Genomic DNA, 72,089 nt, shown 5'->3' on the forward strand with positions numbered 1-72,089 from the left:
ATACACACTCCAGCTGCATAGACTCTGCAGTGAATAGGAACCCATCTTGTGATAATTAGGAGTCTGTCCCTGCCCTGTGTCCCTGACCTGCAACACATGCCTGGAAGGGGATGCTGTAGTAGTGCCCATGGCAATGGCTCAAGGGAGCATAATGGCCAGGCCCGCACACCAGCCTGTATGCTCTCCCTGCCTGCCTGGCCATGATGCCAATGGCAGGCAACCTATTCAGGTGTTGCATGGCACCCTGGATTGTGTTGTGTTGCCAACATCCACAAGTGGAGACATTGGTCCCAGTGAGGGAGTGGGGGATCCCGGGAAAGTAAAAAGGAAAGACATGTATCTAATTCTCTCTCTGTCTCTGTAACCCCACCGTGCAGATGGATTTTGGACTAATAGGTCTGGAGCTGACCATCATGGTGGCAGCTGCTGAGAAGGAGGAGGCGGCTCAGGAAGTGGAGGCAGTCACATGACCACTGTAAGACCAGCCAGTGGCAGAACCTGCAGAAGGAGGGTAGGAGGTCTCCGGTGAGGCCCAGGAAGTGGCAGCGCAGTCTCCCGATTGGGGGGGGGCGGGGAGGCGGTGCAGGAGAAGGAGGATGCAGAGACAGAGGCTGTACAGGACACGGAGGTCCTTTGAGGGTCTATCTGAGGCCATGTGCTGTCCTGGCTCCGCCTGCGCAATGAGATGGTGCGACACCTGTATCAGGTCCTCACAGACCTGGCACCTCAGGGGAGGGGAGGGCACCCGCTCCCAGTGGAAATGATGGTTACTGCTGCCCTGAACTTCTATGCCACTGGATCATTCCAGGCACCCAGTGGGGGTATCGGTGGGCAATCACAGACAATGTGTGTTCAGGTGTGTGTGCCAAGTTATGGATGTCTTGTATGCTCGGGCAGACCCGTACATCAACTCTGATACTGGCCAGGTGCAGCAGGAGGCCCAGGATGCAGGCTTCGCTGCCATCGCTGGAATGCCCCACGTGCAGGCGGCTGTGGATAAAAGGCATAAAATCACGTTTCAATTCTCCCAATGGTGGGTTAATGGTGAGTCATTCTTCCTGCTGTCAGGTGGGGCAAAAGCTATTGGTATTAATTTGCATATCATGCACATCGTTCTGTGGTCCCCACGAGGTGAGGGACAACCATTTATCAACAGGAAGAGCTTCCACTCGCTAAACGTGCAGATCGTCTGTGACCACAGGCTGATCATCATGCAGGCGTGTGCACGAAACCCAGGGAGTGCCCATGACAGCAATGTCCTGAAGCGTTTGGACATCCCTGAGCTATTTGGAGACCAGCCCAGACTGTCAGGATGGCTCGTAGGGGACAAGGGCTACCTGCTGAGGTCATAGCTGATAATGCCAACGCGGAGGCCCGAGACTGAGACGGAGACCCGTTTTAATGAGGCCCATGCTGCCACCTGATCCGTGGCGGAGCGGTGCATAGGCCTGCTTAAAATGCGGTTCCGGTGCCAGGACCACCTTGGGGGTGACCTCCAATATGGCCCTGTGCGGGCCTCCCGCATCATCATTGTGTGCTGCATTCTGCACAATATTGCACAGCAGCGGGGAGACCAGCTGGAGGAGGAGGAGGAAGATTGCCAGCTGCAGGATGTGTAGGGGGTGCCCTATGAGGAGCCGGAGGATGGAAGACAGACAGCTGTGCAGTGTGGCGGCTGCTACTACCACCTACCCACCAGGAGACCTGCAGCCATCCTCCCCCGCACCCCCCCTCCCAATCCTAAGATGCCCCCTCACCCGCCTGACCCTTCCCCCCCTCCCCACTCCCGGTTCCGAGTCACATCACAACAGAGTAATGGGCCTGGGCTGGCCATTCTAGCTAGGCTTTGATCAAGGCTGGAGGGTGATGACGACTTGCTTTAAGGCACACTGGGATCCTGCCCTGGTGTCACACAAGTCAAACTCCTACCTGCTCTCTGGCTGCACACAGGAATTTGGGCCCACATAGCAGTAAGGGTTTTGACCACAAGTGTGTGGGCCGATGAGCCGGGGGTTAAGGTGGGGTTGGCGGGGGGGTGGGGGGGGGGGGGGGGGGGCGGGGGGGGGATGCCAGGGGGTGGTGTTTGATAAAGGGTCCGGTGGATGCTGGGGAAAGTAGGGCAGACGGTCTATAACTTTTGGCCAAGGGCTGGTATCGCGCAGCACAGAGTCTGCGCCTAGATGCGTGGGATTGGGCTACACTCAGCTCTGTGGGGTTAGAATCAGAGATAGATTAGTAACAGCTCTGAGGTGCAAAAAGCATTTTTAATTGTGATCTTAACATTTACAAAAATCTGAACCCTGACTACAGCTGACCTTCAACCTTCACCCGTACCCTCTTAGTGACCCTACAACTTTCTAATCTTTCGTAGCCTACTGCTTCGTCTAGGTGCTCCCGCAGGAAGCACATCAGAGATGGAGGGGCCCCACTGTGATCCACGCCCCATTGGATACTCTTGGCGGGTGTCCACTAGGGGAGGGCCGAGACCTGGCAGGCCCTGGCAGACTTGCGAATGACGCTGATGTTTCTGTGCCACCCTGTTCATCCAGCTGGCCCTGAGCTGCTCCGGTGTGAGGAAGGAGGGATTCAGAAAGTCTGGGGACGTCCGGAGTCTTCTGGGTGGAAGGTCCTGGCTTGGGCTCCAGCCCTTCCTCCTCCCTCGGGGTGCCCATGGGCCCCAAAGACACTCCATGGGATGTCAGGGCAACTGGATTGAGTTCCGCAAGCCTCGGCTTCACTTGGCTCTGCCAGTCCTGGAAGCCCAGATGCATCTGCCCCATGGTCTATGATCCCTCAGTGCTGGCCCTCTGAGACAGGGGCAAGCCCTGGAGCCCCTCCACTATAGCATTTTGTGAGCAAGCCAGGCTCTGGAGCCCCTCAGCAGTACCCCTCTGAGCCTGGGCTAAATTGTTGAGGCTCACAGCCACAGCCTGCTGTGTCTCCAGAATCCCAGCGAGAGTCCCAGCCATGGCCAGTAGTGTCTCCCACATGCCCCTGACACCCATGGCCATGGCTTGGTGTGCCTCCAGGATGCCAGCGGCACCCTTGGCTGTGGCCCGCTGTGTCTCCACCCTGTCACTCATGAAGCCAAATCCCTGAATTAGACTTTCCACATAGTCGCCACCCTTGCAGTGTTGGCCTGGTTCACACACTGTGTCAGCGCCACCTCCTGCAACAGCACTCTGTTTGACTCCTCTAAACAGCTTTGCAGTCGCAGCATGGTAGCTAACAGCCCTTCCATAACTTTCCGGGTTTGCTGATGCATCTCCACCAGCTTCAAGATGACCGAACCCTGAGGCCCGGAACCTGGCTTGGGGCCAGCAGCATCCTCACCTCTGGCAGACTTCCGCGTGCTTGAGCCCTTGGATGTGCCCGCCTCCACCTGATGTGCACCAGCGGCTGTGATGTGCTCACGAGTAAGTGACCCAGAAGCCTCAGCAGTAACATGCCCCACCGGAGTGATAGTCTCTGTTGGTGGGTTGTGTGGTTGATGCCTGTGCCAATTCACTGGTGCTGCACTCAGAGGATTCCTCAGGGCCCCTCTCCGAGGTGTCATCCGAGGTGTCCTGGGGAGTCTCAGTAGGAGCACTGGGGGTGGCGGGAGGGGGGGGGGGGGAGGCGGTGACAACAGAAGGGCCTGGAGCATTAAGATCCGCACCTATACGGGTGTGGAAGGGAGGGAACACAGCCCACACAGCATGGTACTTTCGTAGCATGCCGGATGCCGACCTGGCTGTCAGTGACCATTCTCTGCTCCACTTCCCCTGCCAGCTCCAGGGCGCGCTGCTCAGACCCCATGAGCAGGCGCAGCTCGGGTTCTCCACCATCCGTTTTCTCTCTCTCTCGGCGGTCATGTGCGGTTTCCTCCTGTGGGGATATAGGGGGATTGAAAACATGATGTTTGGATGGGCACAGGGTGCAATGTATGTCTGGGGTGGGGGCGCTCGGGTGGGCCATTTCGGGGCAATACCTCCCCATTGTGGGGTGCTGATTGGGGGGTGCCACAGGGGTTGGAAGCAGTGCTGGGCAGGGGTGGGGGGATGCGATTGGTGGCTGCCCTTGGGGTGTCTGGGGATGGTTTCACAATGTAAGCGCAGCATGTTGGGATGCTCACTCACCCTTGCTGCCCGAAGGTCGTTCATCTTTTTGCGGCACTGGTCTCCGGAACAATGTGCCAGTGCCTGGGCACTGCCCTTACAGCTGCAGCCACAACCTCCCAGATGGCATTTACTGCACGACCCCTTGGACGACAGCCTTCAGTGGGATCAGAATGTTTTGAAGATGGTGGAGAACCCGAGCTGCGCCTCTCCTCCACTGCCTCCAGCAGCCTGACCTGGCCAACCTGGGGGCAAAACCTGGGGGCACTTCTCCTCTGTGCCATCTTCCTGGCGTGACTGCCTGTGTGTCCATGCTTGCAGCTTATATACTGTTCTGCCTTGTTAGGGGAGTCCAGGTGCAGTCAGTTTGGGCCAGTCATGGACCCGTTGGATAAATTTCATGGTGAATAATGTACAGGCAGCCTGGAGGGGAAGCCATCTCCAAAGTGCTCCCACTCTGGGACAATGTGCTCACTCTGGGACAGTGCTCCCACTCTGGGACAAAGCGCTCACTCTGGGACAGTGCTCCCACTCTGGGACAAAGCGCTCACTCTGGGACAGTGCTCCCACTCTAGGACAGTGCTCCCACTCTGGGACAGTGCTCCTACTCTGGGACAGTGCTCCCACTCTGGGACAATGCTTCTACTCTGGGACAGTGCTCCCATTCTGGGATAGTGCTCTCTCTTTGTGACAGTGCTCTCTCTCTGTGACAGTGCTCCCACTCTGGGACAATGCGCTCACTCTGGGATATTCCCTCACTCTGGGGCAGTGCTCTCACTCTGGGACAGTGCTCTTACTCTTGGACAGTGCTGTCACTCTGCACAGGATTTGCAGGTTTGTCTCCTGTCTTCTTCATAACATTCTGTATCCTTATTCCTCCAGATGTTGGTGCTGCAGAGTGATGCTCTCGAGTTTTACAGAGGCTTTAAAGCAGATGAATGGATGTCAAAATGGTTCAATCCCTTGGCTGCTCGCCATTAATCTAATCCTCACCAGGCTGGTAAACATTGCTGTTAATCCTCAATTTAGAGACAGTTCTCCCTTTTGTATCAGGTAGCAACAGTACATTCAATACCTGCTCAAAAAGTGACTCACAAACTCTGAAATGAAACCTATTGAACATTAAAAAGACTAGAAATGACTTTCTATTGGCACTGCTTTACATTGTGAACAATATTTGGAACAATAGTTTTGGTCTATAAGTCAAGCAGCGTTTTAAGCTGTGGGCCTTGTAATCCGATCCCAGAATTGGAAGCCGCAGAAATGCAGCCTGCAGGTGGGAACAGAAAATCCTGTGATGGTGCTTGTAATGATGCGGAGATGCCGGTGTTGGACTGGGGTAAACACAGTAGGAGTCTCACAACACCAGGTTAAAGTCCAACAGGTTTATTTGTTAGCACAAGCCACTAGCTTTCGGAGCACTGCTCCTTCATCAGGTGAGTGGGATTTCAGTTCACAAACAGGGCATATAAACACACAAACTCAATTTACAAAATAATGGTTGGAATGTGAGTCTTTACAGGTAATAAGACCCTTCAAGACTTGATTACCTGTGAAGACTCGCATTCCAACCATTATTTTGTAAATTGAGTTTGTGTCTTTATATGCCCTGTTTGTGAACAGAACTCCCACTTACCTGACGAAGGAGCAGCGCTCCGAAAGCTAGTGGCTTGTGCTAACAAATAAACCTGTTGGACTTTAACCTGGTGTTGTGAGGCTTCTTATGGTGTTTGTATCCAGGGCCCCAGTCAAATGGTCCCAGCCACCCAGGTATATATGCCAGGTGGGGTTGCTAAAACGATTGCCGTTTTTGGAGAGAGGAATCCAGGGTAACCCCCAGACACAGAAGGAAATTGTAAAAACATTCTGATCTTGGTCCTCTTCTGGACTTGCTCCTGGCTGGGTACCATTGAGCTGCACAGGAATGTTATCAGACAAAACCTGATACTGAGCCAGTTAAACCGAGAGGCGACTAAACTTTTTATTTTAGTCATTCAAGGAATGTGGGCTTTGCTGGCTAGGCAAGCCCGAATTGCCCATCCCTAATTACCCTGGAGAAAGTGGTGGTGAGCTGCCTTCTTGAACTGTTGCAGTCCCTGAGGTGTAAGTACATCCACAGTGCTGTTAGGGAGGGAGTTCCAGGATTTTGTTGCAGGAATGATAAAGGAATAATAATATAGTTCCACGTCAGGATGGAGAATGTTGCACTGTGGCACTGTGAGTGGCACGGTGGCACAGTGGGTGGCACGGTGGCACAGTGGTTAGCACTGCTGTCTCACAGCACCAGGGACCTGGGTTCGATTCCCAGCTTGGGTCAATGTCTGTGTGGAGTTTACACATTCTCCTCATGTCTGCGTGCGTTTCCTCCGGGTGCTCCGGTTTCCTCCCACAGTCCAAAGATGTGCAGGTTAGGTTGATTGGCCGTGCTAAATTGCCGCTTAGTGTCAGGGGGACTAGCTAGGGTAAATGCATGGGGTTATGGGGATAGGGCCTGGGTGGGATTGTGGTCAGTGCAGACACGATGGGCCGAATGGCCTCCTTCTGCACTGTAGGATTCTATGATTCTATAACTTGGAGGGGATCTTGCAGGTGGTAGTGTTCCCATGAATCTATTGCCCTTGTCCTTCTTGGTGAGATGCAAGTTTGAAAGGTGCTGCTGAAGAAGCCCTGACAACTTACACTGCGTGCTGTTGTCAGAGGAGACATATGTTTAAGGTGGTAGATGGGTGCCGATCAAATGGGGCTACTTTGTCCTGGACGGTGTTGAGATCCTTCTGCTTCATCGGAACTTCATTCATCCTGACAAGAGGAGAGCTTTGCATCACATGCCTGACCTGCACCTCATAGATGGTGGAAAGATGTAGGAGTTCAGGTGAAATGAAAATAGGAGGGAGAGGTAGGGGGCTGAAGAAGTTTAGGAAGGGAGCTCTAGGACCTGGAACCTAAAAAGCTGAGTCAATGGTGGAGCAATGGGAATCTAGAATGAGCAAAATTCCAGAATTGGAGGAGAACGGATATCTTGGGGTGTGTAGGACCAGAAGCGTTTATAGATATTAGGAAGGGTGGATTTAACACAAGGATGAGAATGTAAAAAAAAGTGAGGCATTGTGGTAAACCACTGTTAGCTTATTGCCTGTGTGTGTGTGTGACATGCCTGGACATGCCCCTGCCGGCCCTGCCTGAGACTCCTCCCCCCCTGGTCCAGGTATAAAGGTGACTGCACCCCACCCCCTGCCTCAGTCTCTGGACCAGTTCATCGGCATGGGTGTGCTCCAAGTCTTTTGCGAATAAAAGCCTATTTGTTCTAGCATACAAACTAGTCTTTGCTTGATTGATAGTGCATCAATTTTATTAGCAAAAGTTTTGGGATGGAGCAGATACTAAAACCCGACAGACTCGAATTGGATCCTCAAGCTGTAGGAGCCTCTAACAGCTTCGATCACTGGCTGCGCTGTTTCGAAACTTTCCTCACCGCCTCCGCCTCCGTCGTCCGGACCGCAACCGACAAGCTGCGCGTGCTCCACGCCCGGGTAAGCGATCAAGTATTCTCGATGATTAGAGACGCTGAAACTTACAAGGGTGCGATCGAACTTTTAAAAGGCCAGTATAACAAACAGTCTAATGAAATCTACGCCAGACATCTTCTGGCTACTTGCAGACAACAGCCAGGAGAATCGGGCGATCAATTCCTGCATGCGTTGCGAGCACTTGGCAGGGCCTGCAACTGCAAGGCCGTTACAACTGCCCAAAACACTGAGGACTTAATCAGAGATGCCTATGTCACGGGTATCAGGTCAAACTATATCCGACAACGACTGCTGGAACAGGGTGGGCTGGACCTACAAAAGACTGGGGCGCTTGCCGACTCGTTAGAGGTGGCCTTCCGTAATCTTGAGGCCTACACACTCGACCACGGGGGCGCATCGTGGACGCCGCGGTCGCTGCCACCTCTGTACTCGGGAGGGCCGCAGGCCTACGCCACGCCACGTCCCACCAATGACCCGACCGCTGCGGCAGTCTCCTGAGGCCCGAAGTGCTACTTCTGCGGCCTGGGGAAGCACCCCCGACAACGCTGCCCGGCGAAGGATGCGATCTGCTCCAGGTGTGGAAAGAAGGGCCATTACGTGAAGGTATGCAGGGCAAAATCGACCTCCAAGCCCAGTAGCGCCGTGTGCGACCCGCGGGGGCTGCCATCTTGGACGCCATCTGCCGCGTGTGAACCGTGTGGGCCGCCATCTTGGACACCGTCAGCCACGTCGCAAAATCCAACGGTGGCTTCGGTTACGCTGGACCAATCCAGGCCTCACCAACTCGCCAGGTCCATGATGAACATCGAGGTAAACGGTCGCACTACAAACTGTTTATTTGACTGTGGGAGTACGGACAGCTTTATTCACCCTAACACAGTGAGTCACTATGCCCTTTCAGTACTGCCAGTGAAGCAAACGATCCCCATGGCTTCAAAGTCCCACTCGGTGGATGTCCTCGGGTACTGCGTGGCGACCCTGACTGTACGGGGCACAGTGTACAAAAATTTCAGGCTCCTCATGCTGCCACACCTCTGCGCTGCAGTACTCCTGGGGCTAGATTTCCTGTGTCACCTTAAGAGCGTCACCATGGAGTATAATGGGCCTTTTCCCCCGCTCTCCGTTTGCAATCAGCAGTTCTTAGATCGCCCACCGTACACCACCTGCAGCCTCTCGACCCTTAAAGTCGCCCCTCCCTCACTGTTTGAAAATCTCACCCCCGACTGCAAGCCCGTTGCCACCAAGAGCAGACGGTACAGTGCTGGAGACAGGGCTTTTATCAGGTCCGAAGTACAACGGCTCCTAGGGGAGGGGATCATTGAGGCCAGTACCAGCCCCTGGAGAGCCCAAGTAGTAGTTGTTAAGACTGGGGAGTAACATCGCATGGTCATTGACGACAGTCAGACCATTAACCGATACACGCAGCTGGATGCGTACCCACTTCCCCGCGTATCTGACATGGTTAATCAGATTGCGCGATATCGGGTGTTCTCCACCATCGACTTAAAATCTGCATACCACCAGCTCCCTATCCGCCCGGAAGACCGCCAATATACTGCCTTCGAGGCAGATGGCCGCCTCTATCACTTCCTTAGGGTCCCCTTCGGCGTCACCAACGGGGTCTCGGTTTTCCAGCGTGAGATGGACCGAATGGTAGACCAGAACGGGCTGCGGGCCACCTTCCCGTACCTGGATAACGTCACCATCTGCGACCACGACACCAACCTCCACAAATTCCTCTACACCGCCACACTCCTAAATCTGACCTATAATGAGAAGTGCGTATTCCGCACATACCGTCTCGCCATCCTTGGTTGTGTTGTGGAAAACGGGGTCATCGGTCCCGATCCCGACTGCATGCGTCCCCTCCTGGAACTCCCCCTCCCCACCAGCCTCAAAGCACTGTGGAGATGCCTGGGCTTCTTCTCGTATTACGCCCAGTGGGTCCCCAATTATGCGGATAAAGCCCGTCCGCTCATCAAATCCACCTCTTTTCCCCTGATGGCAGAGGCCCGCCTGGCCTTCGACCGCATCAAAGCAGACATCGCGAAGGCCACGATGCACGCTGAAGACGAATCCATCCCGTTCCAGGTGGAGAGTGATGCGTCTGACTTCGCCCTAGCCGCCACCCTTAACCAGGCGGGCAGACCCGTGACCTTCTTCTCACGAACCCTCCAATTCGACACTCCTCTGTCGAAAAGAAGGCACAAGCCATAGTGGAAGCTGTACGGCACTGGCGCCACTACTTAGCTGGTAAACGATTCACCCTACTCACGGACCAACGGTCAGTTGCATTCATGTTTAATAACACGCAGCGGGGCAAGATCAAAAATGATAAAATATTGAGGTGGAGAATTGAGCTTTCCACCTACAATTACGACATCTTATACCGGCCCGGGAAGCTCAATGAGCCCCCAGACGCCCTGTCCCGGGGGAATATGTGCCAGTGCACAAATAGACCAATTGTTGGCTCTCCGCAACAACCTCTGCCACTCGGGGGTCACCAGGTTTTTTCACTTCATTAAATCCCGTAACCTGCCCTACTCCATTCAGGAAGTCAGGTCTATAACCAGACACTCCAGGTCTGCGCAGAGTGCAAGCCGCACTTCTATCGGCCAGACAGGGCACACCTCATAAAGTCCACCCGCCCTTTCGAACGCTTAAGCGTCGACTTCAAGGGCCCCCTCCCCTCTTCTGACTGCAACATATACTTCCTCAACGTCATTGACGAATATTCACGTTTCCCCTTCGCTATTCCCTGCCCGGATAAGACCTTGGCCACGGTCGCCAAGGCCCTGCACAACCTCGTCACCCTGTTCGGTTTCCCTAGCTATATCCATAGTGACCGGGGATCCCCCTTTATGAGTGATGAGCTGCGACACTACATGCTCTCCAAAGGCATAGCCTCGAGTAGGACCACCAGCTACAACCCCAGGGGGAACGGACAGGTAGAGAGGGAGAACGCGACAGTCTGGAAGGCCGTTTTACTAGCTCTGAGATCTAAAGGTCTTCCAGTCACCCGCTGGCAAGAGGTCCTCTCTGATGCACTACACTCGATTAGATCACTCCTTTGCACAGCTACCAATGCTACCCCTCATGAAAGAATGTTTGTTTTCCTCAGAAAGTCCTCCTCGGGGACCTCACTACCGTCGTGGCTGATGTCCCCAGGCCCTGTCCTGCTCCGGAAGCACGTGAGGACCCATAAGTCGGACCCCCTGGTCGAAAGGGTCCAACTCCTCCACGCCAACCCCCAATACGCCTATGTGGCATACCCTGATGGGCGGGAGGACACGGTCTCTATTCGAGACCTGGCATCCGCAGGTGCCCCAGGGACCACTACGACCCACAACCCCACACTCCCAACCCCCGTATACAGCACACCTGAGCCCCAGGAGCCGCCACCACGCACCCGACAATCGGAAGGGACTACAGATGTCTCGAGCGACTACGGCCTGGCGCCTGAACCAACACCGCGGCCACCGGAACTGACACCACAACCAGCACTACGGCGGTCGCAGCGGCAGATCAAGCCCCCAGAGAGACTAAATTTGTAAATTTGTAAATATCGTTCCACCCACCTCACTCCCGCCGGACTCTTTTTTAAAAGCAGGGGGTGAATGTGGTAAACCACTGTTAGCTTATTGCCTGTGTGTGTGTGACATGCCTGGACATGCCCCTGCCGGCTCTGCCCGGGACTCCTCCCCCCCTGGTCCACGTATAAAGGTGACTGCTCCCCACCCCCTGCCTCAGTCTTTGGACCAGTTCATAGAAACATAGAAACCCTACAGTGCAGAAGGAGGCCATTCGGCCCATCGAGTCTGCACCGACCACAATCCCACCCAGGCCCTACCCCCAGATATTTACCCACTAATCCCTCTAACCTACGCTTCCCAGGACACTAAGGGGCAATTCTAGCATGGCCAATCAACCTAACCTGCACATCTTTGGACTGTGGGAGGAAACCGGAGCACCCGGAGGGAACCCACGCAGACACGAGGAGAATGTGCAAACTCCACACAGACAGTGACCCGAGCCGGGAATCGAACCCGGGACCCTGGAGCTGTGAAGCAGCAGTGCTAACCACTGTGCTACCGTGCCGCCCCATCGGTATTTACAGTTCATCGGCATGCGTGTGCTCCAAGTCTTTTGCTAATAAAAGCCTATTTGTTCTTGCATACAAACTAGTCTTTGCTTGATTGATAGTGCATCAGGCATGACCAGACCGAGAGACAATGTTAGTCAGCAAAAACAGGCGTGATAGGTGAACGGGATTCAGTGTGAGTTAGGGCACGGGTAGCATGGTTTTGATGAGTTTAGATTTGTGGAAAGTGGAGAGTGAGAGGTGAGCCAGGAGTACGTTAGAATCTTGCACTAATCTATACACAACTAAGGTGGATTGTTTTTCAAGTTAATTTCCTCAAATACTTTTGTTTGTTAAGTTCAGCCATGATGGCACAGTAGTTAGCACTGCAGCCTCACAGCGCCAGGGACCTGGGTTTGATTCCTGGCTTGGGTCACTGTCTGTGTGGAGTTCACACATTCCCTCTGTGTCTGTGTGGGTTTCCTCCAAGTGCTCTGGTTTCCTCCCACAATGCAAAGATGTGCGGGTTAGGTGGATTGGCCATGCTAAATTGCCCCTTAGTGCCAGGAACTAGCAGGGTTAATACGTGGGGTTACAGGGTTAGGGCCTGGGTGGGATTGTCCAGATCACATCTGAAAATTTCAGAAGAATGGAAGAGAGGAATGGCTGTGACCTTAATCAAAAACATATCATTGACAAATAACCTAAACAAAAAGCATCGTTTGAAGAAAATAAATTTTAGTTTCTCTTGATGTTCACCTCATTTCAAAGAAAGTCTGAAGAAAAGTTTTGAAAGTGAAGCCTCTAGCCAATGGTGTAATATACTTCTTATCCTCCGTGGCAGCAGATTATGACAGAGTGGATAATGATAGATGATATCAAACATTGCAACTGTGAGAAACAAAATGGAGGATTTTGGTGCTGTGGTCATTGACTGACTTTAGTAGCTAGCTGGCTACCTACTTGGTGAATTCACAAACTCTCTAATTTGATTTGAAGCAGAAAGCCTAATCACACTTTGCCCCTTTTTGAGGGGAGAGCTGACTGGCAGTGATTTTAACCTGAAGATTAACCACACCTCAGGTGAGGGGCAAGGTTGAGAAAAGGGCCTTCATGAATAACCTCAGTCGGTACAGGAATTGAACCCGCACTGATGGCGATCTGCATCACAAACTTGCCGTCCAGTCAACTGAGCTAAGCAACCCCCGCTGCTGTCAAGCCCACTACCCACACTGCAGACTGGTGCTGCTTATACAACTCATGCGGTCAAACCCAGCAGCCAGACTGCTGCTGCTCTCAGCTGTTATGCATGTCCGTGCAGGTAAAGATTACTAAAGGATTCTCTTTCGCCCACCCTAATCTCAAGCAAGCAGGCAGCATTAAAAATAAACTATGTGCTTTCCTTTCTTCACTTACCGTTTTCTTACCAATCTATTGCTTTCAGTGAAAGGGTGCTCTGTTCTTTCCCATTGCATTGATCCTGAATGTCAGGAAATGAACCCCCTTTGTAAGGTTAATTAATGGCAGGAGCAAGAACCTCGCCACAATCCCGGGGCAGCGCAGCTTTAATCGTTACTTTTGTCTGCATCAAACAGATTTCAGCTTCAGGTTTTTTTTTAGTTGGCGAGCTTTTAGGAATGAAGTGTGGCTTCAGTGCAGTGGATTAAAGCATATCATGCGAAGTGGGGTGTGAATAGCTCTTTTGAAGTCACATTTTCTTTATTTTTTTGGAGGGGGTGTGGAGGGCTGGGGAGGGAGGTCCGTGACTGGGAACAAAGCTACTAAAAGCGAGACAGGCAATAGCCACAAAGCGGCTCGTATCGGCGGCTTTCACCTGTTCTGCTGAGCTTGGGGCACTGAAAAAGAAAAGGAGGGACGGGGGGAGGAGGAGGCAATAGGGCCTCTCAATCTCAGGTCAGCTCTGCCACAAACTCTTCCTGTTCCTCCACAGTTTGGTCATTCATTCGCTCTGTTTTCAGCCACCCCCACCCCCTCTCCAACCCCTGCCCCTGCTTCTGCCACCCTCCCAGCCACCCCCCTCCAACACCTCTTCATCAACCCACTCCAACACCCCCTCACCAACCCCTCTGCCCCTTCCCCTGCTTCTGCCACCCTCCCAGCTGAACTGGAATAAAAGGTGACACTCTTGATGTTTGCGGAAAAGAAAAGATAGCACTTTTGAGGCTGATGGTGGCTGCACTTGTCACATTGCTGCCTGATAAATAATAGATCAATCCTCAATTGTCAGACGTATTGAACCAACGCAATGCAAATGTCCTGTGTCCAATGGTTTCCTGCCCGCCAATTGCAAAGCAGTTGCTTGACAGTGAGTTCGATACATCTGATGATGTGGATCAATTTCCAAGACTGGCAGCTCTTTTAACCTTGGAATATCATAATTAGGAACAGATTTGGAAAAGGCGCGAGTCGATGATGAATGCCTGGAATCACAGAGACTGCTCCCCTCCCTGCTCATCCCAGTTAGGAAGCAGCGATTCCTTTGGCACCTTAGTGTGAGCATTTCATAGAATCATAGAATCCCTACAGTGTAGAAGGAGGCCATTCAGCCCATCAAGTCTGCACCGACCACAATCCCACCCTCTATTCCCATAACCCCTCATATTTACCCTGCTAATCTCCTTGAAACTAGGATGGCCAATCAACCTAACCCGCACACCTTTGGAGTGTGGGAGGAAACTGGAGCACCCGGAAGAAACCCACACAGGCATGGGAAGAATGTGCAAACTCTACTCAGACAGTGACCCGAGGCCGGAATTGAACCCTGGTCCCTGGCGCTGTGAGGCACAGTAAGAAGTTTAACAACACCAGGTTAAAGTCCAACAGGTTTATTTGGTAGAAATAAACCTGTTGGACTTTAACCTGGTGTTGTTAAACTTCTTGCTGTGAGGCAGCAGTGCTAACCACTGTGCCACCGTGCCGCCCCTCTAGATATATTTTATTATTTATTCCTTCATGGGATGTGGGTGTTACTGGCAAGGCCAGCATTTATTGCCTATCCCTAATTGCCCTTGAGATGTTGGGGGTGAGTTACCGTCTTGATCCACTGCAATCCATGCAGCGTAGGTACACCCGCAGTGCTGTCAGGGAGGGAGCTTTGATGCAATGATAGTGAAGGAATGGTGATATATTTCCAAGTCAGGATATTGTGGAACTTGGAGGGGAACTTGCAGATGTTTTATTTAACTAAACGCTTGGAACCCCATTGTCATGATCTCTGAACAGGGAAATGCTTCATGCAACATATTTGAAATTAAGGCCGGTTTAAGTGCATTATTTAAATAAAAAACTGAGGTGGGAACTATGGTGCATAGAAACAAAACAAATCCACATAGTGGGTGATAAACTGGCCTTGGAAATGGTTTTGAGAAGACATACAAGAATACAGCTGAGTTTAGTTTTCTCCTTGATTGGTTTTGACTGCTACACAAAAACAGAATCATAGAATCCCTGCGGGGCAGAAGGAGGCCCATTGAACCTGCACCGACAACAATACCACCCAGGCCCTATCCCCATAACCCCACGTATTTACCCTGCTCGTCCCCCCTGACACTAAGGGGTAATTTAGTATGGACAATCAACCTAACCCGCACATCTTTGGCCTGTGGGAGGAAACTGGAGCACCCGGAGGAAACCCGTGGAGAATGTGCAAAATCCACACAGACAGTGACCCAAGCCGGGAATCGAACCCAGGTCCCTGCACTGTGAAGCAGCAGTGCTAATCACTATGCCACCCTAGATTCAACCTTTTTGGCCCAGAGATTTTTTTTGCCCTCTCCTAGGTGATCACAACAGCTGCCGACGTGAGAGGAAGTGATGGGGTTTCATAACTTTAGGACCGTGCTCGATGGGCCAGTTGGTCTTTTGCTGTTCAACATTTTACAAATGAAGCTATTTATAAGGCAGGACCATCAAGAACTGGAATTCTCTCAGACCCCCCCACAGGTTGCTTAATACCACAAAGCAGACTAAAATTTAAAGTTTATCAGAGTCACAAGTAGGCTTTCATTAACGCTGCAAAGAAGTTACTGTGAAAATCCCCCAGTCGCCACATTCTGGCGCCTGTTCGGGTACACTGAGGGAGAATTTAGCATGGCCAATACACCTAACCAACACATCTTTGGGACTGTGGGAGGAAACCAGAGCACCTGGAGGAAATCCATGCGGACACGGGGAGAACGTGCAGATTCTGCACAGACAGTGACCCAATCCGGGAATCGAACCTGGGTCCCTGGTGCTGTGAGGCAGCATGGGCTAACCACTGTACCACCCCTTGTAAATGCCCAAAATGTTTAGGAAGAAGGATTGTATTCCACAAAAGAACAGGTCTAGCTTGCGCAATGCTGATGTGGAATTGAATAAACTGTGCGTGCAGCCTGGTTTCATATTTGAAGCTATTTCTCCCGTCAATTGTAATATAATATTTAATGACCCAAGCCCCAATTAGCTCTGCACCCTGAAGAGCTTCCCATTGCACACAGTGGTTTGTTAATATCTCTATGTATATCTCTATACTTCATTCTGAAGGCGCTAATTGTGATGCAAAGATATGACTGACACTTCCTTCTATTTTTAGGATCAGTGGCAGGTTATTCCATTCTGGGTCAAGTACCCAATTTCACAACTATGAATATCACTCAGCAAGAGTGTTTATTTTAAGTCTCATTAAAACAATTGTAAGGTGAAAGAATTTAGAAGTGTGTTTCCACTGTATTGTAAACTGCCATTTTGTAACCCTGATGTATCAGTATAAATCTGAGATCAGTGCCTGCCCTGTGGATCGTGGGGAGAATTTCAGGACTCCCTCGATGATATTAAAACCACTCGGTTTTAACCAAGTTAGTGCTTGTAATTCTTGATGTGACAAACATTTAATTTAAGCCAAGTTTAATAGTTAACTATCAAATACCTTGAAAATGTTGGTTTAGCCTGAATCTGTTGCCATGGGGAACAGTGAGTGATTCAACTTCATTCACAGAGGAGCCTCAGGACCCTGAGGAAATCCCGGAGCGTGCATATGCACTGCACATCTTTTACTCTTTGACAGGACGTGCGCGTTGTTGGCTAGGCCAGCATTTGTTGCCCATCCCTAATTGCCCTTGAGAAGGTGATGGTGAGTTGCTTTCTTGAACTGTTGATGCAGAAGGAACTCTTCCTGTGTAGACAATAAAACTTACTCCAACTTATAAAGGAAAGAAAAGTTTTAATAAAGAAAATTCTGACCCAGCGATTGCAGGCTTCGAATTGGAGAAGAACGCAAAGATTATGGAACTGGTGAGCAAGCTGTAAAAAGTGTAAAAATCCATTTTAACAGAGCACTGGACAGGCAGGACTGGAAAAATTAAATCCTGATCAAGATAAAAGCAATATACTGTGAATGCTGGAATCTGAAACAAAAACAGAAAATGCTGGAAAATCTCAGCAGGCCTGACAGCATCTGTGGAGAGAGAACAGAGCTAACATTTCGAGTCTGTATGATCTTCATCAGAGTGGTATTTTTTTTACAATGGCTTGATGTTTGGTGATGGGGTCATGGTCCAGGGGGAGATAGGAGGAAGCGTCCAAGAGTTGGCGCTCAGCCTCTGCAAGGTAGAGGTCTGGACGCCAGACAACAAAGGCACTGCCCTTGTCGGCGGGTTTGATGACAAAAGTTAGGGTCTTCTGCCGCCTTCGTCCCTGTCCTCCCCCCGTTCACAGATCCTTTCACCCATCTCCAGCATTCCCCCTCCACCTGGACCCCTCCCTCTGGCCTCTTACCTGCTCTGGATCCTTTCATTGAGAACTGTCGGCGTGATGTCGGCCGTCTCAATTTCTCTACTCCTCTAAACCACTCTAACTTGTCTCCTTCCAAAATTGCTGCATTCCGCGCTTTCAGGTCTAACCCTGACCTTGTCATCAAATCTGCCGACAAGGGTTCTCTGGCGTATTGACCTTTACCTCACAGGAGGGTGGGTGATGCGGAATGAGGAGGTGGGTGCTGGCTCCAGATGTGGGGTGGGGGAAGGGGCCAATGATCAGCATGGGGGGTGCCGATGATAAGTGGGGTGTGGAGGCTGATGATCGGGGGGAGGTGGGGGGAACTGGAGTTAAATGCTGGCTTCAATTCGGGGATGGGGGTAGCCCCTGAGACCTCCTTGGTGAGCTGGGGGGTGTGGCAGGGAGGTTTAGGTGGCACAGTGGTTAGCACTGCTGCCTCAGAATGCCAGAGACCCGGGTTTGATTCCTGGCTTGGGTCACTGTCTGTGTGGAATCTGCACGTTCTCCCCGTGACTGCGTGTGTTTCCTCTGGGTGCTCTGGTTTCCTCCCACATTCTGAAAGATGTGCTGGTTAGGAGCACTGGCCATGCTAAATTCTCCCTCCGTGTACCCGAACAGGTGCCGGAGTGTGGCGAGTAGGCGATTTTCACAGTAATTTTATTACAGTGTTAATGTAAGCTTACTTGTGACACTAATAAAATATTTTTTGAAAACGTATTCCTCAGCGCAGCCGGACTTTGTTGGTGAGTTGAGACCCCGCCCACCTATATGACGACGTGAAACACGCCTCCTTGATTTTGCTTTTAGGCAAAGTGTCATAAGATCTGGAGAGAAAACCAATCTGTTTCTTTGGAAAGAAACACACTGGTTTCCTTGCCAGAAACAATACTCTGCCATTTTTAGTATGATTTCGCCCAATATACAATTCTTATCTTCAAAATGGGAGATAGAATTAATCCAGGGAACTGTAGACTAGTCGGCTTATAGTAGGAACCATAGAATCCCTACAGTGAAGAACGAAGCCTTTTGGCCCATCTCGGATGCACCAGCTCTCTGAAAAAGCATCTTACCCAGACCCGACACTCTACCGCCCTCTCCCCGTAACTCTATGCATTTACCAGAACGTATCCACCTAAGCTAAACATCTTTGGACACAAGCGTCAATTTAGCACGGCCAATCTACATAACCCCCTGCACGTCTTTGGATTGTGGGAGGAAACTGGAGCACCCGAAGGAAACCCATGCCGACATGGGGAGAATGTGCAAACTCCATACGGATAGTCACTCAATGCTGAAATTGAACCCTGGTCCCTGGTGCTGTGAGGCGGCAGTAATAGCCGCTGTGCACTGTGCCACCTACGCCAAAGGATGGGAAAATGGATCCAGAGATGGATAGCATGATAGAAAGTTACAACATTAGATTTCAAAAAACCAATGCCTTTTTCATTAAGTTTGAAGACAGTGGATGTGGTACATGTGAATTTTCAGAATTAATGCCTGTGCTACATAAAGGGCCCGATTTTACCTTTATGATTCTAAGTGCTGGGCGGACTTGAAAATGGGAGAGTTTCAGATCCGACCTTTAGACCCTTTGTGAGGTGCCCCCATACGCACTCTGCCTGAAAAAATATTAGCAAGTCCGAATCACGCTGCACAAGCCTGTGGGTGGGACTTAACGCACCTGAAACCCTGCAGCTCCGATCCGCACCTCCAACTGTGCATGCGCAGAAAAAAAATGACAGAATGCTGCTCCCTGCCACATCTCTCCCGGGCCGGATAATGCATCTCCCTGGGCCTCACAACATTGTCCCACCCTCTACAACATTACTGAGCCCCTTATCCCCGCCACCCAGACCGATCGCGGGCCCCTTCCCCCACACCGATCTCAGGCAGCGTGGTAGCGGACCCCCTTTCACTCCCACTGATCTCAAGCAGAGAGCCATCTGACCCCTCACCCCCCCCACCGATCCTCAAGCAGAGAGCCATCAGGCACTTACCTTCTCACTAACCCTTACTGATGGAGCGCCTGAATCGGACTTCCATGGAGCATGTCCGTTTTGCGCCGATTCCGGATGGGCGAATGTGGTGGTAAAGGGGGAAGTGCTGGTAAAGTTGGGCGTGTAGCCCATTAAGTCAATTTAAATGCATGCAAATTCATTTAAATGGCTGTCAGGCCCATTTTGGGCATGGTTCCGATCGCAGCCATTTTCGGGTAAAGGGGGAACTGATGCGGAGGTGGGCGCAGATCGTGCTACTCACCTCACGCCCGACTTTACTGTGTTTTCGCGCAACATGATGGTAAAATCGGGCCCAAATCAGACAGAGACATGTGAAGCTGAAGGTCAGGTAGAAGAATGCATTGAAAGATTTTTGCATAACAAAAAGCAGAGGGTAAGAAAAGTTTCTTGGGATGGCAGCAAGTGGTAACCCACAGACACATGTACTGCTGGGACCCTTATTCGCCATACATAGAAATGATTTGCACTCAGGAAGTGGAGGCATAGGGTGCAGATGGCAACATATTAGGAAGTAGAGTTAATAATTGCCAAGATACAAGAAGAAATAAGCAGGCTTGATGAGTGGGTAGATAAATGGAAAATACAATTAAATATAGAAAGGCGGTTCCAACTGGGAGGAGGAAATAGGAAGCCACTTATTCCTTAGAAGATAAGTTAAATGGAGTAGAAGAGTAAATAAATGTGGGAATAGAGATACATAAAGTGCCAAACAATAGCAATACACTGAAAAAATCAGAAAGAGTACTTGTTCAGGAAAATACGAATAAAAATCAGGGGCCAATGATCAATTTATATAATACCTTGGTTAGAACACACACTTTGGGCCCTATTTTACCATTCTGATTCGAAGTGCTGGGCGGACTTGAAACTGAGAGTGTTTCGGATTTGACTTTTGTAGCCGTTCTCAGGCACCCCCAGACGCACTCTGCCTGAAAAAATATCAGCGATTCCGAATTGCGCTGCACAAGTCTGTGGTCGGAGCTTAACGTGCCTGAAACCCTGCAGCTCCGATCGGTGCCTCCAACTGCGCACGCGCAGAAAACAAATGATAGAATGCTGGTCCCCTGCCACAACCCTCCCATGCCAGATAATGCCTCCTCCTGGCCCCCACAGACATTGCCCCACCCACCAACATTACTGACTCTCTTATCCCACCATCTCCCCGCCACCCAGACCGAATGCAGGCCCCTCCCCCTTCCCCCACACCGATCTCAGGCAGAGTGATCCACCCTTCACCTTCCCCCCCACTGATCTCAGGCAGAGTGGCAGTGGACCCCCCTTCACCCCCTCTGATCTTAAGCAGAGTGGCAGCGGACCCACCTTCCCTTCCACCCACCCCCTTCCCTTCCACCCCCCCCGCCCCTCCCCCCACCGATCTCAAGCAAAGTGCCATCGGATGCTAGGCACTTACCTTCTCACTAACCCTCACTGATGGAGCGTCTGAACTGGACTTCCATGGAGCATGTCTGTTTAGCACTGATTCCGGATGAGCGAACATGGCGGTAAAGTTGGGCGTGCAGCCTATTAAGTCAATTTAAGTCAATGCATGCAAATGGTGAAGTGGGAACCGGTGCAGAGGCGGGCACGGATTGTGCTACTTGCCTCACGCCCGACTTTACCAAGTTTTCACGCCGAAAACAGGCACAATGCGATGATAAAATTGGGCCCTTTGTGTGAAGCAATTTTATATAAAAGTAAGATATTGAAGGACAGTAAGAATTTGTGCAGGAAAATATTCTGGGCATTACTTGAATTGCTAGATTCCCTATCAGGAAAACTGAGCAGGTTTGTACTGGATAACAGATACAGACTGGATACTCGAGGTCATCAAAATTGAGAAGTGGCTCAAAGAGATAGAAGTGGAGGATGTGTTTCCACTTGTTGGCCAGCCCAGGCACAAGGGCACAAACATACAAAACAGCCTCTGCTGTTCAAATAAAGAATTTGGAAAAATATCTTCATCCAGACAATGGCGTGAATGTGGGACTCACTTTCAACCAGAATAGTTGAAGCAGATTGCGTTGACATGGTTAATGAGAAACTTGACGTGTACATGTGGGCAAAGGGAAAAGGGAGACAGGGTGGGAAAAGCTAGTTAGAGTGGTTGGAATTTCATATCAAGCATTAACGCTGGCAATTGACCAGTTGTGCCAAACGATCCATTTCTGCACTGTAAATCTATGTAATTTGATGATGTGTGGTACAAATCCTCTTATGTTTCACTGTGCAAAAGAAATTCAAAAACCACAAAGGCCTAAATGACTAATTTTCTCCAAGGAAAAACATGCACAGTGATTTCATAAGTAAACAGTTTATGCTAAATTGCCAGACACTTAAGTCTGCAAATGATGCTGCGCAATCATGTTTAACCTTCTGTGTCAAGTAAAGAGGAATGTCAAAGTTTGCAACACTACACAAGTAATTAGTAGTTACTTTTCTTATATGACCTAAGTGTGTGCATTTATTAAGTATCATAAATGGAAGAATCATTGAGACTGAAAAATAGATGAATGTCTGCCAGTTCTAATTGATCAAATTTCTTGCTGTTAAATTGGGTCATAAATTACCTCTTCTGCCCCATTTGTACATCATTATTTAACATGCATTCAGCAGGAGTAGTATCAGAATTACTTGTATTTGCAGCATTGCATCATTTTTAGTGTGGTGTGGGATCTGCTTTTGAAGGAATTTAAAGACAAATGCTCTGATGAGCACGACGAGTAATGTTTTATGTGGGCCATAGGTGGCCTAGGTTATAGGTCATGCATATTCAAATTGGGGCACCAATCCCTGTTTGAGGACCATTTTCCAAAGGGGTTGCGAATTGAACAAAGCTGTTGCTGGGCTAGATGCTATCAGAATACCCAGGTGGTCCAGCTTACGTTCCTTAAAGGGACTATACAAGCTGGCAAGAGAAAGGTACATTTTTGACCTTGGAACGAGGAGAAGCAGAAATGCACACCCCCATCTCTAAACAATCCCTTGTACTTTTTCTGGCCCTGCTTTGCACTGATTCGAATTGTCTGCCTATGCCTCATGGTTTCAGCCCTCCCTCCCTCTCAATTGTCACTGCCACTGGCCCCCACTCCCCTCCCAACCCCCTCAATCCCGCAACCTTCAATCAATCACCTCTTCCCTCCCAGGACCTACCGGTGGATCACTGGCAGCATGCCAATATCCCATCTCTGGGATCAAAGCGGATATGGGGGTGGCGGGATCATCTATTGAGTTTGATGGTCAGCTATGATCATAATGAATGGTAGAGCAGACTTGAAGAGCGTGGTAAACCACTGTTACCTTATTGCCTGTGTGTGTGACATGCCTGGACACGTCCCTGCTGGCCCTGCCCGGGACTCCTCCCCCCTGGTCCAGGTATAAAGGTGACTGCTCCCCACCCCCTGCCTCAGTCTCTGGACCAGTTCATCGGCATGGGTGTGCTCCAAGTCTTTTGCTAATAAAAGCCTATTAGTTCGAGCATAGAAACTAGTCTTTGCTTGATTGATAGTGCATCAATTTTATTAGCAAAAGTTTTGGGATGGAGCAGATACTAAAACCCGATAGACTTGAATTGGATCCTCAAGCTGTAGACGCCTCGAACAGCTTCGATCACTGGCTGCGACGTTTCAAAACTTTCCTCACCACCTCCGCCTCCGTTGTCTGGACCGAAAACCGACAAGCTACACGTGGTCCGTGCCCGGGTAAGCGATCAAGTATTCTCGATGATTAGAGACGCTGAAACTTACAAGGATGCGATCGAACTTTTAAAAGGCCAGTACAACAAACAGTCTAATGTAATCTAAGCCAGACATCTTCTGGCTACTCGCAGACAACAGCCAGGAGAATCGGGCGATCAATTCCTGCGTGCGTTGCGAGCACATGGCAGGGCCTGCAACTGCAAGGCCGTAACAGCCACCCAAAACACTGAGGACTTAATCAGAGATGCCTATGTCACGGGTATCAGGTCAAATTATATCTGACAACGACTGCTGGAACAGGGTGGGCTGGACCTACAAAAGACTGGGGCTCTTGCCGACTCGTTAGAGGTGGCCTTCCGTAATCCCAAGGCCTACACCCCCGACCACGGGGGCGCATCGTGGACGCCGCAGTCGCCGCCACCTCTGTACTCGGGAGGGCCGCAGGCCGACGCCACGCCACATCCCACCAATGGCCCGACCACTGCGGCAGTCTCCGGAGGCCCGAAGTGCTACTTCTGCGGCCTGGGGAAGCACCCCCGACAACGCTGCCCGGCGAAGGATGCGATCTGCTCCAGATGTGGAAAGAAGGGCCATTACGTGAAGGTATGCAGGGCAAAATCGACCTCCAAGCCCAGTAGCGCTGCGGGGGCCACCATCTTGGACGCCTTCAGCCGCGTGTGAGCCGTGTGGGCCGTCATCTTGGATGCCATCAGCCGCGTGTGAGCCGTGCGGACCGCCATCTTGGATGCCTTCAGCTGCGTGTGAGCCATGTGGGCCGCCATCTTGGACGCCGTCAGCCACGTCGCAAAATCCAACGGTGGCTTCGATCACGCTGGACCAATCCAGGCCTCACCAACTCGCCAGGTCCATGATGGACATCGAGGTAAACGGTCGCACTACAAACTGTTTATTTGACTGTGGGAGTACGGACAGCTTTATTCACCCTAACACAGTGAGTCGCAATGCCCTTTCAGTACTGCCAGTGAAGCAAACGATCTCCATGGCTTCAAAGTCCCACTCGGTGGATGTCCTCGGGTACTGCGTGCCCCTGACTGTACGGGGCACAGTGTACAAAAATTTCAGGCTCCCCGTGCTGCCACAACTCTGCGCTGCCGTACTCCTGGGGCTAGATTTCCTGTGTCACCTTAAGAGCGTCACCATGGAGTATAATGGGCCTTTTCCCCCGCTCTCCGTTTGTAATCGGCAGTTCTTAGATCGCTCACCACGCACCACCTGCAGCCTCTCGACCCTTAAAGTCGCCCCTCCCTCACTGTTTGAAAATCTCACCCCCGACTGCAAGCCCATCGCCACCAAGAGCAGACGGTACAGTGCTGGAGACAGAGTTTTTATCAGGTCCGAAGTACAACGGCTCCTGGGGGAGGGGATCATCGAGGCCAGTACCAGCCCCTGGAGAGCCCAAGTAGTAGTTGTTAAGACTGGGGAGAAACATCGCATGGTCATTGACTACAGTCAGACCATTAACCGCTACATGCAACTGGACGCGTACCCCCTTCCCTGCATATCTGACATGGTTAGTCAGATTGCGCAATATCGGGTGTTCTCCACCATCGACTTAAAATCTGCATACCACCAGCTCCCTATCCGCCCGGAAGACCGCCAATATACTGCCTTCGAGGCGGATGGCCGCCTCCATCACTTCGTTAGGGTCCCCTTTGGCGTCACCAACTGTTTTCCAGCAAGAGATGGACCAAATGGTAGACCAGAATGGGCTGCGGGCCACCTTCCCATACTTAGATAACGTCACCATCTGCGGCCATGATCAGCAGGACCACGACACCAACCTCCACAAATTCCTCCACACCGCCACACTCCTAAATCTGACCTATAATAAGGAGAAGTGCGTATTCTGCACACGCCGCCTTGCCATCCTTGGTTGTGTTGTGGAAAACGGGGTCATCGGTCCCGATCCCAACCGCATGCGTCCCCTCCTGGAACTCCCCCTCCCTACCAGCCTCAAAGCACTGAGGAGATGCCTGGGCTTCTTCTCGTATTACGCCCAGTGGGTCCCCAATTATGCGGATAAAGCCCGTCCGCTCATCAAATCCACCTCTTTTCCCCTGACGGCAGAGGCTCGCCTGGCCTTCGACCGCATCAAAGCAGACATCGCGAAGGCCACGATGCACGCTGTTGATGAATCCATCCCGTTCCAGGTGGAGAGCGATGTGTCTGACTTTGTCCTAGCCGCCACCCTTAACCAGGCGGGCAGACCCATGGCCGCCTTCTCACGAACCCTCCAAGGCCCTGAAATTCGACACTCCTCTGTCGAAAAGGAGGCCCAAGCCATAGTGGAAGCTGTACGGCACTGGCGCCACTACTTAGCTGGTAAACGATTCACCCTACTCACGGACCAACGGTCAGTTGCATTCATGTTTAATAACACGCAGCGGGGCAAGATCAAAAATGATAAAATATTGAGGTGGAGAATTGAGCTTTCCACCTACAATTACGACATCTTATACCGGCCCGGGAAGCTCAAAGAGCCCCCAGACGCCCTGTCCCGGGGAATATGTGCCAGCGCACAAATAGACCAATTGCAGGCTCTCGACAACGACCTCCGCCACCCGGGGGTCACCAGGTTTTTTCACTTCCTTAAAGCGCGTAACCTGCCCTACTCCAACGAGGAACTCAGGACTATAACCAGACACTGCCAGGTCTGCGCAGAGTGCAAGCCGCACTTCTATCGGCCAGACAGAGCACACCTCATAAAAGCCACCCACGCTTTCGAACGCCTAAGCGTCGACTTCAAGGGCCCCCTCCCCTCTTCTGACCGCAACATATACTTCCTCAACGTCATTGACAAATATTTACGTTTCCCCCTCGCTATTCCCTGCCCGGATATGACCTCGGCCACGGTCGTCAGGGCCCTGCACAGCCTCTTCACCCTGTTCGGTTTCCCTAGCTATATTCATAGCGACCGGGGATCCTCCTTTATGAGTGATGAGCTGCGACAGTACCTGCTCTCCAAAGGCATAGCCTCGAGTAGGACCACCAGCTACAACCCCAGGGGGAACGGACCGGTAGAGAGGGAGAACGCGACAGTCTGGAAGGCCGTTTTACTAGCTCTGAGATCTAAAGGTCTTCCAGTCACCCGCTGGCAAGAGGTCCTCCCTGATGCACTACACTCGATTACATCACTCCTTTGCACAGCTACCAATGCTACCCCTCACGAAAGAGTGTTTGGTTTCCCCGGAAAGTCCTCCTCGGGGACCTCACTACCGTCGTGGCTGACGTCCCCAGGCCATGTCCTGCTCCGGAAGCACGTGAGGACCCATAAGTCAGACCCCCTTTTCGAAAGGGTCCAACTCTTCCACGCCAACCCCCAATACGCCTATGTGGCATACCTCGACGGGCGGGAGGACACGGTCTCTATTCGAGACCTGGCACCCACAGGTGCCCCAGGGACCACTACGACCCACAATCCCACACCCCCAACCCCCGTATACAGCACGCCTGAGCCCCAGGAGCTGCCACCACGCACCCGACAATCGGAAGGGACTCCAGACGATTCGAGCGACTACGGCCTGGCGCCTGAACCAACACCGCGGCCATCGGAACCGACACCACAACCGGCACTATGGCAGTTGCAGCGGCAGATCAAGCCCCCAGAGAGACTAAATTTGTAATTCTGTAAATATCGTTCCACCCACCTCACCCCCGCCGGACTCTTTTTTAAAAGCAGGGGGTGAATGTGGTAAACCACTGTTAGCTTATTGCCTGTGTGTGTGTGTGACATGCCTGGACACGTCCCTGTCGGTCCTGCCCCCCTGGTCCAGATATAAAGATGACTGCTCTCCACCCCCTGCCTCAGTCTCTGGACCAGTTCATCGGCATGGGTGTGCTCCAAGTCTTTTGCTAATAAAAGCCTATTTGTTTCTTGCATACAAACTAGTCTTTGCTTGATTGAAAGTGCATCAAAGAGCTGAATGACCTCTTCTTGCTCCTTTATTCTATGTTTCTATGGCATATGTCCGAGGTAACAAAACTTGTCCACCTGTTTGACCTTTTCTTTTTGATCTTACATTCTGCTATGATTTTCTTTTTGGACGCTCCTAGACATTTTTTTCTTACAATTTATGCTTAGCCCTTTCACAGTCTATAATAGTGAAATCATCTTTTGATTTACCACTTCAGACATAGATCAAAAGTAGAAAAATAAAGAATATTTCAAGAAGCTCCAACAAACTCAAAAAACGAGTGGCCCTTGATTTGTTAAGAAAAAAATTGGGTATTGCTGAAAAAACACATTGTAGAAGTTTTTTTGTTTTCACTCATCAGGACAATTCACAAGAATACTGAATGTAAAGAGAAGAACAATCTATACTGCATGAGGAGAGAGTGCTGATTGGTTAGCAATTGAAAGGTCTAGCTCTGGCCAAGCTAAATGCCTATTTATTTACAAAAATTGATTAAAATGCAAACAACATCGCTCATCTAACTGGGTGCTGCTTGAAATCAATCCTATATGTTCCCGTTACAATAATGATCAGCTCGTAGCTGTGCCTGCAATTTCTGGACTATAGTTGCTAATGGGTATTAATAAAAACTGGCTGAAACATTTAATTACCATTGCTTCATTATCAAAACCAGAGTGTACATTTCCTTAATGTTGGCCAGCATTACATTTCACACAGACTAATTAGTAAAGCTACCAACTGCAGGACAATTAATAAAAGACATTGGAAGAATTGGTTAGCCTGCTGGGGTCTCTCATTATGTTATGGTAATTACCAGGGGTATGGTGGGCTGTGGTTATGTTACTGGACAAGTAACCTACAGTAATAATTCAGAGTATGTGAGTTCAGCTGTCAGACTGTCACTTCAGATGAAGTGGTTCACAAATGCCCTTTAAGGAAAGAAATATTTACTGCATTGCTCTGCTCTGGATGTGACTTCAGTCCCATGCCCACATGTTGACTCTTTACAGCATCCGACCAAGCAAGCCACACTGCTTCGCAATGGACAATCAATTCCTTTGCAGTTGTGCCCAGATCCTAAGAAAGTTTTTAAAAATTCTCTTGCAAGTACATTTGTTGGCCTTGGAGTTCAATATTTGACATCTATGATGTGTTCCAGTTTCCTGTGAGTCATAATATTAGCGAACACTATTAGTGCTGCAGTTCCAAATTAAATTGAGATATAAGATGATTAATTGACCACAGATTACTTTTATTGCAATTCCTAACTTATCAGCTGGGTAGCACTTTCAACTCCTGAGTCAGAAGACGACAGGTTCAAATGGCACTCCAGAGACTTGAGCATGAATGAGTATCCAGGCTGAGTCCAGTGCACAGCTCAGGGAGTTTTGCATTTATTGGAGGTGCTGTCTTTCAGCTGCCCTGTGCAACCAAGGCCTTTCTGCTCTCTCAGGTGGATGTGAAGGATTTCATATTATCGAAACAGGACACTTTGGCTGGAATTTTACCGGCACGCCCGCCCTGATTCCGGGGGCGGGTGAGGTTCGGAGAACGGCATTCTCCGTTGGCCTCTGGCAGGATCGTATGAACCTCCGGCGGATGTGCCAGTAAAATGCCATCCTTTGTGTGCCAAGCATAAGCATCAAGTAATAGACAGAGCTAAGCAATCCCACAACCAACAGATCAGATCTAAACTCTGCAGTCCTGCTATATCCAGCCGTGAATGGTGGTGGACAATTAAACAACTCACTGGAGAGGAGGCTCCACAAATGTTTAGTATCATTCATGACTCCCTAAATACTGAAGTAGTCCATATCCAAATGCAGCAAGACTTGGACAATATGCAGTTTTGGGCTGACAAGTGGCAAGTACCATTCATGCGACACAAGTGCCAGGCGAGCGGATCTAACCATTGCTATATCCTGCACTAACATCCTGGAGTTAACATTGACTAGAAATTGAACTGGACTAGCCATATAAATACTGTGACTACAAGAGCAAGTCAAAGGTTAAGAATCCTGCAATGAATAACTCACCTCATGACCCCCAAAGGTTGTCCACCATCTACCAGGCACAAGTCAGGAATGTAATGGAAGGACAAAGAAACTAGCTGCTGATTTTAATCTCATTTTCCAGCACCTCGTCGGTAGTCTTGCAGGACACAGCACTTCAGATGCAGATCCAGGTACCTTTTAAATTATTTGAGCATTTCAGCCTCAACCACCAGTGAATTCCAAATGCTCATTACCCTCTGGATGAAATGGATTTTTCTCATGCCCTCTCTAATCCTTCTTCCAATCATCTTAATATATGCCCCCTTGTAATTGATCCCTCGGCTAGGGAAGCAAGTCCTTCTTGTCTGCCCTGTCTAGACCCTTCATAATCTTGTACATCTCAATCAGGTCTCCCTTTAGCCTCCTCTGTTCTAAGGAAAACGACCTGATACAATCTCTCTCTTCATAGCTGCACTTTTCTAGCCCTGGCAACACTCTTGTAAACCTCCTCTGCACTCTCTCCAGATCAATTATGTCCTTCCTGTAATGTGGTGGCCAGAACTGTACACAAAACTCCAGCAGTGACTGAACCATCGTTTTATCCAGTTCCAACATTACATCCCTGCTTTTGTATTCAATACCTCGTCCAATAAAGGAAAGCATTCCATATGCTTTCTTGCTCACCTGTCCTGCCATCTTCAAGGACCTGTGGACATGCATTTGAAGGTCTCTCACTTCCTCAACCCCTCTCAATATCTTCCCATTTATTGAGTAATCGCTATCCTTTCTGACCAGTCTGCCATGTGGAACCTTGACAAATGCCTTATTAAAATCCATAGACAAAATCAATTGCACTACTCTCATCAATCCTCCTTGTTACTTTCTCAAGAAATTTTACTTAATTCAATAAGACATAATTTTCCTCTAACAAAACCATGCTGACTATCCCTGATCAATCTGTGCTTTCCTAAGTGACAGTTTACCCTGTTCCTCAGCATTGTTTCCAATAATTTGCCCACCGCCGGAGTTAGACGAACTAGCCTATAGTTTGCTGGCCTATCCCTCACATTTTTTTAAAATACAACATTCGCACAGCTCCAATCCTCTGGTACCTGCCTGTATCTAGTGAAGATTGGAAAATTATCCCAGAGAATCCATAATTTCCTCCCTGGCTTCCTTTAACAGCTTGCGATACAATCTATCTGACACCCTGGTGATTTATTCACTTTCAAGGATGTCAGTCACTCCAGTACTCACTCTCTCACTGGGCCTGATTTTATCAACAAGTTGCGCCTGTTTTCGGGTGCGAAAACTTGGTAAAGTCAGGTGTGAGGCGAGTAGGGCAATCCGTGACCGCCTCCACGCCTGTTCCCCCCTTTACCAAGCAGCTAAAATGGCCACGATCTGCACCGCGCCCGAAACAGGCACATGCATGCATTTAAATTGACTTAATGGGCTGGAGGCCCAAATTTACCTGCATTTCCCCCTTTACCACCGCGTTCGTCCGTCCAGATTCGGCACAAAACACACATGGTCCTCAAAAGTCTGTTTCAGGCACTCCAGCTTCTGAGGAGGTAAGTTCAGAGCTTCCAGAGGGTCTCTAACTCAGATCCATGCTGTGGGGTGGGTTGGGGGGGGGGGGGGGGGGGGAGGCAGGCCAGATGGATCTCTAGTGGTGGGGGGGGGGAGGAAGAGGAGGAAGGGGTGGGGGCAGAGGAGGGAGGCGAGTCAAATGTATCTTTGGTGGGGGAGAGAAGGGAGGCGGGCCAGATCGTTCTCTGGAGGAGGGCGGGGCGGGAGGAGGGAGGCAGGTCAGATGGATCTCTGGTGGGGGAGGGGAAGGGGGGGGTCTGCTGCCACTCTGCATGCGATCAGTGGGGGGGAAGTGGGGCAGAGGGCCGTGATCAGTCTGGGTAGGGGGGGGTTGGTGGGTAGATAAAGGGGACAGTTATGTTGTGGGGGTGGGGCAATGCCTGTGGGGGTCTGGGGGGAGGCATTATCCGGCCCGGGAGTGATGTGGCAAGGGAGCGTTTTTCAAACTTTCTTTTACTGTGGATGCGCAGTTGAAGGCTCTGATCGGAGCTGTAGCGTTTCAGGCGCGTTAAGCCCCGCCCACAGGCTTCTGCAGCGCGATTCAGAATCGCTGCTTTTTTTCAGGAAGAGTGCGTATGGGTGCGCCAGAGAACAGGTTTACAAGTCGGATCTGGATCATTCCCAGATTCAGCACTTAGAATCAAAATGGTAAAATCGGGCCCACTATGTTTATTGTATCTAATGTTTCACACTCCTCTTGAACTGGAATGTCTGAATCATTCCTCTCCTTAGTGAAGACAGAGTACTTATTGAGAATCCTGCCCACACATTCTGAATCAACACACAAGTTACCATGTACATCTCGGAAAGGCCCTACCTTTTCCTTAGTTATTCTCTTGTTGTTGAAGTATTGGTAAAATATCTTAGGATTTTCTTTGATTTTATCAGCTAATACTTTTTCGTATCCTGTCTTTGCTTTCTTAACTTTCATTTTAACTTCACCCCTGCACTTTCTCTAGGCTTTCTACAATATTAAGTCTTTTGTGACTGTCATGAGCTTTCTTTTTCTGCTTTATCTTGGCCTGTATGCTTCTAGAGATAACCAGGGGGATCTAGGTTTGGCAGTGCCACCCTTTTTATGGGGGGATTGTCTACACTGTGTTCGTAGAATTTCACCTTTGAATGTCTCCCACTTTGACAGTTTTTTCTTCCAATAGCTGTATCCAGCTCACCTCTCAGTTTTGTGGGATTTGTCTTCCCCAACTTAATACTTTTACTCCTGTTCTATCTTTGTCCTTTTCCATAATCTTGTTAAATCTAACTACATTGTGGTCATCATCTCCAAAATGGTCCCCACTGCTACTTCATCCACTTGCCAAGCTTAATTTCCTAAGACTAAATCTAGAATTGCATCCCCTCTTGTCGGACTTGTTAGGTGCTGGCTAAAATGTTCTCTTGAATGCAGTTTGAGGATTTTGTGCCCTCTGTGCCCTTCATACTGTTTGTATCTCAATTGATATTATGGCAGTTGAAGTCCCGAATGCTGAAGTCCCGAATGCTGACTTCCTTATTGTTATTGCACTCAACAATCTGTTTACATATTTGTTCTTCAAACTCCCTCCCACTATTTGGGCGTCTATAGTACAGTCCTAGCAGTGTAGCTGCCTCTTTTTTATTTCTGAGCTTGGCATCATTTGATGCTTCATGTAGTACATCATCCCTCCTCACAGCTGTAATTGATTCTCTAACCAATAGTGTTATACCCCCACCTTTTTTAATCACCCTATATCCTGCCTGAAAGCTCTATACAGTAAGAGTTTTAACAACACCAGGTTAAAGTCCAACAGGTTTATTTGGTAGCAAATACCATAAGCTTTCGGAGCGCTGCTCCTTCGTCAGATGGAGTGGAAATGTGCTCTCAAACAGGGCACAGAGACACAAAATCTCTGTGATTAGAATGCGAATCTCTACAGCCAACCAGGTCTTAAAGATACAGACAATGTGGGTTCCACATCATGAAAGCTCTATATCCAGGGATGCTGACCTGTGTTTTTGTTCCTCCTTAAGCTAGGTTTTTGTTATAGTGATGATTTCGTGCCGCCATATGTTTCTGTGCCCTCAGCTCTTTGGCTTTATTTACCATGCTCCTTATATTTACACATGTACTTTCGAACACTGCCAAATTCCTGTGCTGTACACTTTCTAACCTGTGCTGCTTCTGTCTTTCAAAGTTACTCACTAATTCTCCAACTCCTGTTCCCTGCTCTGAATTTGTCCGAAGGTTCCCATCCCCCTACCAATCTAGTTTAAACTATCCCACCCCCTGCAACAGCCTATGCAAATCTTCCTTGCAAGGATATTCGTCCAAGTGCTGTTCAGGTGTTACATTTAATTTACCATCAAACTTGAACATGGGAATGGGAATAATCCTGAGATTACTGCTTTAGAGGTTCTGTTTTTCCAATCTCCTTCCTAGCTCCCTAAAGTCTGCTCTCAGCACTTCATTTTCCTCTTCTACCTAAGACATTGGTACCGATGTAGACCACAATCTCTGGCTGATCACCCTTCCCCAGAAGAATGTCCTGCAGTTGCTCTGTGACATCCTTGACCCTGGCAGCAGGGAGGCAACATACCATTCTGGAGTCATATCTGCAGTCACAGAAATGCCTGTCTGTTCCCCTAACCAACAAATCCCCTTTCACTATTGCTCTTCCTCTCATTTTTCTCCCCTCCTGCAGAACTACCTGTAGTGCCACAAACTTTGCTCTGATTATACTCTTCTAAGGAACTAACCATGATATCCAAAAAGGAAAACCAAGTGGCGAGCAGGACCCTAGGGGTCTTCTGCACTACCTGTCTAGTTTTCTTGAACAGCCTGGTGGTTACCCATCCCCTTCCTGCCATCAGACTCTAAGCTGTAGTGTGACAACCTCTCTGACTGTGCTATCCATGTGGCTCTCAGCCTTGTAGTGACTCCAGCGCCACCTGAACTCCAAATTCCAGAGCTCACGGTGCTGCAACAAGTGACACTTCCTGAACATGTGGTTGTCTGGCACACTCGGAGTGTTCATGGCTACCCACATGTTACAAGACACGCATTCCACACGACTTAGCTGTCCTGTCATGGCTTCAATTCACTTCTCTTACTTTAACTTTGTTTTATTTTAGTTTACTCATGCAACGTTATTTTACCTGATCTCGACTTAACTTTATTTCTTGTGTTTCTTACTTAAATGTAAATAGCCCCTAAATGTGTTTTTCTAATTTTCAGCTACTTGATGACCTTCCCGAATTGCAGCTTCTCACCAACCTTTATTAAAAATGTTTTCCTCCATTTTTAAAATTCCTCCATTCTTAAAGTTACAAAACCAATGTTCAGAGTGGACCAATTGGACCAAAATCCATGTCCTTGCTTGCTCCAAAAGGCAAATTCAAATTGAATCCAATTTGTGGTCCCACAAGAGGAACAGACAAGATCCAAGCTGATAAGAAATGTCTTTGAACCTGATCTTGGGCTTGGTCTGTTGCTTGACTTAACCAAAAGGCCAAGAAGTATACTCCAGCCAGGGGATCGTGGTTTCACATTAATTTGTTTTGTGAAGTTAGTTGCTGACTGCCTAGCTCGTTGCCCTCCTAACTCAGTGTCTATCTCTCACCCTCTAAGCACTACTGACTGACTGCCTTGGTGTCCCTCTCTCACCCTCTCCCCAAGGTACTACTAATTGCCTGGTTCAGTGTCCTCCTCTCACACATTCCTCTAGGTGCCAATGACTGCTTGTCCCGGGGTCTTCCTCTCACCCTCCCAAGTTATCCCCGGTTTCCAGGCCAATAGTTATCCTTCATTCAACATCAGCAAAAGATCTGATCTGCACATTATCACATTACTGTTTGTGCGAGATTGCTATGTGCAAATTGGCCATTCCAGTTCCTACCTTATCACCATGATTACACTTCTAAAATATTTCATTGGCTGTAAAGCACTTTTGGATGTCTTGAGATTGTGAAAAGTGCAAGTTTTCTTTCTCTCTTTCAAAATTCACATCCATTGCAAATGGAATTCTTATTTCAATGCCACATTTTAATGTCAGGATATTAAATGCATTCCTTCTCTGTGTAGCCGAAGCTGATAAACTACTCTGTCCTTTGTAAATTAAGCATGAAATCTCCATAAAGCAAACTTCTCAATCATTTCCGCACACAAGACGTGGGAGAAGTCATGAATTTTACCTCACCAAAGATTCAAAGGGAGTGATACCAGAGTGAGGTCTTCTTTGTGACGTGAGAGCCACACTGTTACAAATCACATTTTGTTAAAGATCCGAGTAACTGAAGGGTTTTCAAACACAAAATTTCCTGTGTTTTCCTAATCCCGATAATGAGTTTTGTTGAAAGTATTGCCAGAGAGTGCTGTCGAATCAATCGATTAGCACCCTCTACAGGATCTCTGTGCAAGTGGCTGCCAAGCCTTGTTTAAAATCAAAGTGGTGAATCCGAGGAGACGATGAAATGTGTGCATAACTGGGAAATGCCATGATTGTGATGTGTGTTTATAACATCCTATTCTCTAATAACGGCCTGTTACTGCACAATGAAACTTTTTCCAGCTATTTAGAAACACATTTATCAACATAACTTTGAAGTAAAACCTCACTGAGGAGTTGAAGAAAACTGCCACAGAGAGAAGAAACATTTATCTTGTCACAATGTCTATCTAATAGACGCTGGCAATTTTCCAACATTAAACTTTGTCTCTCTGTATTCCATGACAAACTGCAGTATGCAGATAACCTTCCTGGAAATGTTGTGTCAGGCCCACTGTTTAACTGTGCCTATGAGGCCATTCCTTTACTTGCTGCCTGTGGCCAATGCCTGTGCAATTCCTTTCAGTTCATTCTGATGCAATTAGACACATGACAAGTATTCAGCAGAAATGAGCAAACTGTATTTTCATGAGGGTAAGGCAGCCTAGTGGTTCTAGCACTGGACAAACAATCCAGAGATGGCACACTCACAATCCCCATCATGGGAAACCGAATTCAGTAAATTGAGAATGTGTGGACTTCCACCACATAAATTGACCATACCATTATAAACCACCAACTGTTCATTAATGTCTATAAGGTAAGAGAACTTACCATACTGCCCAGTTGTATAACTCCAATTCCAACTATGTGGTAGACTCTGTAAGTGCCCACAGGAATAAACAATGAATGCTGGCTAGTGTCACACACATCCTGAGAACAATTATATGAGAGAAACAAGATTACAATGGCCAGCGGTAAATTGCTAGCTGTATAATCTGCCTAAGAAGTGTTGGCAATCACACTGTGACTATAGATTCAGCTTGGCTCTGGGTTGACCTGCAGTTTGTGAGTGTGAGTGCAGCCTGAATCTGAAGTGAATGGCAAACTTGACACTGGCACAAACTCACACAACATTCCCTGAAGGAATTACTTGAACGCTACTCCAGCTGGGAGTTAGGTTAGCAGCTTGCCATGTGATATCAACTTCATGTTTTAGCTTCAACATATGTGCACCGGCCAACAGCATATACCTGTGGAAAATGAACATGCTCTGTAAGTCCCTGTGAGATCCTGAAGGCTTTTTCTCTATTCTCTGCTATCCTGTTAACCCAATTGTATAAATTATGAATCCTTAACGCCTGTATTTATGGTTTAAGGAATGTTAGAGGCATGTTATGTGTTGCTTCAATGTTGAACTGGATAGGGTTTTCATCAACTAGGTGGTGACTTCTATTACACACATAGTAATGAGTATCTTTGGCTTATCAGAAAGGCAGTAAGCTGCTCATTGTAAAATAACTGTGTTTAGCAATGCAGTCACTGTGCCAGCATCACTAAAATGACAAAAGCATGCGACAGCAATAAACACTTTTCTGCAATGGATGAGTCTTGTGAACAGTCCATGACTGATTTTAGGGAGTTGTGATTTTTGAAGGGTCATTCAACTAACTGTGTCATGTGATGAACAAGTCCTTGTAGTTGGAAGAATCTAAAATGACAGCCTTCGATGCAGCAGCATCTCAGAAATCACTCCTTTCATTCACTTCGCTATTGGAGCTGTGGCAGATGCAGTGCGCAACCGACCACTCTGTGTTTCAGTACATTCACATTTATCCAAACATTCCTGTTAACAGTGAGCACAGGTTCCAGCACTGCACAGCAATACTGAAGATCACGAATATGTTCAACAAGTGGCATTGACCAGTGCAGCTAATGATTCCCTCAGGAGTTAAAGCAAGCCAGTTCTTCACATCATGCAGCTGTAACCTGTGCTATCTTCTACCCTGCCTCAGCATGAACTAATTGCATTTTGTAACCCTCACCTTTCGCACTGTACAGATCACACATAGGGCTGTTCTTCAGAAATATCCAGAATTATTCATTGCTGAATTTTGCCTCGGTGGAAACAAAGTGAACAAAATGAAAATGCCCAGTCACTGCTTCCTTCACATCGGAATTTAAGCTGACATGTTTGACAATCTTAGCATGCCAGTGTAACTGGGATGACAGCTGGCAAAAATGACCTGGGTTAGAACATTGTGATGCCTGCCAGGAAATGTTGGCACATTTCCCATATTACAGTATTTATTTTCCTTAATGCGAGGTACAAAGTATTAAAAGTAATGTCACGGCACTCAAACAGGCTACACTTAGTGTAAAGCTTCCACTTTATGCCTCCAATTTATTTTCTGAGTTTTGTGTACAGGATGATGCACAATAGTATTTGAACAATACAGGACAAAGCCATATTGATATGCGAACAGTGTACAAGTCCATCCATTTTGCAGCTTTCTCGCCTCTTTCAGGAGCTGGTATGAGAAGTATTGGTCCTTCTCCAGTCACAAACAACTGAAAGCAAAAGCACCAAACTCAGTTAATACAGGCGAGTGTGAACAGTAATAGATTCCTACTGCATTTAAACTAATGGTATCTGTGGGGCAACCCTTTGTGGGCCATGTGATTGGGCTGGACCTGATTAGAACATAGAACATAGAACATTACAGCGCAGAACAGGCCCTTCGGCCCACGATGTTGCACCGACCAGTTAAAAAAAAAAAAAAAACTGTGACCCTCCAACCTAAACCAATTTCTTTTCGTCCATGAACCTATCTACGGATCTCTTAAACGCCCCCAAACTAGGCGCATTTACTACTGATGCTGGCAGGGCATTCCAATCCCTCACCACCCTCTGGGTAAAGAACCTACCCCTGACATCGGTTCTATAACTACCCCCCCTCAATTTAAAGCCATGCCCCCTCGTGCTGGATTTCTCCATCAGAGGAAAAAGGCTATCACTATCCACCCTATCTAAACCTCTAATCATCTTATATGTTTCAATAAGATCCCCTCTTAGCCGCCGCCTTTCCAGCGAAAACAATCCCAAATCCCTCAGCCTCTCCTCATAGGATCTCCCCTCCATACCAGGCAACATCCTGGTAAACCTCCTCTGCACCCTCTCCAAAGCCTCCACATCCTTCCTGTAATGTGGGGACCAGAACTGCACACAGTACTCCAAGTGCGGCCGCACCAGAGTTGTGTACAGTTGCAACATAACGCTACGACTCCTAAATTCAATCCCCCTACCAATAAACGCCAAGACACCATATGCCTTCTTAACAACCTTATCTACTTGATTCCCAACTTTCAGGGATCTATGCACACATACACCTAGATCCCTCTGCTCCTCCACACTATTCAAAGTCCTCCCGTTAGCCCTATACTCAACACATCTGTTATTCCTACCAAAGTGAATTACCTCACACTTCTCCGCATTAAACTCCATCCGCCACCTCTCGGCCCAACTTTGCAACCTGTCTAAGTCTTCCTGCAAACTACGACACCCTTCCTCACTGTCTACCACACCACCGACTTTGGTGTCATCAGCAAATTTGCTAATCCACCCAACTATACCCTCATCCAGATCATTAATAAATATTACAAACAGCAGTGGCCCCAAAACAGATCCCTGAGGTACACCACTTGTAACCGCACTCCATGATGAATATTTACTATCAACCACCACCCTCTGTTTCCTATCCGCTAGCCAATTCCTGATCCAATTTCCTAGATCACCCCCAATCCCATACATCTGCATTTTCTGCAGAAGCCTACCATGGTGAACCTTATCAAACGCCTTACTAAAATCCATATATACCACGTCCACTGCCTTGCCCCCATCCACCTCCTTGGTCACTTTCTCAAAAAACTCAATAAGGTTAGTAAGGCACGACCTACCTGCCACAAAACCATGCTGACTATCACCTATCAATTCATTACTCTCCAAATAACTATAAATCCTATCCCTTATAATTTTTTCCAACATCTTGCCGACAACAGAAGTGAGACTCACCGGTCTATAATTCCCGGGGAAGTCTCTGTTCCCCTTCTTAAACAATGGGACAACATTCGCTAACCTCCAATCTTCTGGTACTATACCAGAGGCCAACGACGACCTGAAGATCAGAGCCAGAGGCTCTGCAATCACTTCTCTTGCCTCCCAGAGAATCCTTGGATAAATCCCATCCGGACCAGGGGATTTATCTATTTTCAGACCCTCCAGAATATCCTGCACATCCTCCTTATCAACTGTAATACTGTCTATTCTACTCCCTTGCAACCCAGTGTCCTCCTCAGCTATATTCATGTCCCCTTGCGTGAACACCGAAGAGAAATATTGGTTCAATGCTTCACCAATCTCCTCCGGTTCCACACATAACTTCCCTCTGCCATCTATAACTGGCCCTAAACTTGCCCTAACCAACCTTCTGTTCTTGACATACCTATAGAACGCCTTAGGATTCTCTTTAACCCTATCCGCCAAAGTCTTCTCATGTCCCCTTTTAGCCCTTCTAAGCTCGCTCTTCAACTCCCTCTTAGCCAATCTAAAGCTTTCTAGTGCACTACCCGAGTGCTCACGTCTCATCCGAACATAAGCCTCCTTTTTCTTTTTAACCAACAAAGAAACTTTTTTGGTGCACCACGGTTCCCTAGCCCTACCAATTCCTCCTTGCCTGACAGGGACATACCTATCACAGACTCGCAGTAGCTGCTCCTTGAAAAAACTCCACATGTCGGACGTTCCCAGTCCCTGTAATCTCCTAGTCCAACCTATGTTTCCTAATTCTCTCCTAATAGCCTCATAATTACCCTTCCCCCAGCTAAAACCACTGGCCCGAGGTTCATGCCTATCCCTTTCCATCACTAAGGTGAACGTAACCGAATTGTGGTCACTATCACCAAAATGCACACCAACTTCCAAGTCTAGCACCTGGTCTGGCTCATTTCCCAGCACCAGATCCAATATAGCCTCACCTCTAGTTGGCCTGTCTACATACTGAGTCAAAAAACCTTCCTGCACGCTTTGAACAAAAACTGACCCCTCTAACGAGCTAGAGCTATAACAATTCCAGTCAATATTAGTCAAGTTAAAATCCCCCATAACAATTGCCCTATTACTTTCACTCCTAAGCAGGATTGACTCCGCAATCCTTTCCTCAACCTCTCTAGAACTTTTAGGAGGTCTATAAAAGACTCCCAACAGGGTGACCTCTCCTCTCCTATTTCTAATCTCCGCCCATACTACCTCAACAGATAAGTCCTCATCAAACCTCCTCTCTGACACTGTGATACAATCTCTGACCAATAATGCTACCCCTCCCCCTCTTCTACCTCCTTCCCTACTTCGACTAAAACATTTGAACCCCGGGACCTGCAGCATCCATTCCTGCCCCTGCTCTATCCATGTCTCTGAAATAGCCACAACATCGAAGTCCCAGGTACTGATCCACGCTGCAAGTTCACCCACTTTATTGCGAATACTCCTGGCATTGAAGTATACACATTTCAAACCCTGCTCCACCCCACCTCTGCAATGCCGTGCATTGCAGTCCCCATCCATGCATCCCTCACTTTCAGCCCCACTACTCAGGATCCCTCCCCCCCCCCGAATCAGTTTAAACCTCCCTGCATGGCCTTAGCAAATTTACCCCCCAGGATATTGGTCCCCTTCTGATTAAGGTGTAGACCATCCTTCTCATAGAGGTCACACCTTCCCCAGTACGAGCCCCAATTGCTTAAGTACCTGAACCCCTCCCTCCTGCACCATCCCCCTCAGCCATGACTTCAAACCTTCCCTCTCCCTATTCCTCTCTAAACTATCCCGTGGTACAGGCAAGAGTCCAGAGATAACCACTCTGTCAGTCTTGGCCTTTAGTTTCCACCCCAACTCCATAAATCCCTGCCTAATATCCCCTTCCCCTATCCTCCCTATGTCGTGTGTCCCCACATGTACAATAACTTGTGGTTTATCTCCCTCCCCCCTAAGAGTCCTGAATACCCTGTCAGACACATCCCGGACCCCAGCCCCTGGTAGGCAACACACCAACCCTGAGTCCCTACCTTTAGTTCCGACCCTCCTATCTGTCCCCTTAATTGTGGAGTCCCCAATCACAAGGCCCAGTCTTTTACAGCCCCTAACCACCTGAGCTTTCTCACTCGGCTCACCCCCAGAGATCTGCTCTCTATGCTCAGTTGATTCCTCCTCAACTGTAGCCTCCAGCACCGAAAACCTATTATGGAGGGGAACCGCCCCAGGGGATTGTCTTCCCGATTGCTTCTTACCCCTCCTCCTGGCATTGACCCAAGCCTCATTTCTAGGAGTTACTATTTCTCTATAACTCCTATCAACTTCCACCTCCGCCTCCCGAATTATGCGGAGTTCCTCTACCTCCCCCTCCAGCTCCTTTACACGCTCCTCCAGAAGCTGCAATCTAATGCACTTCTTACAACTAAAATCTCCTGAAACACTACTGGATTTCCTCACCACATACATCCCACAGGAGATGCAGCATACTGCCTGAACTGCCATCCCTGAAGCCATTACCAGCAAGAAAAAAAGAAAACAAAAAAAAAACAAAAAACTTCCCCACACTTATAATTAGGTTAGAGGAGGATGGAAGGGTGGGATCCTCTACCAGTGTAGAGGATCGGGTATCTCCTCTGCACCAATTTATAGGGCTAGGGGCCCGAGAGAAAAAAAAAACTACTACTGAGGGGGAACCACCCAGGTAACTGACTTTTAAAGTTAAAATAAAAACCCTTCCCAGACTCCTTTGCTGCCCACTTCTAGTTTTCACTTTAAACTTGAAAAACTGCTGTTAAAGTAAAGGCCAAAAAAATACACACACTAGCTGACTAATTAAATAAATAAACAATTCAATTAATCCAATTAATCTCTTACCAGCACTGCTGCTTTTCAATCACCCCTCTCAGCTTGCTCCAGTGGATCAATGAGCAATGATTGAGCAGGAAGCCGTGCCAGTTGGGAGTGAGGGCACATGTCCTGGGATGGGGAAGACCTTCAGGGAGGAGAAGAGTGCAAGTGTTTCTGTCAGGTCCTTGACTTGTATTTATTTATATTTGTTAATAAACTCTTTGTTGTTGGAGGCACATCAAGAACCTCCAGTTATTACAGAAACTGTCTGGTTAACTGTCTGGGTGGCATGGTGGCACAATAGTTAGAACTGCTGCCTCACAGCGCCAGGGAACTGGGTTCAATTCTGGCCTTGGGTCTCTGTCTGTGTAAAGTTTGCACGTTCTCCCTCTGTCTGCATGGGTTTCCTCCGGGTGCTCTGGTTTCTCCCATAGTCCAAAGATGTGCAGGTTAGGTGGATTGGCAATGCTAAACTGTCCCTTAGTGTCCCAAGATGTGTAGGTTAGATGAGTTAGCCATGGGAAATGTATGGGGCATCATATAACAAAAAAAGCTGATAGATCAGATCTGCATAGGTTGAAGATTTTTTTTAATTCATGGAATGTGGATGCCTCCGGCAGGGCCAGCATTTATTGCCCATCCCTATTTACCCCTGAACTGAATGCCTTTTCCAGAGGGCACTTCAGAGTCAACCACATTGCTGGGATCTGGAGTCAAATATTGGCCAGGATGGCAGATTTCCTTTCTTAAAGGACATTACTGAACCAGATGGGTTTTTACCTCAATTATTTCAAGGTCATCATTAGACTTTCAATTCCAAATTTTATTGAATTCAAATTTCACCATCTGCTGTTGGATTCAAACCTGGATCCTGGAGGAATTCCCCCAGGGTCTCTGGATTACTAGCCCAGCGACAATGCCACTATGCCTTCCCTCTCTGTTGAGTCATATTTAAATGTGGAGAATTGAAAGATAATGAGATTCAAAAAGAGAAATAACAGTGGAAAAACGAACTCAATAAGGACTGTGTGGATATTGGTGGGTACAAACCAAAAGAATTTTGTGCAGTAAGTAAAACGAACCAGATCATGAGGTGTTTGCAAATGTTTTAGTGGGTGAGGTCAGATAGCCATCATTCCACAATTTTGTTTAACAGAAAATTCTCTTTACTTTCAAAGAAAAGTAAATAGTCATTGAGGGTAATCTACCCATTGCGCCCTGCTGGCTGATGGGTGGGGTGAGCTAGTAAGATCGTGAGAGATCCGAGAAATCAGGTTTATGCCCGATTTCTTTCCTCTTGCGTTTTTGCCGACACTGGATATTGGGCATGTTCAGCCTCGCACCCGGAAAGGGCGTGGGGCTGAGTATATTATTTAAATTTATTATAATGCTAATTTAAATGGAATTGGCCAGGCTCACTTGCCTGTGTGGCCTTGCTGGGGAAGGTTCTCTCTGTCGAGGATCATGTCTGGTCCCTCATCAACAGGGATCAGACATGATGGCCTTGTTGGTAGAACCAGAGGCTATTGAGGCCACCCTGGGAGGTTGGGGGCAAGGAGGGTGTCCCTTGGGCAGTGCCAGCCTGAAACCCTGGCACTGTCCACCAGGCACACTGGCAGAGCCGATTGGAACTGGGCAGTGCCAAGGGAGCAGGGCCAGACTGAGGGCTGGTCATTCGGTTGGGGAAGGGGGACCGCTGCACACTCTGCACAGTGATCAGTGGGGAGGGTGAGGGTGAGGATGGCGATATTGCAGAGTGCGGAGGTGCTGGGCCATGGAGGCCTGCTTGCTATAGCTGCAGAGGCAATGACAGGTCTCTGCTGATCTCAGCACAGAGACCTGCACATGTACAATGGCACCTTCTGCTGCCAGCAGCTGGCTTTCTGGCAATTTAGGCCCCATCCAATCCCCTACAGGCAGAAATCAGATTGAGGGTTTTTTTTATTGCACAAGAATACATAAGATTCGACTGGGAGCTTTGCCAAAAAAACACTTCTGCCGGTTCTGAATTTAGAATTATTTTGATAAGATTATGGGCGGCACGGTAGCACAGTGGTTAGCACTGCTGCTTCACAGCTCCAGGGTCCCGGGTTCGATTCCCGGCTCGGGTCACTGTCTGTGTGGAGTTTGCACATTCTCCTCGTGTCTGCGTGGGTTTCCTCCGGGTGCTCCGGTTTCCTCCCACAGTCCAAAGATGTGCGGGTTAGGTTGATTGGCCAGGTTAAAAATTGCCCCTTAGAGTCCTGGGATGCGTAGGTTAGAGGGATTAGCGGGTAAATATGTGGGGGTAGGGCTAGGGCCTGGGTGGGATTGTGGTCAGTGCAGACTCAATGGGCCGAATGGCCTCCTTCTGCACTGTAGGGTTTCTATGATTCTATGATTGTCCCCATTGATTGGTTTTAGTCAGTGGTAACATTGAAAGTGATTTCTGATGAAGACTCATATTGGACTCAAAATATTAACTCTGTCTCTCTCTGCACAGTTGCAGCAATATCCCCTGGGTTTTCTAACACTTTGAATTTTATTCCAGCTCTCCAGCATTGGCAGTATTTTGCTTGAGCTTGGTTGGCATTTACCTGACAATAAGGTGCCCCGAGCTTTTTTTCCAATCTCTCAGCAGATCATCCTGATTGAACTAGAATTGGCTTTTCTCCCCCACTTCTTGTTGTTCTGACCACAAATGAAGTTGATCGATCGGATTTATTTGTGTAAGAAGTCCTTCCAATTTCATTCCCATTCAATGACTTTGTTTGTAGGGTGTGCTGATAGGATCATCAAACTCCCCTCTCAGGAGTACATTACCAGTAGATACCACAATGTTTGGCTTTAATGAATGTGGTCGGGTTTGGGATATAGTTCCAGTTTGAGAAGAGATTGCTTATGATCCTCAATGAGGGAGGAGGTTGTCATTGGTCTCATTGAGAGTTGAAGAGTGAAGCTAAACATAACTCATGCTAAAATGTATTGTCTCTTCTGAAAGAGTGGCTTTTTTGGGGGTTGGGAAGGATTTGAAATGACATTGTTCCCTTATTTTCTGCTCAGTTCCCATTAACAAAGAAACATTTAGTTGGAGTTCTGAATGCTGAAAGTGTGCATGTGTAGATGTTTCAGGAGGGGAGAACCAAGCTTTTCAGTCTTGACCCCTGCATTCCAGCGCACATGAATAATGGTCATTTTTGGCAACAGAGATGCCAGCCCTCCAGGGGCTGTTGTGTGCAACACTGGAGAAAAAAAATCACAGGGATATTAAAAAAGATTTATTTGTAATTTTCTTTGAAAATTTCTCTTTACCAGATGTAAAAATATTGTAAATGGAAGGGAAGAAAGGCAGTTTGGCTGACAGTCAAGCATCATCCAGGGATACATTGAATCAGTTAGTGAGAAATATTTCTCAGTACACAGTCAGCATCTTACAGGAAGAAACCTTCCCAGAGAAAACTCACTCAGCAACAAAGTCCGAAATTTAATCCCTGATTTCTGCAAAGTTAGCTGATCGCATCTACATCAGTGATGGGATGATGCTATAAATCACTTCAATGTATCAGTTAGGGAGGTAGTAGTAGTCAGGGGACCAGTTTCCTCATTGCTCTTTCGCAAGAGGATTGGTTCCTTATTGTTACTTAACAATAGGACAGATTCCTTCCTCTTCCTGTAGATAGCATGCCCTAATAGGGTATTGATGACCATGGAATTTTATTGAAATGAAAACAAAGTGCTGGCTAAACTCAGCAGGTCTGGCAGCATCTGTGGAGAGTGAAATAGAGTTTACATTTCAAGTCCATATGACCCTTTTTCAGAACTGATTTATTTCAGATTTCCAGCATCCGCAGTATTTTGCTTTTTGGACTTTTATTTGATTGGTCCGTGACTATGCTTGGCAAAGTAATGCAGTATGGCCAACCAGGAAACTCTCCGGCTCTTTACCACCTGCCACCAGGTGTATTGAAAGGAGTTATGGATTGATAATCAGCCTGTTTGGCTACTTTACAAATGTACTTCCTGTGACCATCAAGTCCTGAATTAGAAACTAGAAGCAGGAGTAGGCCATTGGGCCCTTCATGCCTGCTCCACTATTCATCTTGATCATGGCTGATCATGGAATTCAATATCCTGATCCCCCTTCCTCCCATATTCCTTGATCCCTCTAGCCCCAAGAGCTATATCTAATATCTTTTTGAAATCAGACAATATTTTGGCCTCAACTGCTTTCTGTGGTAATGAATTCCACACAAAGAACAAAGAACAGTACAGCACAGGAAACAGGCCCTTCGGCCCTCCAAGCCTGTGCCGCTCCTTGGTCCAACTAGACCAATCGTTTGTATCCCTCCATTCCCAGGCTGCTCATGTGACTATCCAGGTAAGTCTTAAACGATGTCAGCGTGCCTGCCTCCACCACCCTACTTGGCAGCGTATTCCAGGCCCCCACCATCCTCTGTGTAAAAAACATCCCTCGAATAACTGAGTTATACTTCGCCCCTCTCACCTTGAGCCTGTGACCCCTCGTGATCGTCACTTCTGATCTGGGAAAAAGCTTCCCACCGTTCACCCTATCTATCCCCTTCATAATCTTGTACACCTCTATTAGATCTCCCCTCATTCTCCGTCTTTCCAGGGAGAACAAGCCCAGTTTACCCAATCTCTCCTCATAGATAAGACCCTCCACACCAGGCAACATCCTGGTAAACTTCTCTGCACTCTCTCTAACGCCTCCACATCCTTCTGGTAGTGCGGCGACCAGAACTGGACGCTGTACTCCAAATGTGGCCTAACCAGCGTTCTATACAGCTGCATCATCAGACTCCAGCTTTTATACTCTATACCCCGTCCTATAAAGGCAAGCATACCATATGGACTTGCACACCTAGGTCCCTCTGTGTTTCTATACTCTTGATGACTCTGCCATTTATTGTATAACTCCTCACTACATTATTTCTTCCAAAATGCATCACTTCGCATTTATCCGGATTAAATTCCATCTGCCACCTCTCCGCCCAATTTTCCAGCCTATCTATATCCTGCTGTATTGCCCGACAATGCTCATCGCTATCCGCAAGTCCAGCCATCTTCGTGTCATCCGCAAACTTGCTGATAACACCAGTTACACCTTCTTCCAAATCATTTATATATATCACAAATAGTAGAGGTCCCAGTACAGACCCTGCGGAACACCACTGGTCACAGACCTCCAGCCGGAAAAAGACCCTTCGACCGCTACCCTCTGTCTCCTATGGCCAAGCCAGTTCTCCACCCATCTAGCCACTTCTCCTTGTATCCCATGAGCCTTAACCTTCTTAACCAACCTGCCATGTGGGACTTTGTCAAATGCCTTACTGAAATCCATATAGACGACATCCACGGCCCTTCCTTCATCAACCGTTTTTGTCACTTCCTCAAAAAACTCCACCAAATTTGTAAGGCACGACCTCCCTCTTACAAAACCATGCTGTCTGTCACTAATGAGATTGTTCCGTTCTAAATGCACATACATCCTGTCTCTAAGAATCCTCTCCAACGACTTCCCTACCACGGACGTCAAGCTCACCGGCCTATAATTTCCCAGGTTATCCCTGCTACCCTTCTTAAACAACGGGACCACATTCGCTATCCTCCAATCCTCAGGGACCTCACATTCACCACTCTCTGGGTGATGAAATTTCTCTTCACCTCAATCCTAAAAGGTTTAATCCTTATCCTCAAACTATGATCCCTAATACTGGACTCACCCACCATTGAGAACATTCTTGCTGAATCTACCCTGTCTAACCCTGTTACAATTGTATAAGTTTCTATGAGATCCCCTCTCATTCTTCTAAACTCCAGTGAATATAATCCTAATCAACTTAGTCTCTCCTCATAAGACAGACCTGTCATCCTAAGAATCAGCCTGGTAAACCTTTGCTGCACTCCCTCTCTAGTAAGGACATTCTTCCTCAGATAAGGACACCAAAACTGCACACAATACTCCAAGTGTGGCCTCACCAACGCTCCATACAATTGGGACTTAAATCCAGAACTTCTGGCCCAGAGGTAGGGACACTGCCAACTGTGCCACAAGACTTATTAAAAGAAAAGGAGAAAATGCTGGATATGTGCAGCAGCCCTAGCAGCTTCTCTGAGAGAGAGAACAGAGTTAACATTTCAGATCAATGACCTTTCATCAAAAACCGAGTTCAGCATTTCATGGCCTTTTCCATCTTTTATTTCAGATTTCCAGAATCCATGGTAGTTTGCTTTTGTGGCATATTCCTTAATGTTGTTTGGCAAAGGTCAATCTATATGAAAAGGTCAATGTCTTGAGCAGGGAGTTGTTTTCTGGGACTGGCAGCCCATCTACACATGAAAGCAGTTAAGGTTGCTGCTTGATGCTGGCTTCAGTTTGGATTATAAAATATTTTGTTGTAAGTGGATGATCTGGCAACCAAAATATGTGCCCCTTGTGGAAGTCTGCACAATTTCCCATCACAGGTTTGAGAACCAGTTGACAGTACCTTACAATGCGAACTTTTCCTCTTCTCAAGGACAGAAGGTGACAAGATGTCTTGATGGTCAGGTACCTAAAATCCTGTCAGCAACCTAATCTGAGACCACAAAGTGAAATATCTCCTCTGAGAGCTTGGATCTAGGAAAATACAAAACATCAGGTGTACAATCTCAGGATGTTTCCTTGGAGTATTTATCTTAACTGCCCCTGTTATCCCATCTGATATCCCGTTTAAGTGCACAACAGCAAGTATTCGGAAAGGATCAAAGCCTGGTCTTATCATTTACAAGAATATCAACAACCAAACAAACCTCATGGAAATCTTGATGAATGAAAAATTGCTGGACCCCAAGAACTTTGCTATGAACCATAGAATTCATTAAAACTGTGGTGTTGTCTAAACAGATCAAGTTCAACATACCAGACTTTTCTCTTCCAGGTCAGAGGATCCGCCAACCTGATCCCAGAAAAAGAGCCAGAGAAGATCAGATTTTGTTTTGGGTGTCTGAGGGTGGTGGTGGCGAGGTGGGTGGCACGCTGAAGTGAAAGTTGGGCCTGTTGCTCCTGGAATGAGTCCGACAGAGGCAGGCTGGATGTTAGGCTTGCCTCTGTGTACTGGCATTTGTTTAATTTATTTTTTAAAATTATTAAAGTGAAGAAAAGTCCTCCAACCTTCACCCATGTGAAGTCCCCATGTCCCATCCATTACAACATAAGTTACGTCATGCTTACCCTGGCTATCCACCCCCACGGCCTTTCATTGTACCCTCCATGCCCCCGTATGCCCTTCTACCTGCCTCCCATGGCCGTCATATCCCAAATCCATCCTATGCCACTCTACTTACACCCATGGCCCCTCATACCCCTGTGCCAACTCATGACCCCCACTCATCCCCCAGTCCTTTAAAGCCACTGTGCCAACTTAGTGACAACTCAGCCATCCTTTGCCCTTACCTTCCTGGTCCCAACTCACTTAGTATGCACCATTTGCCAAATCCTCAGGAGCCATGCTGACATAAAATCGTTGTGTCCATTGATGACATCACTATTTTTAAAAAACACTGATAAAAAAATGAATACATTGACATTCCTTCAAGAAAACATATATTCCTGCTATATTTCCAATTGGAGCTGTCAATCAAACTGCACACTTAACAGACATCCTATTGTGATAATGTTAGATTGTAAAATAAATCATGCAGCACAAATCCTCTAATAATAACCCTCATGCTCATGTCAATAGACTGGGTGAAATTGCAGGTACTTTTTAAAAAAACTCCATACTTCTTTAGAAATTTAAAGCCCAACAGAGTTATGTTCCTTTAAAAGTTCCAATGTGATCTGGTGGTTCTTTTTCAGCTTTGAAATTTCTTTGACAGCTTTCACAGTTCTTTGACTGTTTGACAGTTCTAATTAGTTTATACATTTTTACACACAATCATGTCTAATTTGAACAATCCCAAATGGCACCCAACCTACACCAAAGAGTTCCTTATCTCTCTTAAAGGGTGCCTTATCTTCACCAAAGGACTTACAAAGGTGTGCCAGGACTATATGAAAGCACTGAAAATATTCTGGAATATTACTAAAGACATGTGCTCCAGAGCTTGCCATGCCCTAGCCAAACTGTTCCAGTACAGTTACATAACTGGCAGCTATCTGGCAATGTGGAAAATTGTCCGGGTATGTCCTGTACACAAAAAACAAGATAAATCCAACCTGCCCAATTACCACCCCATTAGTCCACTCTCAATCATCAGTAAAGTGATGCGCCGTGAACAGTATTTGCACATCAATAACCTACTCACTAAGCTCAGTTTGTGTTCTGCCAGGGTCACACAGCTCCTGCCCTCATTGTATCCTTGGTTCAAACATGGAAAAAAGAGCTGAGTGAAGGGAGAGTGACTGTTTTTGATATCAAGGCTGCAAATGTTTGACCAAATGTATCATAAAGGAGCCCTACAAAACTAGGATTAATGGGAATTAGTGGGGGAGGCTCTCCACTGGTTGGCGTCATATCTAGCATGAAGGAAAATGGTTTTGGTGATTGGAGGTCAATGATCTCAGTCCCAGGACATTACAGGAGTTCCTCAGGGTAGTGTCCAAGCTCCAACTATCTTCAGCTGCTTCATCAATAACATTCCTTCCATCATAAGATCAGAAGTGGGGATGTTCGCTGATGATTGCACAATGTTCAGCAGAATTTGCAATTCATTTGATACCGAAACAGTTGTCCAAATGCAGAACCACCAGATCAATATCCAGGCTTGAGCTGACAAGTGGCAAATAACATTCATGCCACACATGTGCCAGGCAATGACCATCTCCAACAGGAGAGAATCAAACCATCACCCTTTGACAGTCAATGGCATTGCCATCACTGAATCCCCTATTATCAACATCCTTGGGGTTACCATTGACTAGAAACTGAACTGGACTAGCCATATAAATACTGTGGCTACAAGAGCAGGTCAGAGGCTAGGAATCCTGTGGCAAGTAACTCACCTTCTGATTTCCCAGAGTCTGTCCACAATCTACAAGGCACAAGTCAAGAGTGTGATGGAACGCTCTCCACTTGCCTGGATGGGTGCAGCTCCAACAACACTCAAGACGCTCAACACCATCCAGGGCAAAGCAGCCCACTTGATTGGCACCAGAAACTTTCACTCTCTGTACTACCAACATACAATGACAGCCGTGTGTACCATCTGCACAATGCACTGCAGGAACTCACCAAGACTCCTCAGACAGTGTCCTCCAAAACCATGACCACTACTAACATCTGAGTGGATAAGGGCAGCAGACACATGGGATCACCACCACTTGGAATTTCCCCTCCAAACCAATCATCAACCTGACCTGGAAATAGATCATCATTCCTTCACTGTCACTGGGTCAAATTCCTGGAATTTCCTCCCTATGAATTACCTACACCACATGGACTGCAACGATTCAAGGCAGCAGCTCACTACCACCTTCTCAAGGGCAACTACGAATGGGCAATAAATGCTGACCAGCCAGCAACACTCACATTCCATGAATGAATAAAGGAAAATATCCAAAGGTGACCTTACATCTCCAAGAGGGTACTCAGGTGATCCAAACAATTTCGAAATGTCCAGGCCTGCTCCTACCAGATTAAATCTGCACACTTTGGATTTCAGACACCAACCTCACTGTAATAACTTGAGGCAAGTCGATGTGTGATGCGCTACTCAAACACGAGGCCTGAAGCTCAGTAAATGAAAGGCTTTTATTTAACGAAGCTACCAGAACTTATATACACTATCCCAGACTGAAGGGGTCCCGGCCAGAGCAGGGACTCTTATACCTCTCCCAGGAGGCGGAGCCCGACTGGGATGTGCCACAACACTACAGTACAAAGGTGTAACAACCCCACCCTAACCCCAACAGCAACAATAGCACAACCCAACAGTAACATATGTACATCCTTGTAGTACTGGCCAGCCCCTGGCTCAGTACTATCCAGTGGGAACCAACGATGGTTCACCATAATTTGGCAAAAACTAAGGATTTATTGATAAAAAGAACTGTATATAACAAAATGTTTAATCGCACAACAATACAGGTTTACTCCTAACAGTGTCCTGACTCCAACTGACAGCCTGAAGCCTTGGGACTGCTCACTCTCATTCCCCATTGGCCCAGGTTTGTGCGCTTGCACTCCATTGGCTCTGGCTCAGTCACATGGTCCCTGAAGGCTCACCCCTTAAAGGAGCCACGCTACCACATCCACTAAAATCATGAGCAGAGTCAGCTGCTGATTTATGTGGGTAGCATGTGATTTATAACTTCCCCCTCCCCCTCACTAAAATGGCTGAGACTTGCCGATTTGGGCTTTTCTGGGCATTTCCCCGCAGATGGAGAGCTTCTCCAGCCATAGTTTTTGTTACAACTCCCTAACTACTAATACTAGCAATGTACTCTCTCCAATCTTGGTTTGATTAGTTACTGGAGTGACTATCAAATAAGGAGCAGGATACATGCAGAGCAGATACAATAGATGGACCTGTCACTCGATACAGACTCAATATACAGGCATCAACTTGGTTTCATAGCAATTGAGTTGTGACACATTCAGTAGGCCAGAAACAGGATGATTCTCTTGGCACTTAACACAAGGGGTGGAATTTTCTGGCCCCGCTGCTGTGGGTGGGTGGAGGAGGGGGGGGGGGGGGGGGGGCGCAGGGCTGGAAAATATCGTGAACCATTCAGAAGTCCATTGACTTTAATGGGACTAGAAGTCATAGAAACCCTACAGTGCAGAAGGAGGCCATTCGGCCCATCGAGTCTGCACCGACCACATTCCCACCCAGGCCCTACCCCCACATATTTACCCGCTAATCCCTCTAACCTATGCATCTCAGGACTCTAAGGGGCAATTTTTAACCTGGCCAATCAACCTAACCCGCACATCTTTGGACTGTGGGAGGAAACCGGAGCACCCGGAGGAAACCCACGCAGACACGAGGAGAACATGCAAACTCCACACAGACAGTGACCCGAGCCGGGAATCGAACCCGGGACCCTGGAGCTGTGAAGCAGCAGTGCTAACCACTGTGCTACCGTTGATCGTGGATCCCACCAATGGGAGGGGCAGGAAAATTCCAGCCTTAAAGTTACTGCATACTTCTCGAATCCTCCATATAATGTATGACAGTGGCTGTCTAAGCATTTTATTGATATAACTCTACAAATATTGAGATCTTCCAGGCCACTCCCAATAAATATTGAGATGCTTCCCAGGGAACTATTAATAAGTATTCTCACTTTGCACGATGTCTTTTTCAAGTAAAAAAGAAAGGCTGTTCTTCCTTAAGACTTCCTTGAAACCTATCACTTTGACCAAGATTTCGATCACCCTTCTTTGCACCTCTGTAATAGCCAGCCCCTTTCAGGGGCGTGCATTGGAAGGGTCCGGTGACCTGTCGCCCAATGGGGAAAGAGCGTGGGGATCTCAGGGCAGAGCATTGGTTTTTGCAGCCAGATTGATCCTGGAGCTGAGAATGACCACGTGGATTATAATATTCTGTATATGGTGGTAAATAAACCCATTGTTGTTTGTTAGCTAACTGGTGGTCACCAATTATTGCATTTATTACAACCTCCTTCACTTTTCACTGTCCATTTTTTTGATTCAACTCTCTGAAGCTTCTAGGTACATTGAACACATTAAAGGCATTTTATGAATTAGAGTTTCTGCTCAACAGCAATATGTGTTTATCTTATTGCTGTTTCTGCGATGCTGCTGTGCAGTCATTGCGTGCAGCGTTTTCCTACATAACAGCAGTGATTTTGATTCAAAGCTATTTCATTGGTAGTGAATCACTTTGATACATCCTGCAGTTAGGTAATATACTCCATATGTGCTATTTCTTTCTGGTCTTTGTGGTACCTTCTCACTTACTTTAGAAATGTCTCCATTATATATATCATTTCAGTATAATGGCAACAGGAAGGTTGTGCTGTTGAACCAACAAAATACTGAATTGATTTGATTTGATTTATTATTGTTACCTGTATTAGTCTACAGTGAAAAGTATTGTTTCTTGTGCACTATACAGACAAAGCATACCGTACACAGAGAAGGAAAGGAGAGAGTGTAGAATGTAGTGTTACAGCCATAGTTAGGGTGTAGAGAAAGATCAACTTAATGCAAGATAGGTCCATTCAAAAGTCTGATGGCAGCAGGGAAGAAGCTGTTTTTGAGTTGGTTGGTGATGCGTGATTAATTCACTCGGGAGGCTGGATCGTACCCGGGAAATAAAGGCTTTTATTAGCAACAAGAATAGAGCATACTGCTTAACAATACAATCCCAGACTAAAGGGTCACTAGGAAGTGCAGTGACCTTTATACTCCTATAGGAAGGCGGAGCCAACCGGAGTGTACCACAGAACAATGCCAACAGGTGGAACACCCCAACCCTAACCCCAACAGTAACAAGAGTAACATATGTACAAGTACCCATAGTGATAACCATCTATGGTTCAGTACCCATAGTGGTAACTATCTATGGTTCACCACATTCACCCCTCCTTTAAAAACAAAGGCCGGTGGGGCAAAAAAAACAGTACGAACTGTCCATATATTCACAAGTTCAGCCATATCGGAGGTCCGCACCATCTCTGCGACCTCCGCAGCACTGGCGGTAGCGCCGGTTCTGGTGACCGTGGTGTCCCTCTCTCCAAGGTGGTGTCCAGTGACTCCTCCAGTTCCTCGCGGACGGGTGGACCTCGAGGTGGCGACAATCTCCTGGACTCAGATAAGCTGTACACGGGAGTAAGAGGATTAAGTGGCGGTCCCGATACTGCCCGCGCCGTGTCAGGAGGGGAGAGAATGGGCAAAGGAACCCTAACCAGGGGTGCGGGAGCGACGGGGGTTTCCAGGTCCCCTGCAGGCGCCAGATCTCGGATAGAGACCGTGTCCTCTCGCCTGTCAGGATATGCTACATAGGCATATTGAGGGTTGGCGTGGAGGAGATGGACCTGTTCAACCAAAGGGTCGGACTTGCAGGTCCTAACATGCCACCGCAGGAGGACCGGTCCTGAGTACGTCAACCAAGACGGCAGTGAGGTCCCAGAGGAAGACTCATGTGGGGTAGCATTGGTTGCCGTACACAGGAGGGACCGGATTGAATGGAGCGCATCAGAAAGTACCTCTTGCCAACAGGAGACTGGAAGACCCCTAGACCTTAACGCCAGTAAGACAGCCTTCCAGACTGTAGCGTTTTCTCTTTCGACCTGCCCGTTACCCCTGGGGTTGTAACTCGTAGTCCTACTTGAGGCAATTCCTTTAGAGAGCAGGTATTGCCTCAAGTCGTCGCTCATAAACGACGAACCCCTATCACTGTGGATATAACTGGGGGAGCCGAACAGGGTAAAAAGACTCCGCAGGGCTTTGATGACCGTGGCAGCGGACATGTCAGAACAGGGAATGGCAAAAGGGAATCGGGAGTACTCGTCAACCACGTTGAGGAAGTACACATTCCGATCTGTCGAAGGAAGGGGGCCCTTGAAATCAACACTCAGTCATTCAAAAGGGCGAGTGGCCTTAATGAGGTGTGCCCTGTCAGGTCGGTAGAAGTGCGGCTTGCATTCAGCACATACCTGGCAGCTTCGAGTTATCGACCTGACATCCTCTATGGAGTAGGGCAGATTCCGGGCCTTGACAAAATGGAAGAGCCGAGTGATCCCCGGATGGCAGAGATCATTGTGGAGGGCCTGTCGCCGGTCCTCCTGCACACTGGCACATGTTCCACGCGACAGGGCATCTGAGGGCTCATTGAGCTTCCCTGGACGGTACATGATATCATAGTTGGAGGTGGAGAGTTCGATTCTCTCTTAATTTTACCTCTTAACGTGTTGTTGAACATGAATGCCACGGACCGCTGGTCCGTGAGCAGGGTAAATCGTTTTCCAGCAAAATAATGGCGCCAATGCCGTACGGCCTCCACAATGGCCTGAGCCTCTTTTTCCACAGAGGAGTGCCGAATTTCAGGGCCTTGGAGGGTGCGAGAGAAAAAGGCGACGGGCCTGCCCGCCTGGTTAAGTGTGGCGGCCAGTGTGGTGAACCATTGTTGGTTCCCACCAGGTAGTGCTGAGCCAGGGTCTGGCCAGTACTATGAGTCTGTATATATGTTACTGTTGGGGTTAGGGTTGGGCTGTTCTACCTGGAATATAGTTCTTATGGTACATCCCAGTCGGGCTCCGCCTCCTGGGAGAGGTATAAAGGTCATTGCTCTGTCTGGGACCCTTTAGTCTGGGATCGTGTATTATATATGGTAGCTCTATTGTTGTAGTCAATAAAAGCCTTTATTTCCCCGAGTACCTCTAGCCTCGTGAGTTATATCGCGCATCAATTTTATTGACTACAATTGAACTCTCTTCGTTGAAAAAAAAACGACACAGAGAACATGGAGCAAATGCTTAAACCCGAACGGCTTACGCTGGACCCACGTGCGGCGGGCGCCTCAAACACCTTCGACCACTGGTTGAAATGCTTTCAGGATTACCTCGAAGCCTCCGCAGTGGTCACCACCGACGCCGACAGACTCCGGGTCCTCCACGCGAAGGTAAGCGACGCTGTATATTTAGCGATCCGTGGGGCCACTGACTACAAAGGGGCCCTCGAGCTTCTTAAGAAGCGCTATATTAAACCGCCGAACGAGATGCATGCTCGATATCTCTTAGCCACTCGACGGCGGCAGCCCGGCGAAACGACGGAACAGTATGCGTGCGAGCTCCTACAGCTAGCCAGGGGCTGTAACTGCAAAGCAGTGTTGGCAGACCAGAACATGAACGACCTCGCTCGAGATGCGTTTGTGGCGGGAATCGGCTCGTCTTACATCCGCCTTCGGCTGTTGGAGCAAGGTAATCTCGATCTCACTAAGTCCATAGAGCTAGCGGATGCGCTAGAAACGGCCTCCAAAAGTCTGGCGAGGTACCCGACGACCACGTGGAGACAGCGTGGCAGGGGCAGTCACAGACCCCACTTCATTCAGCGGGACCGAAAAACTGCGTGATTGCGTTCCCACCCTCGGGCCTGATGATGGCAGCAGCTCCAGGCGGCCCGCGGTGTTACTTCTGTGGGGGAGTGAAGCACCCTCGGCAGCGATATCCCGCTAAAGCGGTGTTGTGCTCTGCCTGCGGCAAGAAGGGGCATTATTCGAAGGTATGCCGATCCAAACTTCCATCCAGGAACAGCAGTGCGGCGTGTGACTCCCCGGAGCCGGTTTCCTCGTCGTCGGCATCGTCAAGGGCTTCTTCCACGTGCGAAGCCAGGATGTCGCCATTCCAGACGACGGAGTCGCAAGAGACGCGCGACCACCAGGGGCCGCTGGTTTTGGCACCATCGCTCACATGCGACCTATGGGGGCAGCCATTTTGGTCAGCACCGACCGCGAATGACCAGCAGGGGTCATCATCATCCATCTCAGCTGCCTGCAGTGGCGCCCATGAACCAACGGTGGCGTCGATCAACCTGGACCAGGCAAAGCCTCACAGACTCGACAAGTCCATGATGGACGTACAGGTAAACAAACGCACGATTTATTGTCTGTTTGACAGCGGGAGCACGGAGAGCTTCATTCACCCAGACGCCGTGAAGCGATGTGGCCTCCGGATTCAGCCTGTCAAGCAGACAATTTCGATGGCGTCAAGGTCCCGGTCTGTCACCGTGCTAGGGAGTTGCGTGGTAAATCTGACGGTACAGGGCACGGTTTACGAGAGCTTCAAGCTCCTGGTGTTACCGCACCTTTGCGCGCCAATACTCCTCGGACTAAATTTCATGGTCCACTTGAAGAGTGTAACCCTACAGTACGGTGGGCCACTCCCTCCGCTTTCAGTGGGAGACTCGCAGCCTCTAAATTGCCCAACGCGCTCCATCTGTAGCCTCTCGACGCTTAAGATTACCACACCCTCTTCATTCCAGAATCTCGTGCCAGGCTGCAAGCCCATCGCGACTAAGAGCAGGTGTTACAGCGCTGAGGATCGGATCTTCATTCGATCTGAGGTTCAGCAGCTCCTCAAGGAAGGGATCATACAACCTAGCGCTAGTCCTTGGAGAGCGCAGGTCGTGGTGGTCAAGAGTGGGAACAAACCCCGGATGGTCATTGACTATAGTCAGACCATTAACAGATACACGCAGCTGGATGCGTATCCCCTGCCGCGCATATCTGACATGGTCAACCAGATTGCGCAGTACCGGGTGTTCTCCACCATCGACCTAAAGTCTGCTTACCACCAACTCCCCATTCACCCAGAGGACTGACAATACACGGCTTATGAGGCGGATGGTCACTTGTACCATTTTCTAAGGGTTCCTTTTGGTGTCACGAATGGGGTCTCGGTCTTCCAGCGTGCTATGGACCGAATGGTGGACCATAACGGACTGCGGGCTACCTTCCCGTACCTGGATAACGTCACCATCTGCGGCCATGACCAGCAGGACCACGATGCCAACCTTCTTTGATTCCTATACACTGCATCTCACCTGAATCTGACCTACAACAGGGAGAAGTGTGTATTTCGCACGCTCCGCCTAGCTATCCTCGGATACGTGGTGGAAAACGGGGTCATTGGCCCTGATCCAGACCGTATGCGTCCCCTCCTCGAACTTCCCCTGCCCACTAGCGTAAAAGCACTGAGAAGATGCTTAGGCTTCTTCTCTTACTACGCACAGTGGGTTCCCAATTACGCGGACAAAGCCCGTCCGCTCATCAAGTCTACCTCTTTTCCCCTAGCACCAGAGGCTCGTTTGGCCTTTGAAAAACTAAAAGCCGACATCGCGAAAGCCACGATGCATGCTATCGATGAGTCCATCTCCTTCCAAGTGGAGAGCGATGCATCTGATTTCGCCCTGGCCGCCACACTTAACCAGGCACCCTCCAAGGCCCCGAAATTCGACATTCAGCGGTGGAAAAGGAGGCCCAGGCCATTGTGGAGGCCGTCCGGCATTGGCGCCATTACTTGGCGGGAAAACGGTTCACCCTGCTCACGGACCAGTGGTCCGTGGCGTTCATGTTCAATAACACGTTACGGGGCAAGATCAAGAACGATAAGATCTTGAGGTGGAGAATCGAACTCTCCACCTATAATTACGACATCATGTATCGTCCAGGGAAACTCAACGAGCCCTCGGATGCCCTGTCGCGTGGAACATGCACTAGTATGCAGGAGAATCGATTGCAGGCTCTCCACAATGACCTCTGCCATCCGGGGGTCACTCGGCTCTACCACTTCATAAAAGCCCGGAATCTACCTTACTCGGTGGAGGATGTCAGGTCCATAACCAGAAGCTGCCGGGTATGCGCGGAATGCAAACCGCACTTTTACCGACCTGACAGGGCACAACTCGTTAAGGCCACTCGTCCCTTCGAAAGACTGAGTGTGGATTTTAAGGGCCCCCTTCCCTCGACAGATCGGAACGTGTACTTCCTCAATGTGGTTGATGAGTACTCACGATTCACTTTTGTCATTACCTGTTCTGTTATGACCGCTGCCACGGTTATCAAGGCATTACGGGATCTTTTCACCCTGTTCGGTTACCCCTGTTACATCCACAGCGATAGGGGCTCGTCGTTCATGAGCGATGACTTGAGGCAATACCTGCTCTCATGTGGGATTGCCTCTAGTAGAACCACGAGCTACAACCCAAGGGGTAATGGACAGGTCGAACGAGAGAATGCTACAGTCTGGAAGGCTGTCTTACTGGCGTTGAGGTCTAAAGGTCTTCCAGTCTTCCGTTGGCAAGAGGTACTCCCTGATGCGCTCCACTCCATACGCTCACTCCTGTGTACGGCAACCAACGCTACTCCCCATGAGAGACTGTTTTCATTCCCTCGGAAGTCTTCCTCTGGGATCTCATTACCGTCTTGGTTGACGTACTCAGGACCTGTCCTCCTGCGGCGACATGTTAGGACCCGCAAGTCCGACCCTTTGGTTGAACAGGTCCATCTCCTCCACGCCAACCCTCAGTATGCCTATGTGGCATACCCTGACGGGCGAGAGGACACGGTCTCGATTCGAGACCTGGCACCAGCAGGGGGCTTGGAAACCCCTGTCGCTCCCATACCTCCTGTTAGAGACCCCCCAACTATTGTTTCCCTCCTGACACGGCGCGGGCAGCATCGGGACCATCACTTAACCCTTTTACTCCCGTGTACAGCTTGCCTGAGTCCAGGAGATGGTCGTCACTTCAAGGCGTGCCCGAGTTCAGCGGATTGTCACCACCTCGGGGTCTACCGGCCCGTGAGACATTGGAGGAGACGTTGGACACCACCTTGGGGAGAACGCCACCGCGAGTGCCTACACCGGTGTCATCGCCGGTGTTGAGGTCACAACGACGGTGCGGTCCCCCAGACCGTCTGAACTTATAGACTGATGACCAATTGTTCTGTGTTTTGTACCCCGCCGGCCTTTGTTTTCAAAGTAGGGGTGAATGTGGTGAACCATTGTTGGTTCCCACCAGGTAGTGCTGAGCCAGGGTCTGGCCAGTACTATGAGTCTGTAGATATGTTACTGTTGGGGTTAGGGTTGGGCTGTTCTACATGTTACTGTTGGGGTTAGGGTTGGGCTGTTCTACCTGTAATATAGTTCTTATGGTACATCCCAGTCGGGCTCCGCCTCCTGGGAGAGGTATAAAGGTCACTGCTCTGTCTGGGACCCTTTAGTCTGGGATCGTGTATTATATATGGTAGCTCTATTATTGTAGTCAATAAAAGCCTTTATTTCCCCGAGTACCTCTAGCCTCGTGAGTTATATCGCGCATCAGCCAGGGCGAAATCAGATGCATCACTCTCCACCTGGAAGGGGATGGACTCATCGACAGCGTGCATCGTGGCTTTCGCGATGTCAGCTTTTATCCCTTCAAAGGCTAAGTGAGCCTCTGCTGCCAGGGGAAAAGAGATAGATTTTATGAGCGGACGGGCTTTGTCCGCATAATTGGGAACCCACTGTGCGTAATACGAGAAGAAGCCTAAGCATCTTCTCAGTGCTTTGATGCTAGTGGGTAGGGGAAGTTCAAGGAGGGGACACATATGGTCTGGATCGGGGCCGATGACCCCGTTTTCCACCACGTATCCGAGGATTGCTAGGCGGTACTTGCTGAATACACATTTCTCCCTGTTATAGGTCAGATTCAGGCGAGACGTAGTGCGTAAAAAGTTCAGGAGGTTGGCGTCGTGGTCCTGCTGGTCATGGCCGCAGATAGTGACGTTGTCCAGGTACGGGAAGGTAGCCCGTAGCCCGTTTTGGTCCACCATTCGGTCCATCTCACGCTAGAAGACCGCGACCCATTAGTGACGCCAAAAGGGACCCTTAAGAAGTGGTAGAGACAGCCAGCCGCCTCAAAGGCCGTGTATTTTCGGTCCTCTGGACGAATGGGGAGCTGGTGGTGGGCTGACTTCAAGTCGATGGTGGAGAACACCCGGTACTGCGCAATCTGGTTGACCATGTCAGATATGCGCGGGAGAGGGTACGCATCCAGCTGCGTGTACCTATTAATGGTCTGACTATAGTCTATGACCATCCAGAGCTTGTCTCCAGTCTTAACCACCACGACTTGCGCTCTCCATGGGCTAGTCACAGTTTGGAGGAGTAAAGGTCAGAAGGGTAACGTACCAGAGAGTACTCCAGTGGCTGTCTCTCATAATAGTAAGGGCTCAGTGACAGGTGTGAGAGGGGAGGGGAGTGAGCAATTAATGGAGGGGTCACCTGTGGTTGTCCCACTCCAAAAGAAGTATATTGTTTTGGATAGTGTGGAGGAGGATGACTCTCCAGGGGTAAGCCACAGTGACCAGGTCACTGGCACACAGTCAGGCTCTGTGGCCCGGAAAGGAAAGAGAGGGGTTAGGAGAGCAATAGTGGTGGGGGATGCGTCGGTTAGAGGCACAGACAGGCGATTCTGTGGGTGCGAACGGGACTCCAGGATGGTAGTCTGCCTACCTGATGCTGGGGTCATGGATGTCTCCGAGCGGATAGGAGGCATATTAAAAGGGGAAGATAAAGAAACGAATGTCATTGTACACATTGGTGCAAATGACGTAGATAGGAAGAGCAGGGGGATCCTACGAGAGCAATTCAGGGAGTTGGGAAATAGGCTAAAAAGTAGGGCCTCCAGGGTGGCCATCTCTGGGCTGCTCCCAATGCCTCGTGCCAGTGAGGCTAAGAATAGGGAGTTAGTACAATTGAATGCTTGGCTAAAGGACTGGTCCAGGAGAGAGGGCTTCATTTTCCTAGATCAATGGGAAGTTTTCAGGAGAGGATGGCACCTGTACAAGAAGGACGGGTCACAACTAAGTTGGAAGGGCACGAATATCCTGGCTGGGAGTTTTGCTAGTGCAGTTCGGGGGAGTTTAAACTAGTATGGCAGGGGGGTGGGGATCAAAATATTAGGTCTACAAATGTAGAGGCTGGGGATGAGCTTGGGGCTGGGACAAGGCTGGCAAAGAAGAAGAGCACTCTGGGGGAGGATGACCTCACTGGGCCTGGAGGTCTGGAGTGCTTATACTTCAATGCAAGGAGCGTAGCAGGTAAGACAGACGAACTTAGGGCCTTAATGCTCACGAGGGATTTGGATGTGGTTGCGGTGACAGAGACTTGATTGAAAGAGGGACAGGACTGGCAGCTGAATATTCCGGGGTACAAGTGTTTTAGGCGAGACAGAGGAGGAGCCAAAAGAGGTGGGGGAGTAGCAGTATTAGTTGGAGAGCATATTACAGCGGTGCAGAGGGAGGACAATTCAGAGGGGTCGTGTAACGAGTCACTCTGGGTGGAGCTTAGAAACAGGAAGGGCGCAGTCACTATGTTGGGGGTGTACTACAGGCCCCCCAACAGCCCAAGGGAAGTGGAAGAACGGATATGTCAGGAGATACTGGATAGGTGCAGGAAAAATAGGGTTGTTGTAGTGGGAGACTTCAATTTCCCTGGTATAGACTGGAAATCGCTGAGAGCTGGGACTCTGAATGGGGAGGAATTGTTAGAGAATATAAATACTGACAAATCCCCAGGGCCTGATGGAATCTATCCAAGGCTGCTCAGGGAGATGAGAGAGGAAATCGCTGGGCCTCTGACGCAAATCTTTGTCTTGTCACTGGACGCAGGTGAGGTCCAAGAGGATTGGAGGATAGCTAATGTGGTCCCGTTATTTAAGAAGGGTAGGAAGGATAACCCGGGTAATTATAGGCCAGTGAGCTTGACGTCCGTGGTGGGGAAGTTGTTGGAGAAGATTCTTAGAGATAGGATGTATGCGCATTTAGAAAGGAATAAACTCATTAACGATAGTCAGCATGGTTTTGTGAGAGGGAGGTCATGCCTCACTAACCTGGTGGAGTTTTTTGAAGAAGTGACCAGAATGGTTGACGAGGGAAGGGCCGTGGATGTCGTCTATATGGACTTTAGTAAAGCGTTTGACAAAGTCCCTCATGGTAGGCTGGTGAAAAAGGTTGGATCTCATGGGATAAAGGGGGAGGTGGCTAGATGGGTGGAGAACTGGCTTAGTCACAGAAGACAGAGGGTGGTAGTGGAAGGGTCTTTTTCCGGCTGGAGGCCTGTGACTAGTGGTGTTCCGCAGGGCTCTGTATTGGGACCTCTGCTGTTTGTGATTTATATAAACGATCTGGAAGAAGGTGTAACTGGGGTGATCAGTAAGTTTGCGGACGACACAAACTTGCAGATAGTGAGGAGCATTGTCAGAAGCTACAGAAGGATATAGATAGGCTGGAAATTTGGGCAAAAAAATGGCAGATGGAGTTTAATCCTGATAAATACGAAGTGATGCATTTTGGTAGAAATAATGTAGGGAGGAGCTATACGATAAATGGCAGAACCATAAAGGGTGTAGATACGCAGAGGGACCTGGGGTGCAAGTCCACAGATCCTTGAAGGTGACGTCACAGGTGGAGAAGGTGGTGAAGAAGGCAAATGGCATGCTTGCCTTTATAGGACGGGGCATAGAGTATAAAAGTTGGGGTCTGATGTTGCAGATGTATAGAACGTTGGTTCGGCCGCATTTGGAATACTGCGTCCAGTTCTGGTCGCCACACTACCAGAAGGACGTGGAGGCTTTGGAGAGAGTACAGAGGAGGTTTACCAGGATGTTGCCTGGTATGGAGGGGCTTAGTTATGAGGAGAGATTGGGTAAACTGGGGTTGTTCTCCCTGGAAAGAAGGAGGATGAGGGGAGACTTAATAGAGGTGTATAAAATTATGAAAGGCATAGATAGGGTGAACGGTGGGAAGCTTTTCCCCAGGTCGGTGGTGACGTTCATGAGGGGTCATAGGTTCAAGGTGAAGGGGGGGTGGTTTAACACAGATATCAGAAGGACAATTTTACACAGAGGGTGGTGGGGGCCTGGAATGCGCTGCCAGGCAAGGTGGTGGAGGCGGACACACTGGGAACGTTTAAGACTTATCTAGACAACCATATGAACGGAGTGGGAATGGAGGGATACAAAAGAATGGTCTAGTTTGGACCAGGGAGCAGCACGGGCTTGGAGAGCCAAAGGGCCTGTTCTTTGTTCTTTGTTCTTTCTAGTGCTAGGTTGAATGATCCCTTCCCTGGGGAGCCGCTGAACCTCAGATCAAATAAAGATCCGATCCTCAGCGCTGTAACGCCTGCTCTTACTTGCGATGGGCTTGCAGCCTTGCACGAGATTTTCAAATAAATAAGGCGGGGTAATTTTGAGTGTCGAGAGACTGCACGTGGAGCGTGCTGGGCAATTTGGAGGCTGCTGTTCTACTGAAAGTGGAGAGTGGCCCATCGTACTGCAGGGTCACACTCCTCAGGTGGACCATAAAGTCTAGTCCCAGGAGTACTGGAGCGCAAAGGTGCGGTAACACGAGGAGCCTGAAGTTCTCATAAACTGCCCCGCACCGTTAGAGTTAGAGTTACCACGCAGCTCCCAAGAACGGTGACAGATCGGGACCTCGACGCCATAGAGATTGTCTGCCTGACAGTTTGTACTCGGAGAGCGCACCGTTTCACGGTATCCGGATGAATGAAACTCTCCGTGCTCCCGCTGTCAAACAGACAATGTGTCAGGCGTCTGTTTACCTCTATGTCCATCATGGACTTGTCGAGTCTGTGAGGCTTGGCTGTGAGGCTTGGCCTGGTCCAGGATGATTGACGCCAGTGTTGGATCCCGAGTGCAACTGCAGGCAGCTGAGATGGTCGATGATGAGGACCCCTGCTGGTCGTCTGCGGCCGGCGTCGACCAAAATGGCTGCGCCCATGGATCGCACGTGGTCGATGGCCTTGAAAGTGGCGGCACCCGCAGGTCGCACGTATCTTGCGGCGCCGTCATCAAGAATGGCGGCGCCCGTGAATCGCACGTGGTTGAAGACCTCGACGAAGCTGGAGACGAGGAGACGGATCCTGGGGAGTCACACGCAGCACTGCTTGGCTTCGAAGGGGGCTTCACTCGGCACACTTTAGCATAGTGCCCTTTCTTTCCACAAGCGGAGCAAAATACCGTCCTGGCCGGACATCTCTGGCGAGGGTGCTTCGCCAATCCACAGAAATAGCACCGTGGGCCACCTGGAGCGGCCGCAGCCGTCAGGTCCGAGGTTGAAAGCACGATCCCGCAGTTCCTAGGAGCCGCTGGGTAGAGTTGAGTCGGTGGCTGTACTTGCCACGATGTTCCCACGTGGTCGGTGGGGTAAGTTTCAAGACTTCTGGAGGCCGTTTCCATCGCATCAGCCAATTCCACCGTCTTAGCTAGGTCCAAGTTACCCTGCTCTAGCAGCCGCAGGCGAATATAGGATGAGCCGATTCCCGCCACGAACGCATCTCGGATCAGATCGTTAGTGTATTGAGTAGCCGACACTGGCTTGCAATTGCAGGCTCTGGCTAGCTGCTGAAGTTCGCGCAGGTACCGTCCCGTCGTTTCGCCGGGCTGCTGCCGTCGAGTAGCTAGTAGGTGACGAGCATGAATCTCATTTGGCGGTTTATGGTACAGCTTCTTGAGTAATTCGATGGCCTCTTTGTAGTCTTGGGAATCACGGATTGTTGCATACACAGTGTCGCTTACCCTTGCGTGGAGGACCCGCAATGTGTCGGCGTCGTTTTGGACTGCTGTTGAGGCGTCGATATAATCCTGGAAACACTTCAACCAATGGTCAAAAGTGTTCGACGCTCCAGCGGCACGCGGATCTAAGGTTAGCCGATCGGGTTTTAACATCTGCTCCATGTTTTTTTTTTCAAAACAAAAATTGTTGCTAATAAAATTGATGCGCGATTAATTCACTCGGGAGGCTGGATCGTACCCGGGAAATAAAGACTTTTATTAGCAACAAGAAGAGAGCATACTGTTTAACAATACAATCCCAGACTAAAGGGTCACTAGGAAGTGCAGTGACCTTTATACTCCTATAGGAAGGCGGAGCCAACCGGAGTGTACCACAGAACAATGCCAACAGGTGGAACACCCCAACCCTAACCCCAACAGTAACAAGAGTAACATATGTACAAGTACCCATAGTGGTAACCATCTATGGTTCAGTACCCATCGTGGTAACCATCTATGGTTCACCACAGTTGGGACTTGATCTCAGACTTTTGTACCTTTTTCCTGACAGAAATGTACTGCCTGAAAGTAATCGGATAATTCTAGGACCCCCAGAATCTAATTCCAAGCTGGAAATCCAGAGGGTATGGGAATCTCAGCTTGAAAACTTTTGAGGGATGGTTACCAGTTACACTGAGAAGATGTCCCCTTAGCATATTTGCTGAGCTTTTCCACTCAATACAAAACACATTGGCTGGAATTCTCTGACCTCAATCATGGCTGGAATTATCTGGTCCCGCTATGAGCAGAGAATTCTCGATACTTGCTGGCAACACCAGCGGGGCATGTGAGACCGGAGAATTCCAGCCATCGCAAAATTTTCTCAGAGGCCATGAACTACACATGAACATTAATGAGAGTTTTATTTGGTGGTTTTGCAGGGAGGAAAGAAAGAGAACGAATCTGCATTTATACAGCTCTGATAGTGCTTCACAACCATTGAATTCCCTTTAATGTCTGGCCACTGTTCCACTACTGTTACAAAACCCAGCTGATGTTATCTGTGAGAGTGTTCCAACCTGGTTTTCCGTGGTGTATGTTTTTTTGAATATTAGCAAGAAATGTTTGCAGAAACAGTGAAAACTCAGACTCTCTTTCGTTAAACAACAAATAAAGGGTATTTATTAAAAATGGAAGAAAGATAATAAAACATCACAAAGAACAATCTTATACTTCGCTGAACCGAATACGCATTCCCAAATCCTGGTCATTTGAGCTGTACAGTATGGTAATCACTGACTAGATCTGACCAATATTTCAGCAAATTAACAGTAAGCACTTAGCCCCTCAGTGATTGAAAACCCAAAAGTATCTGTTTCCCCCGTAATCCTAAGACCGTCCGTTTCTCAAACAACAACCATAAATGTATTGGTTAGATCTAGTCAGTGATTACCATATCAGACAGCTTAAGTGACCAGGACTTGGGATTGGTCTTCGGTTCAACGAAGAAAATGATCTTTTGCAAAAACTGTTTTTTTTGCATTCAGCACTTCATCTCGAGCTGAGCTGTTTCCTGGGGGATGGCTGCCCCTCTCCCCTGCTCTTCTGCTGCCTTCAGCCCCTAATCTCTGGCTGAACTGATTCCTGGGGATGGCTGATTCTCTCTCTGGTGCGGAGAAGAATTCAGTACCAGTCCTGACAAAGGCTGAGCAATACTATTGTTTGCCAGCCTCTGCTCTTCCATAGTATCAAGCTCCTCTCAAAAGCACAATTTCCAAGGCATCCACAGCCTTCTGAGGGGTGACAGTTCCAAACTTCTATCCACCATTTTGTGAAAAAATGCTTCCTGATTACATTGTTGAATTACATTGTTTATGATTGTGTCCCCTCAATGTTGCTTCTACCATCAGAAGGGATGAGTTCTCTACCCTGTCAAATCCTTTTCAACATTTTAAACATCTCAATCAGGTCACAGCTCGAACTTTTATATTCTAGAGAGCCTTAATATGCTGAAAGGATAACGTAATGGTAATGTCACTTAGCTAGTAATCCAGAGGCCCACCATGTCACGTGGGTAGAATATAAATCTCGTGTGGAATTTCTTTGTTTTGTAACTCAGTGCCAATTCAGGTGGAGAAGAAGCAGTGTGTAGCCCACTGACTCCACTGCTGGCTTTTCCTGCCAAACGTTTTGAAAATTAGTTCAAACAAAATGCTGGAGGCAGGTCCCACTATCTCATTCTGACATTGAGCCTCGCCCTGCGGGCAGTGCCAGGGGGAACTGTCAAGGGACACTGCAAGGGTACTGCCCAGGCATGACTCTGTCCGTCCTCGGGGCTATCCTTACCTGGTGGGTTCTCTTCACCAGGTTTCTGATTGTCAGGAACTGTTGTAAACAACATGATGTCATGTCACTGTGGAGGAAGAGAGGGAGGGTTCCTACTGTCAGGGGATAAAACAGAAGGAAAGCCTGCTAATGATATATTGATGTATGGTGAGGGATTCCCAAGCCCCGTTATGATATTGGCAGGGGCAGATACAATGGAAATGGGAAGTCCCACCAGTGTAAAAGTCATTTGGGGATTCCCATAATACCTTATGCAATAGGATCAGGAGTAGGCCATTCGGCCCCTCGAGCCTGCTTTGTTATTCAATAGGATCACGGCTGATCCAACATTCCTCACTCCACTTCCTTGCCCTATCCCTCTAACCCTTGATTCCCTTACTGGTCAAAAATCTATCTCAGCCGTAAATATGTTCTCTGTGACAAGGATTCCAAAAACTCACAACACTCTGAGAGGAGAGGTTCCTCCTGTTCTCAGTCTTAAATCGGTGCCCCTTTGTTCGGAGACTGTGTCCTCTGGTCCTAAGCTCTCCCATGAGGGGAAATTCCCTCTCAGCATTTACCCTGTTGCTTAAGAATCCTATATGTTTCAATGAGATCACCTCTCGTTCTTCTAAAGTTGAATAAGTAGAGTCCCAACCTGTTTAACCTTTGCTCATAAGACAATCCCTCCATACCAGGGATCATCCTAGTGAACCTTCTCTGAACTGCCTCCAATGAAATCATATTTTTTCTTTAGTCCCAGATTCTCCACCCTCACTGGCTTTCCTGTCCGCGGCAGCGAATCCCAGTCCTCGTCTCAATAATAGTGACCATGAAACTATCATCAGTTCTTGTGAAAAACCCATCTGGTTCACTAATGTCCTTTAGGGAAGAAATCTGCCACCCTTACCTGAGACTCTTCACTGCCCCCTGAAATGGCCTAGCACGCCACTCAGTTCAAGGGCAATTAAGGATGGGCAACAAATCCTGGCCTTGCCAGGGATGCCCACATCCCATAAAATAATAAAGGAAAAAATAAGCAGAGTTTATACAACCTGCCATCATTATTTAACCCTCTAAGCCTCAGTATAATGTTGGTGAATTATGCAAGGTTTACCTGTAGTTAATATTAAGATAGCTCTTAAATAGTGACGCCTGAACATTTCTGGCCAACACAAGGCACCATAATAATGTTGTGTGGGAGTGAACATAATTATCATTTGTTGTGTGCAAGTGCACTTACTCCACAGCTGAACACTGTGAGGCTGCTTGTTTTGTTTAGACATCTGTTACCTTCAGATTCATTTTGTCGAGCACCGAGGACCGACTATCTTTTGAACATGCTTAAAACTATGCAAATATCATTGAACTTTAACCCACAAAGCAGTTTCAATACAGTACAGGTTGAAATGCGGAATAAATAATTTCAGAAAAAAACTCCCTTGGCAATGGCCACTTAAAGCTCGTAAAAAAAAGGATGGTTTTGCTTGTTTACGCTCAGTATTGTTGATGCAGTCATTCCATTAACACTATTATGTGGTGATGTTAGGAGTGTCACATCGCACAATTACAGTCCCAGCACAAAACAACCTAACTGTCACTGTGATGATGGAGATATAACGTGTTCAAGTGAGAGTGGAACTGTGATCCTTGCAATCAGTTGTTGTACTGATGCAAAGTTCAATTTTCCCACAGAAAGCTTTGGCGCACTTTTCGATTGCGAATAGTGAGAAAAGAACATAATTATGAGGAGGACGGTACCTCTCGGCCTGTTTGTCGACAGCGATTGCTTGAAGGGCAGTAATTCCAGACATCACAAGGCCTTTACGTGAGACTTGTAATGTGTGTGATTTATAACCGAGCAGAAATCAAACAGAAATCAAATAGAAATTGGCTTCCCAGACGCCAGGTACTTCACTCATCTCTGTTCACTTGAACTCTCATTTCCATAGTGACAAGAATCTGATACTGAAGGACCTTTCAGCAACAATGTAACTGAGAAATCTCAAAGTAAAAAAGTTACGTTTATTTATTAGTCACAAATAGGCTTACATTAACATCGCAATGAAGTTACTGTGAAAATCCCCCGGTTGCCACACTCCGGCGCCTGTTTGGGTACACTGAAGGAGAATTTAGCATGGCCAATCCACCTAACCAGCACTTCTTTCAGACTGTGGGAGGAAACTGGATGAAACCCACACAGACACAGGGAGAATGTGCAGACCCCGCACAGACACAAAGCTGATCGGCACACACCTTACTTAGTGCAAACGCAACAGTTTTAGAAAATCAAAAAACAACAGAGACCATATCATGTGTGGCCCTCATGTTCACTACACTCAAAAATACTACAATATTGGGACATCCTATGAAAGAAGCCATGAAAATTAATCATTGGCTTTAACTGGAAGAATTTGCTTCAGCTGTGGGTTTGTTGTAAGTTTGAAAGGGCATTTGTCATTGATCATTAAATGTCCTGATATATAAAAAATTTTTTAAAGCCTATGTCCGTGAGACCATTTGTTTCCACCCATTTGTTTCCCGACAACCAGGTGGTGCTATGAATTTAGGGAATGCAGAATTAAAGAATTAATCCGCTGGATGTCAGTAGATATTGCAGTTGTTATATAAAGATCTGGGTTAACACTGCAGTTTAGTAGCAAGAGTGCTGCACAGTTGGAGGCACCGTCTTTAAAGGACATTAAACCGTGGGCCTGTCTGCTTTCTGAGATGGATGTAAAAGATCCCACAGCACTATTCTCAAGAAGAAGTGCAGGAGAGTTATTCCCACTATCCTTGTCAATATTTACCCCTCATCAACATTAGTCAAACAGTCCGCGGAAAGAAGGACAAATCCAACCCAATCAATTACTCCCCATCAGTCTACTCTCGATCATCAACAAATATTGGGAATACCAAGTGCACAATTTAAGGGGGAAGGATGCAAAATCATATTCACTGTGAGTCAGGCACATTGATCTTGATGTTTTGCGATGCTGAGGCCTCAACACTCAAGAAGCTTGACACCGTTCAGGTCAAAGCAGCCCACTTAATTGGCACCACATCTACAAACATCCACTTCTTTCACCACCAACGCTCAGTAGCAGCAGTATGCACTATCTACAAGATGCACTGCAGCAATTCACCAAAGATCTTAAGACAGCACCTTCCAAACCCACGACCACTTCCATCAGAAGGACAAGGGCAGCAGATACATGGGAACACCACCACCTGCAAGTTCCCCTCCAAGCCACTCACCGTCCTGATTTGGAAATATATCGCCATTCCTTCGCAGTCACTGTTCAAAATCCTGGAATTCCCTCCCTAACGTCATTGTGGGTCAACCCACAGCACATGGACTGCAGCGATTCAAGAAGGCAGCTCACCACCACCTTCTCATGGGCAACTAGGAATGGGCAATAAATGCTGGCCAACCCATGTCCCATGAATGAATAAAATAGGCTCAGCAGCAAAGTTGAGGACTATGGAATAAAGGGAGTCAGTGGCAGCACAGATATGAAGATGTGTTGGATAGGAAACAGAGTGTGGTGAATGGTGGTTTCACAAACTGAAGGCAGGTATACAATAGGGTTCAACAGGAGTCGGTGTTAGGACCACTGCTTTTCCTGACATATTTTAATGTCTTAGATTTGGATATGCAAAGACAGAATTTCAAAATTTGCAAAAGACACAAATCTTAGCAGTATTGTGAACTGTGAGGAGGATAGTGATCAACTTTAAGAGTCTTTTTTGTGGACACATGGAAGATGAAATTTAATGCAGAGAAATTGGAAATGATGCATTTTGGTGGCAAGAGTGGGGAGAGGTAATATAAACGAAAGGGTGCAATTGTAAAGGGGATGCAGGAG

Source organism: Mustelus asterias, chromosome 4, assembly GCF_964213995.1.
Source record: "Mustelus asterias chromosome 4, sMusAst1.hap1.1, whole genome shotgun sequence".
In the NCBI taxonomy this organism is placed as follows: domain Eukaryota; kingdom Metazoa; phylum Chordata; class Chondrichthyes; order Carcharhiniformes; family Triakidae; genus Mustelus; species Mustelus asterias.